The sequence below is a fragment of the Desmodus rotundus genome, chromosome X (genome assembly GCF_022682495.2).
Source record: "Desmodus rotundus isolate HL8 chromosome X, HLdesRot8A.1, whole genome shotgun sequence".
NCBI classification, from domain to species: Eukaryota; Metazoa; Chordata; class Mammalia; order Chiroptera; family Phyllostomidae; genus Desmodus; species Desmodus rotundus.
In genome coordinates, this window is record NC_071400.1 from 6,844,572 (window position 1) to 6,916,660 (window position 72,089).

A 72,089-nucleotide genomic window follows, 5' to 3' on the forward strand; every position below is an offset into this window, starting at 1 on the left:
CCTTGCACTCCATTCTCCAGAGAGGCCGGCAAGACACTTTAAAAGGCCATGTCATTCATGCCTCTGCTCAGAACCCTCCTTTGGCGTCTCATCACACCAAACCCCAAGTATTCACTGTGACCTACATCATCTAACTGCCTGGCTCCCATCACCCACTGCACTCTAGCCACACTGCCCCCTTGCTATTCCTTGAACATATTGAGCTTATTTTCTCCTCAGGGACTTTGCCCTTGCAATCCCCTATGCTTAGGATGTTCTTTCCTGAGATCTGCACATGGTTCCCTCCCTCCTTTCATTCCAATCTTTACTCAAAGGTCACTTCCTCTAAGAGGCCTCCTGTGGCCATACTAGCCAAAATAACCCCTGCTTCAGCACTACCCCACAGCGCTCTGTAGCCTACAACTCTCATTTATTTTTAAATTTTATTTATTTATTTTAAAAGATTTTATGTATTTATTTTTAGAGAGAGAGGAAGGGAGGGAGGAAGAGAGGGAGAAAAACATCAATGTGGTTGCCTCTCACATGCCCCCTATTGAGGACCTGACCCACAACCGAGGCATGTGCCCTGACTGGGGATTGAACCATCGACCCTTTGGTTCGCAGGCCCACACTCAATCCACTGAGCCACACCAGCCAAGGCTATTTTTTAAATTTATAAATTCTCCAATTACAGTTGACAGTCAATATTATTTTATATTAGTTTCAGGTATACAGCATAGTGGTTAGACATTTATATAATTCATAAAGGTAAAAAGCACCTATCAATGCTTGACATTATATTTTATATTTATTTGATTATTGGTTGCCTCCATCACTGTTTTCCCAGTTCCTAGAACAGTGTTCAACACATGGTATGGACCCAATGGTAGCTGAATGGATGAATGGAATCCTGTTGCTTTTAGGCTGTGTGACTTTCAGCAATTTAACTAACTCTCCTGAGTTTTAATTTCCTCATCTCTAAGATGGTAAGAATTAAATCTACCTTGTCAGCTGTTGTGAGGAGTAAGTGAGATAACAGATGTAATGATCACAGTGCCTGGCAATAGAAATTAGTGATTATTAAAATAGGATACTTTTTACCTGGTTTTTCTAGTTTTGTCCTCAATAGAAGCAGAGGGCAGCTACACACCCTCTCCAGGTTGAATAACCCCAATCCTCTTCATTTTTGTGATGTTAAACATGGTGGTACTAGAGGCAGGGGATGAAAGACAGTGATGGTAAAGGAATATGGCACTAAGCTGCTAGCTTCTTGAAATCCACCCAGAGCAGGAAGGAGCTACAGAGAGTTTAAATCAACTCTTAGATATTCTAAAAGACCTAAAGAAAATTATGGACAAAGAATTAAAGTAAACCAAGGAAATGATGTATGAATGAGAATATCAATAAAGAGATAGGAATTATAAAAGTAGAAATTCCAGAACTGAAAATTACAATAACTGAAGTGACTGTAAGCCATCGATGTCCCATTTCCTGTACTGAGGGGTCATTGGACAGGTGATCAGGGTCTCTGAGCTCGAGGTCCAAATTCCATGAGGTTATGGAGGAGGCATTTCATTGCCATTAACAGGCTTTGGAGTCAGACAGACGTAGAATGCAATCCCAGGTCTACTGCGTAACTTTGGGCAGTGGCTAACCCTCCCTGGACTCAGTGATAGTGATCCTAATAGTCTGTCAGAAGGAAGAAATGAGATAGTGCATGCAAAGTACTTAAACCAGTGCCTGGCATGTGGTCAGCACTCCCTAAATGGTAGCTATTATTACAAGTGTTATCATGATCTCATCCATCCCTGTCTCTAGGCAGCTCTGCTTTCCAACAATTCTCTATAGGTCTGGCTCAAATCCTTTAAATCCTCCCTGCTAGGGAATCCATCCCAGCTTGAGACTAACTCCAGCACATGGATGTTTTGCCCTTACAGGGCAAAAGGTCACCAGCTTTCTGTATGGCCAAGGACATCCAAGCTGGAGATAACACCCCCACTGTATGGTACCTATGGGTGAGTAGTAAAGAACAAAGTGAAATCAGCAAAATGGCAGAGTAGGCAGATCCAAATGCCCATTCCTCTACAGAAACATTGAAACAGCACGTAGAAACTTTTAGTATCAACTTTTTCAGAACTCTGAAAAAGAGTCAAAGATATATAGCAACCAAATAAACATTGAATCAAGAAAAAAGCCACTTTAAAATGATCCTGCCTTTTAAAGAATTGTCTGTCAAAACATGAGTTGAACACAAGGTAAAGGGACAGAGACTTCAGTGACCACACATGAGAAGAAATCTGATCTTTGAAAAATAGTTTGAAAAACTACCAAACAAACGAATAACTGCAACCTTCAACAGGCAAAACCAGAAAACCCAGGGGAAGGGGAGAATGTGATTCCCAGGCTTTCAACATTATAATATTCAAATGTCCACTTTTCAATAAAAACCACAAATACATACAAAGAAAAGGAAAATATGGCCCATTCAAAAAAATAAGGAAGCTCACTTTGGACTTACTAGATAAAGACTTTAAAGCAACTTTCTTAAATATGCTCAAAGAGCTAATGAAAACCATGAACCAATAACTAAAGGAAGCCCAGAATTATAAAAAAAAAAGAAACCAATAGAAGAAATTCAGCACCCAAAAAGTATAATCACTGAAATTAAAAATTCACTGTGGAGTGTGTCAATAACAGATTTAAGCATGCAGAAGAAAGAATTAGTGAATTTGAAGACAGGACAATTGAAATTATCCAGTCTGTGGAACAAAAAGAGAAAAAATGAAAAAAATGAACAGAGTTTAAAAGACCTGTGGGACACAATTGAACAGAGCACCGTGCACACTAGGGGAGGCCCAGAAGGCAAAGAGAGAGAAAAGGGGACAGGCAGAATATTTGAAGAAATTATGGCTGGAAACCATCCAAAACTTGATGAAAGATTCATGTCTACACATCCAAGAAGCTCAGTGAAGTCCAAACTGTTGAAAACCTAAGACAAACATCTTGAAAGCAGCAAGAGAGAATTGAATCATAATGTACAAGAGATCCTCAGTAAGATTATCAGCTAATTTCTCATCAGAAACCATGGAGACTAGAGGCAGTGGGATGATATATTTAAAGAGAATGCTATGAACAGTTGTATGTCAACAAATTAGATAATCTAGAGGAAATGGACAACTTTCTGGAAACACATAAATTACCAAAACTGACTTAAGAAGTAAAAAATATCCCAATAGACCTATAACAAAAGATAGAATCAGTAATTTGTTTTTTAAAAAACCCTCTCCACACACACACACACACACACACACACACACACACACACAAAAGCGCAAGATCATGTAGCTTCACTGGTAAATTCTACCAAATGTTTTAAGAATATTTAACGCCAATACTTCTAAAATTCTTCCCCCCCAAAAAGAGAAAGAAACTCATTGTATGAGGCCAGCATTACTCTGATACCAAAAACCAGATAAAGATATCATAAGTACAGTTCCATTTTTAGTTTTCTGAGGAAATTCCATACTGTTTTCCACAGTGGCCGCACCAGTCTGCATTCCCACCAACAGTGCACTAGGGTTCCCTTTTCTCCACATCCTCTCCAACATTTGTTTGTTGATTTGTTTATGTTGGCCACTCTAACCGGTGTGAGATGGTACCTCATTGTGGTTGTAATTTGCATCTCTCTGATGGCTAGTGATGCTGAGCATCTTTTCATATGTCTCTGGGCCCTCTGTATGTCTTCCTTGGAGAAGTGTCTGTTCAAGTCCTTTGCCCATTTTTTAATTGGGTTGTTTGTCTTCCTGGAGTGGAGTCCTGTGAGTTCTTTATCTATTTTGGAGATCAGGCCCTTGTCTGAGGTATCACTGGCTAGGAACCCTGAAACACCCATTCAAAAGAACCTATGCACCCCAATGTTCACAGCAGCACAGTTTACAATAGCCAAGTACTGGAAGCAACCTAAGTGCCCATCAGCAAACGAGTGGATCAAAAAATTATGGTACATTTACACAATGGAATTCTACACAGCAGAGAGAAAGAAGGAGCTTATACCCTTTGCAATGGCATGGATGGAACTGGAGAGCATTATGCTAAGTGAAATAAGCCAGGCGGTGAGGGACAAATACCATATGATCTCACCTTTAACTGGAACATAATCAACAAAAGAAAAAAGCAAACAAAATATAACCATAGACATTGAAATTAAGAACATTGTAACAATAGCCACAGGGGAGTGGGGAGGGGATAGTGGGGAGAGGGGTCTATAGGAGCTACTATAAAGGACACAAGGACAAAATCAAGGGGGAGGGTAGAGGTGGGGGAGGGAGGTGGGACTGGCTGGGGTGGGGTGGAGGGAAGGGGAGAAAATGCAGACTATTGTAACTGAATAAAAATAAATTAATTAATTTAAATAAATAAATAAAATTTTTAAAAAAGATATCATAAGTAAATTACAGATCAGTATCCCTTATGTATATGCCATGGCACATACTTAATGAACCATCTGAAAAGGAAATTAAGAAAACAATTCCATTTACAATAGCACCCAAAAGAAAAAAAATACCTAGAAATAAATTTAAGCAAGGAAGTGAAAGAATTTTACACTGACAATTACACACAAATCATTGCTGAGAGAAATTAAGGTAGACACAGATAAATGAGAAACCATCTTGTTCTCATGAAATGCAAGACTTAATATTGTTAAGATGTTGATACTACCCAAAACAATGTATAGATTCAATGCACTCTCTATCAAATTCTAATGACTTTTTTGCAAAAATAGAAAAGCCAATCCTCAAAATAATTACACGGAATTGCAAGGGACCCCATATAGCTAAACAATCTTAAAAAGGAAGAACAAAGTTGGAAGACTCACCCTTCTCAATTTCAAAACTTAACTGCAAAGCAATAGTACTCTCTGAGCTGGGGAGGCAGTAACTCAGACTGGGAAAATCCCCATAGGTTGATTCCCTTCCTCATAGGGTTCTGCCAGTTCCTCTTCATTTCCTCACCTTTTCAGGCTGACACCAGCAGCTGCTTGGCCTCCAACTGGGAACATTTACTGCTCTACACTTTTATGGGGGAAAGAATGAGATGGCCACAGAGAAATGTAGAAAAGCAGGTTGGAGTAGGGCTTGGCAAGGTGATAGAGAAGGGCAGGGGTCTCTGCTCTGTGAACATTTCCTCTCCTGCACTCCAAAGCAGTGGCCCCTAACCTCTTTACCAGGGAATGGCTTCATGGAAGACAATTTTTCCAAGGACCAGGAGATGGCTTTGGTATGATTCAAGCGCATTACATTCATATTCACCTCCTGCTGTGTGGCTGGCTTCCTAACAGACCAGGACAAGTAACGGTCCATGGCCCGGAAGTTGGGAACCCCTGCTCCAAAGGTGACAGTCATGGAGTAGGGGAGTGCTACAACCAGAAAGGCCTTTGGAGACCAAAGTCCACCCTCCTCCATTTTATACATAGGAAGACTGATCCCTGAGAATGGAAAGGGAGTCACCCAAAGTCACACAACAGTGGAACTCAGTGAAAAATAGGATTATGGGGCTGAAAGACATCTTAGGTATACTCAAGATTTCCCACCAACCTCCCCCAATTTATTTATTTATTTATTTATTTATTTATTTATTTATTTATTTAAATTTTCTGCCCCTGGCTGGTGCAGCTCAGTGGATTGAGCACTGGTCTGTGAACCAAAGAGTTTCATGTTTGATTCCCAATCAAGTCACATGTCTGGGTTGTGGGCCAGCTCCCCAGTAGGGGGCGCATGAGAGGCAACCACACATTGATGTTTCTCTCCTTTCTCTCTCCCTTCCCCTCTTTTTAAATATAAATAAATAAAATCTTAAAAAAATAAATTTTCTTTTCACAAATTAACTTCAAAGAGAAGAAATAGAACAAGGAAAAGAAGTATTTTCTATTGGTTTTAGACAAAGAGCAGTACTTATTATTTTTGCAATGAAATTTACAATCTGAAAGAGGCCATTCAGAGCCAAGCAGTTATGTTGAGTTGATGGCCAGCCATGCATTGAAATCCTGTTACGTATACAAGAACAGCCCAGGCCAGCTCTGCCCCCCTCCACCAATTTAATGAAGACATGCTCTCAACAGCCTTCCCAATGGCAGGTGATTGTCAGGCTGTGGCTTAAACACCTTCAAAGATTGAGCGCTCACTCCCTCCCAAGGCTGACCTGGGTTTCTGGCCTCCTGAGGACAGGTGGGCTGAATGAGAAAGTTCCCTCCTGTTCAACAAGCCCTAAATGACTGTAGTAAGGCCCATGTCATGGTATCCCTCCAGGGAGACCTGGGGAAGTCTTGCCTCCCACCAGCCCTCACCCTACTTCCTCCTCTCCCTCCTCTGAGTATCTCTTCATTTTGTCTGTGACTGCAATTTGGGCCTAGTAAAGAAGCAAAGGGTCTCCATTTACAGGAGCTGGCTCAACACATACTTTTTGAGCATCACTAACTTCTTTTTTTTTAATTTTAATTTTTTATTGCTATTCAATTACAGTTGTGTGCCTTTTCTCCCCATCCCTCCACCCCACCCTGGCTGAACCTCCCTCCCTCCACCACCTCCACCCTCCCCCTTGATTTTGTCCATGTGTCCTTTACAGTAGTTCCTGTAATCCCCTCTCCTCACTGTCTCCTCCCCACTCCCCCGCTGCTGGGATTATACCCTAAGAACCCTGAAACACCAATCCAAAAGAACCTGTACACCCCAATGTTCATAGCAGCACAATTTACAATAGCCAAGTACTGGAAGCAACCTAAGTGCCCATCAGCAAACGAGTGGATCCAAAAACTATGGTATATTTACACAATGGAATTCTATGCAGCAGAGAGAAAGAAGGAGCTTATACCCTTTGCAACAGCATGGGTGGAACTGGAGAGCATTATGTTAAGTGAAACAAGCCAGACGGTGAGGGACAAATACTATATGATCTCACCTTTAACTGGAACACAATAAATAGAAGAAAAAAGGAAACAAAATATAACCAGAGACATTGAAGTTAAGAACATCACTAACTTCTAAATGCAGCCGAATGGCTTTCTTTCCAAATCCCCCTTTGGGTCAAGACCAGAAATGGTAAGTTTTCAGGGTCCTTTGGGATATTTGAAGGGTCTGCAGCCAGGGTGGCCTAAATACAGTCTGAACTCATAGTGCCCCAACTGGACTGGTGGCAAAAGGTGATTCAGAACCCCTGAGCTTTTAGAAATCATCAGCACCTCCAGGGCCCCCCTTTGCTTGGGGAAGGGCCCCTCTCTACTCTTCCCCTGCCCCATCTCTGACAGCCTAATATCCCACTTTCCCTGCTCCCCCATCTCTCCCTTACCAGCACTTCAATAATAAGGCCCACTGTACCACTGTCTATAGTAGTCTAACCCCCTCCACCATCTTACAAGTGGGAAAATTGAGGCCCCCAGAGGGCTTGGGCTGCTGTAGATGTGTGGGCTCAGGCTTGGCCCCCACAAGCCTGCAGGGACACCATCCTCACTCATCCCAACTCTCCTGAGCCCCGCCTACTCGCACCTCCTGCGCATACCTTGTCTCACCTGACTGACATGACTGAAGTTGGGAAAGGCCTGGGGAAGTTTCAACACCTAGAGCCCAGGAAGGCCCTGCTGATGGTGGGCCAAGTGATTATCACCATCATTATCAGTTGACCTTTCCTGCCTAAGCATGTTTGTCTGTAGCTCCACGTGCCTGTCTCCACCCATCTGCCAACCCACCATGAGGATGACACCAGTGCCAAGGGGCACACCGGGATCACCCCAGCACAGCTCAGCCTGCCCAGGCCACCATTGTCCCTGCAGCACCCCACTGATGTCAGATCTGCCTCCATGCCTGGCGGGAGGTTGGGGGGGGGGCAGGTGGCTTTTGCGCTCAGCCCATTCCTCTCGCCCTGTCCTGCTCTCTCCTCCATCTTCCTTCTCTACTCATGGAACTTACTTATAAATCCTGAAAACCCAAACCCCATAAATTCTCAATTCATTCTGCAGATATTTCCTGTGTTGGGGTTTTCGGCAGCATCTGCTGGTTTGAAGTTCCCTCTTTATTTGTCCTGGGGGCACCATTACTCTCAACTTTAGCAGTTTTCCTGCTCTGTAGTCCTTGCCAGACTCCATCCGAGGAAGAGAAAATTGGTGAAAGAATAATTATTATTATTGTTATAAATATATATTTCATTTTGGTTTCATTTTTTCCCCCTCTAGACCTTGATGAGAATCCCAGGCAGAGGCTGGCAAGGGAATAGTGTCTTCGTGGACCTCAGGGCAGCGGGCTTGCCCTGCCAGAGCCTGGCACTTTGCCCTCCTGATAAAGGTATATGCCAAAAAGCCATTCTCTGCTATTCTGCCCAACTATACCCAGTTTTCCAACAACTTTCTTCCCACCAAAAACTCCTGGATCAAGATCCCAAGTCTCTGGGAAGCCTCCTTAAGCAAGACACACAACACCTACTATGTAGGAAACACTTTCCAAAGCATGGGCTTGCTTATATCTCACTGTAGCCTTAGAAGGCAGGCATCTTTAGCCCTTTTACAGAGGAAGGACCGAAGGTCAGAGAGTAGAAGTTAGAGGCTCAAGGTGATAAAGCCAGAGAATGGAAGAGCTGGGATTTAAATCCAGATCTGCCTGGCCTCAAGGCCAGTACTAATTCCACTGGACTACACTCCCCTCTTCTAAGCACCCGAAAGACATCATCTATGAACTCCAGCGTCTCAACCTCAGAACCAACTTGCCTTGGCTTGCTCTACACTTATTCCAGGAGTTCATCTGACTATACAGATTCTCAGAATTTGAGAATCTTGGAGATCAATTAGTTTAAGGACTTAATACTACAGAAAGGAAAACCGAAGCCTAGAGAGGGCGTGTAGCTGTCACACAGCACATGAGTGGCTTTCTTCATGAAAGCTAAGCCCCTTGAGGATAGGAACCATGCCTCCCCTTACATTTCTTACACATGCCCCTCCTCCCTGCACACCAATATACACTTGCACACAATGCTAGGCAAAATATTCAACACAGATAAATAAAAACTATTATTAAGTGACAGTGACTACTGAGTGTCAATCATCTTAACTGCCACAGCAACCCTATGCGGTTCAATTCCTAGATGAGATCACTGAGGCCCAGAGAGAGGAACTGACTTGTCCCAGGTCACATAATAAGGAAATGGCCAAACCAGGATTAGAATTCTGGGTCTGACTGACTCTGGAGTCCACGTTCTTGGCGTCATTTCCCATGGCTGCTTTAACAACAGCAGCTAATGTTTATTGAATGAGCACTATATGTGAAGGACTAAGGTAAGTGTTTTATATGAATAGCATCATGTAATCTTTATAATAACCCTATGAATCGTCCTCATTTTACAGAAGAGAAAACTGGGGCTTAGAAAACCTGAGAAACTTGCCCAAAGCCAAAAATCTTGAGACTGGCTGAGCCAGATTGATTTGATTCCAGGGTAATCTTAACATTCTATAGGAGATCCTCTTTATCTGCAGATAATTGATACTAAGGGGGAAAATTCTGCTTAAAGTGAATATTTTAACTGTTGTAGTAAATAGTACAAAGTTTATTTGAATTTATCATAAAAAACAGAATCAAAAATTATGACAAGTACTTTATCTTATATCTCACAGATTTAGGCTGGTATTGCAATTTTCTTCCAGACCTGAGGATTTCTTTATGGTATGATTTTTATGACAAAACTGAATGATAGCATGGCAGAACCTTTTTACTTTGCTTTTTTTTTTAAGATTTTATATTTATTTACTTTTAAAGGGAGGGAGACAGAGAGGGAGAGAAACATCGATGGGTGAGAGAAACATGGATCAGTTGCCTCTCACACCTCCCCAACTGGGGACCTGGCCTGCAACCCAGGTATGGGCCCCAACTGGGAAGTGAACCAGCAACTTTTGGGGACCTTTTCATAGCACTCAAACCACTGAGCCATATCAGCCAGGGCTACTTTGCTTTTCATAGCATGATCATAAAGAAGATAACTTGATAAAAAGCAATATGAGGATTTCAACTTTTCCTGAGAATATCTCTTAATAATTTGAGTGACAAATCAGTATTCTCTGAAGCCTGTATCTTGTTGCCATCCTTGTTGACCTGCTCTCTTTCAATGTTAACTGATCTCATTCTGTCAGGCACTCATGTGTCCGTGGCTTCCGAGGTTCTGGCAGTTTTCCAAAATCACTTTTGTTGATTTCACAAACACCTGAATCTTTTCTCATATTTGCAATTTCACTTTTAAAATTTTTTATTGTTTATTGGGGTGACGTTGGTTAATAATATTATACAGGTTTCAGACATACAATTCTATAATACATCACCTGTATATTGTATTGTATGTTCACCACCCCAAGTCAAGTCTCCTTCCATCACCATTTATCCCCCTTTACCCTCTTCTAACCCCCCTTTCCCTCTGGTAATCACCCTACTCTTGTCTATGTGTATGGTTTTTGTTTTTTTTTCTTTTGCTTAATTCCTTCACCTTCCTCATCCAGACCCCCTTCTTTTTTCTTGTATAAGATGTGTTCTACAGGCAGAAGCAATTTCACTTTGCAAACTGATTGGCATTGTATTTGCTCTTTATTCTCTGATATTTACACACGCAACAATTAGAAAAAACTGATCTAGATGCTAGCGTTAATCTGGGAGTTATGTCAGAGTAATTTTATGATTGGCCAGTTCACTAGTGAATATCTTAATGGTCTCTTCCTTTGCTACCCAACCTTCTGACTTCAGGGACTTGGAAAATTAATACTTGGATAGTAAGTGCCCCTTCTACTGCCTCAGTAAGCTCTTAGCAATGAACAAGTATTGAGTAATCAATAAGTTCAGTGAATACAGAGTAGTGGATTTATATCTCAGCTCTGTCATTTACTGGATGTGTTTGTTACTTTGGACAAGTTACTCTGTTACTCAGTCTGTAGAATGAGAGGATAGTAGTATTCTAGTGTCCTTCCTTTTACCCCAAATAAGTAACCTAATCCAATCATGTTCTTCCTTTTATTAAATTAAGTTTATTGGGGTGACATTTGTTAATAGGATCATATAGGTTTCAAGTGTACATTTCTATGATACAGAATCTGTATATCACATTGTGTGCCCACCACCCAAAATCAAATCATCTTCCCTCACCATATATTTGGCCAATTATGTTCTTTCCATTCCCCTTGTTAGTGATTGGTTCAGGAAAGAACATGTGGCCCAATCTTGGCCAATGAATGATATATGAGGGGAACTCTACCTGGGGACCTCTGGGAAAGATTTCCTTCCTTCTAAGGAGACATAGAGAGAGATTTTCTTTTCCATCAGGTGATGTTATCCCTGGAAGTGATGTTTTGAACTACCTTAAGCAGATTTTCTGAGGATGGCAGAACCAAGAGATGAAAAGATTCTAGTTCCTGAGAACACTGCTGAGCCATTGATTTTGCCATGCCTGAAGCCTGTTCTGCCTCTGGACATGCTTTTATTTGACAAGATAAATTTCCTAATTGTTTAAGCCAGTTTGAATCATGGTTTCTTTTACTTGCAGCTAAAAGCATTCCAATGGGCACAAATACCTATGTCACAGATCTTAGAATTAAATAAAATAATCCATGTATAAAGGGCTTATCTTAGTACTCAATACATATTGCCTTTAAGTACTTGGAAATTAAAAAGTGCTTGCTTGGCCCTGGCCAGTGTGGCTCAGTTGGTTGGAACATCATCCCATAACTAAAAGATTGTGGATTCAATTCTGGGTCAGGGAACGTGCGTAGGTTGCAGGTTTGATCCTGGTCCAGGCGCATACAAGAGGCAACCAATTGGTGCTTCTCTCTTGCATCGATGTTTCTCTCTCTCCCTTACCCTCTTCTTTCCTCTCTCTCTAAAAGCAATGAAAAAAAAAAAGTCCTCAGGTGAGGATTTTAAAAAGTGCTTACTTGTTTATTTGCTGCCCCATGGGGTTTTCTTCTGATTCTTTCTCAGGGAAGGGACAAGGTAGCAAATGTACATCTTCCTACACATGCTCTTTGTTGGACTGTTCCTGGGGCTGGAGTAGAGGGACAGAGCCTTGGTTCAGTCCTAGAACAATCAAAGGTTGATATCCATCTGCAGAATCAGATAGACTACATACAACATGGTTGTTTTGACACACCAACTATGTCCATGAAGAGGGACTAAAAAAATAAAGAAATGTGCAAGTCTTCTGTGATTTTTTTGATATATTTATTGATTATGCTATTACAGTTGTCCCATTTCCGCCCCTTCACTCCACTCCATCCTGCCCACCCCCTCCCTCCCACATTCCCCCCCTATAGTTCATGTCCATGGGTCATACTTATAAGTTCTTTGGCTTCTACATTTCCTACACTATTCTTACCCTCCCCCTGTCTATTTTCCACCTATCATCTATGCTACTTATTCTCTGTACCTTTACCCCCTCTCTCCCCCTCCCACTCCCCTATTGACACCCCTCCATGTGATCTCCATTTCTGTGGTTCTGTTTCTGTTCTAGTTGTTTGCTTAGTTTTCTTTTGTTTTGGTTTTAGGTGTGTTTGTTAATAACTGTGAGTTTGCTGTCATTTTTACTGTTCATATTTTTGATCTTCTTTTTCTTAGATAAGTCCCTTTAACATTTCATATAATAATGGCTTGGTGATGATGAACTCCTTTAACTTGACCTTATCTGAGAAGCACTTTATCTTCCCTTTCATTCTAAATGATAGCTTTTCTGGATAGAGCAATCTTGGATGTAGGTCCTTGCCTTTCATGACTTGGAATACTTCTTTCCAGCCCCTTCTTGCCTGTAAGGCCTCTTTGGAGAAATCAGCTGACAGTCTTATGGGAACTCCTTTGTAGGTAACTGTGTTCTTTCCTCTTGCTGATTCTAAGATTCTCTCCTTCTGTTTCATCTTGGCTAATGTAATTATGATGTGCCTTGGTGTGTTCCTCCTTGGGTCCAGCTTCTTTGGGACTCTCTGAGCTTCCTGGACTTCCTGGAAGTCTATTTCCTTTGCCAGATGAGGGAAGTTCTCCTTCATTATTTGTTCAAATAAGTTTTCAATTTTTTGTTCTTCCTCTTCTCCTTCTGGCACCCCTAGAATTCGGATGTTGGAACGTTTCAAGAAGTCCTGGAGGTTCCTAAGCCTCTCCTCATTTTTCCGAATTCTTGTTTCTTCATTCTTTTCTGGTTGGATGTTTCTTTCTTCCTTCTGGTCCACACCATTGATTTGAGTCCCAGTTTCCTTTGCATCACTATTGGTTCCCTGTACATTTTCCTTTGTTTCTCTTAGCATAGCCTTCATTTTTTCATCTAAATTGTGACCAAATTCAACCACTTCTGTGAGCTTCCTGATTACCAGTGTTTTGAACTGTGCATCCGATAGGTTGGCTATCTCTTCCTCGCTTAGTTGTATTTTTTCTGGAGCTTTGAAGTGTTCTGTCATTTGGGCCTTTTTTTTTTTTTTTTTTTTTTTTTTTGGTCTTGGCGGTCTGTTACTTAAAGGGGCAGAGCCTTAGGTGTTCACCTGGGTGGGGTAACGCTGGTCACTGTGCTGTGACGCTGTACGTGTGGGAGGGGCCGAGAGGGAGCAACGGGCGCCCGCTCCACTCTCCACCAGATTTCAGTCACTCCCTCCGCTACCCACAATCAAATTGGGCCCCTCTGGTGCTGGTTCCCGAGTGGGTGGGCTTGTGCATGCTCTAGGCCCCTGTGGGTTTCTCCAACGACCTCTCCTGTGAGGCTGGGAGTCTGTCCTGCTACGGCCCCAACCCCCACAGATGTTTTTAATCAGAGGTTTGAGGGTTTATTTCCCCGAGCTGGAGCCCTGGGTTGCGCGGTCTGCTTTGCTCCCCGCCGTTCATCCCGGTGTATCTGTGCACGAGTGTGGGGCCACGGGGTGCTACCCGAGGCTCTGCCTGCCCCGTTCTCCACCACTCTGAGTCCGGCCCTCTCGGTTTATCTGTGTGCGAATGTGGGGTCGCAGGGTCTGGTAGTGGTCAGACTGCCTGCCCCTTTTGGTCCCACACTCCACCAGTCTCGGTCCCGTCACAGCCACGCGAGTCCTCTCCACCCCAGTTCCCGTCTCCGCCCCTCCTCGTCTTCTGTGATCTTGAAACTTCCCAGTCAGGACCCAGTGCATCTCTAAGAAGTTCTAGAGTTTTAAAAACAGACCTCACAAGGAAACATATACAGAAACTGGAATTTTTCAGCCTAAAGAAGAGAGAACTGAGGCCAGAGAAGAGTTCTTCCTCTAGTATTCATCTCAGACAATGGCACCTCCACAAGTTATCTTTGACACTGGCTTTTCTCACCACCCTCCCCCATATACAGTACAGTCCAAGTCCTATTAAGAGAACTCAATGAGCTAATGATGCCTGAAAGTAAGTGCTCAGTGGGTTCTTGGTATATATTAAGTGCTCAATAGGTGGTAGCTGCTGTCATTCTTAGGCAACATACCAGCCCCAGGATGGGTACCAAGCTATTCCCATGCTTCCCTTGAGCATATTGGTACTGGCTGATATTTTCATAAGGAAGATTAACAAGGAGAAGAAAAAATATAATGTAATTTTTTTAAAACTACATGCAGCATAAAAACAATCCATCCGGATTAATTCTACTTTAATCCCAGTGTATCAGCTTGGTGGACCTCCCCCAAACCCTGTCTGTTGAGATGACAGCACTACGATGACCTGACACAACCCTGGAGTCACCTTTGTGTGGGAGGTTATACCTGCCACCCACAGGGTTGGAAGAGGAGAATAAGTGAACTGCTACAAGAATACAAAAATCTAGTCCCTCTCCTCGAGATGGTACAACTCTGTGGTGATTTGCGCTCTGAAGCCCCCACATCGACTCTAGATCAGGCGGAGGCTAGACTTTATCAGAGACCAAATGCTTTCTGGCTACCTCTTCCCCATCTTGTTTTTTCTGCCTGACTTTCGGGTTTTTCCATAAGGGCATGACCTCAGTTATTCACATGCCCCAATCCCTGCTTCAGGCTCCATACTCCCCCACAGCTGGAATTTGTATAAATATTCACTAGAGAAAGCCCCCTTTTCTTCCTCCAAAAGAGGAGTATCTCTTAGAGGAATCTACAGGTTCAGATCTAAAATCAAACCTGGCCTTCATCGCTCAGTTAACCAGGCATGCACACAACGTGCAGGAAGAAGGGCAGCCTTTCTTCACATCACTCCCCAGGCCCAGGGTTTCTCATGGTTAAATAAACTGCTCCAAGCAAAGGTGCCAAAGCCAGGGAACTCTCTGAGGACAGCTGATCACGTGGATGGAGAAAGCAGGTTTCTAAGGTGATGGAGGAAGAAAAATGTTAAGAGCTCATCAGAAGAATAATAGCTCCTTAGGCCAGCATCATGAGGGTGCTGCACACATCTCTGGTAAATTGATGTCCACCTAAGTAGTGAAGATCTGAGAGAATGTAGAGAAACAAGATTTGATTCATTAGAGATGGGTCATGGTCATTCCTCCAAACTTTCCTAACCCAGGATATCCTTGTGGTCTCTTTAGGACAAACCTGGACCATGACCAGTCTCTTGCCCTTCCCAGACACTTGACACATTTTAATGTTTAACCGTGGATTGCAGGTACTGTAACCGACATCTAGATTAGCCCTAAGAATGATTTCCTAATATTAGCAGCATTACCTAGAGTGGTCGATTAATGTCATATTCCAAATAATGACGTGAGCACCTTACCACCCCACCACTTTTCAAGTGTTAGGAACTTGAATCACAAAATCCATCGGAAAAGATAACCGTTAAAGGAAATGTACCTTTACATCCCAACTGTAATGTCTTCTCAATGCTCCCTCCCCCATTCATCATTGGCCATCTGTCTGACTAAACTTTGCCCCTTCAGAATGATTCTCTTGTAGGTCTCTGGTGGCCTCACTTTAGTGCTTTCTCTGACCCTCCCTTTTCAGCAGCCAGTCCTGCATGGAACTAAGACTGATTCCAGTAAGAGGAATCAAGGTGAGACCTAAGGAATGATATTCTGGCTTTTAAAGATGTGAGGCACTGGTAAAAGCAGTGAAAAGTTGTGAAATCTGCATGAGGATGGCCTTAGACCCTCACAGACTCACAGATTCATGGAGTCTCAGAGCTTCCATGAACCTAGGAGGCATCTAGTCTAACCTCTGATACACGACTTGAGGCTTCTCGGCAGCATTTCCACCAAGTGTTTAGTTCAACCAGGTTTGCACACCACAAGTTAAAAGGAACTCACTCTCCCTCAAGGCAGCCACTTTTATGACAGCATAGCTAGGACTCTCAGAAAGTTCTTCCTTGTGCTGAGTCCACATCTGCCTCCTTATCTGTCTGAGTCCCCTGGGGCCACACAGAGTATGCCTCCTCATTTTCTGGTCTGGAGTCTCTGAAATTATGCTTCCAGGCCTAATAGCCCCAGGTCCTCCAACTGCTCCTCAGGGACATGGGTTCCATAGCCCTCCCCAACCTGGAGAGGTTGCACAAGCAGGGCCTCAATGTATGTGGCCCAGAACAGGATGTATATTACAGAGGGCAGAGAAGAGCAAGACTGTGACCTACTTCCTTTGGCATTTCTGCTCGGTGCTTTCCCTCACTCCTTAGAAGGGCTGGGGAAGTCAGCTTATCACACTGGGGGCATGGAGCCTGCTCTGCGCCTGGCTGGCTATACTTGTGTGACCTTGGGTGAAATGAGGCCAGCTGTCTGAACTTGTTTCCTCATCTGTGAAATGAGGATTATAAGAGTCCCTACCTTATACAGTTACCATGGGAAGTAAATGAGATAATGGACAGAAAATGCCTGACACATGGCAAGAGCTCAGTAAATGTTAGCTCTCTTTCCCCTTCCTCATTTCTCAGCCCCAGGGCCTGGCTAACAGCTGGGGGCATCTCCGGGCCTGTGTGCAAAGGGGAAGCTAATGGGTGGAGTAACAGGACAGTAACCAGATGGCCCAGATTTCCGGGGACAAGCTTAATTTTAAATATTCTGTTCTGTGATCAGCTGATACATTAGACAATCTGGCCTGATTTTTTAGTTTGAAAAATATGGTCACTTAAGTTGATGATGACATTGCACAGATGTCCTATGCTGGGTCAGCAGGCCTGAGATGGCAGAGCTCAGGTCCCAGTCAGGAAACAACGGGCTCAAGTTTGTGGTGAAATCAGGAGATGTGCTCACAGCAAGCAGGTGGCAGAGGTAGAAAAAAAAATCAAGGCCTTCTCTCCAGCTCTAGAATCCACTGGGTCCCTTTTTCATGTACCTGGTCCCTGCTCTAAAGTGGGCTTAGGCCAGGCTGAAGGGGTGAGAAGCTTGCATGCCCCTCATAGTCAGCTAGTTTCCTGGCCTCAGGAGTAACCCTGGAGGGCAGGCCAGTGGGGAGAGGCCCCTGATGCCAGGACAACCTTGCCTTTGAGGACTGTGCTCCCCCTCCCTTTCTCTTCTCCCACTGCTTCCCTCTGCCTCTGAGTATTTGTCTTGTTTCTATATCTCCCCCACTTTATGGCAGATATCAAATAGATCCCCAGGCAGTTACCATGTATACTGTCCAAGGTGGCCTTTGGACAAAAGAACTGGAGTCTGGGAATGAGGGGAGGAGCCAGGCTGGGACTAGCCCCTGCTTATCAGAAATATGCTTGGGTGACGTAAGATGGAAGTTTTGGACTAAGTGGCCTCTAAAGGTCCTTCCAGCTGGAAAATTCTATGGTTTCTGTGTGTGTGTGTGTGTGTGTGTGTGTGTATTCCACGGAGTCTCTGTACATCTTTGTTTTTCTCTGAGTTCTCAGGCTATTTCTCTGTCTCTCTGTCCTTCTCTCCCCACTCTACAGTTCCCTCTCCCTCTTGGGCTCTGTCCAGCTCCCCTACCCTTGCTTCCTCCCTCTCGGATGTTCTGTCCTGCCTTTTACCATTGTGGGGGACTCTGCTCTTCAATAAGCACCCACTTATTCCAGCTCCGGGTGCCACCGGTCACCCAGCATGGCTGCTCTGCCTCAGCCTGCGCCCCGCCCCACCCTCCACTCACCAATCTAGCCAACTTCAGGCCTTAGGAGGGGGGTTGGGCAAGCAATTTAGTGAAGGCCTAGGCTGACTACCATGGTCCTCTGCTGCCACCTGTCGTTAGTCCAGAGTGTCATGCTCTGGGGGCTGTTTGGACCAACAGGGGGGCGGTTGGAGGGGGGGATGGCAGGAACATTGCTCCCGCCAACAGGAATCCATTACACGCAGTGTCCTGCCAGGCCTGATTTAAAGCTCACCCTGTAATCTGTCTTGCACCCCCTCTGGGCCTGTCTCCGGTTTCCTTGCTTATGAAATGGATGGAAGTTGTCTTCAGCTCTGGCAGAAAGAGGTAAGGAGAGGGGGCTCAGGGGACACCTGGCTTTGTATCCTGTCCCTGCCCTTGGCTTGGTGGGTGACCTGGGGAGTGAATCCTTCACCTTCTTTGGATCCTGTGGGGAGACACGGTTGAGAGAAAAGGGGCAAGAAGGCGTCCTATCTATTTTAGGCAATCACTACAAGGCTGAGGAGTTGAACGTGGACTTATCCACTGTGTCTACGAAACTTTGGCCAGGCTACAAGTCCATCTGAGCAGCCAAGCCTTTGCATTCACTCATCCACTCGCTTACTTCCTCACCCATTCATTCCACCAAGCAGCCCGCAGCTGTGGGAAATAGCACTCAGCTGGGGAATGCAGGAGCCCTGCCTTGTCGGCTCACCTCTGCCACTGGCTCCCTAATCTGGGGCAAGCCTGTGCCACTCTCTGAGCTTCCACTGTCTCCTCTGGGACACAAAGGGGTTTGGAATAGGTCAGCAAAAGTCCCCCATTCTGCCATTCTAAAGTGATGATTCTCTGAGTGCAGGTGCCCTGCCAGACATGCTGGGTGATGGAGCAATGACAGGTCTCCAATGAGAGACAGGGAATATCCTACCTCATACCCCTCAGACTCCTTCCACCCACCTCCTAGACCTCTGGCTGGCCTTTGCAAAACCAATCAACAAGGAAGCCTTTACTGAGTTCCCCCTTCCTTCTTCCCACCAGGGCACTGTTCTGGTGCCAACTGTCGGGTCACATGCTGGCAAAGAGGACTAGATGTTATGTAGCACTACCCACTTGGGTCCGGGAAAATCAGCAGTTCCTGGCACCGACAAGTGCTTTAGACTTCCTCCTGGCAATGCCAGACCCAGAGTCCCTGGAAGATGAATGAGCTAAAGCTGGTCAGACTCAGAACAGGAGTTCCAAATTCCTGCCTCCTCAACAGCCGCTGCCCTGCAAGTGGCATCAGAAAGCATGGCCTTTTTAGGGTGCAAAGAAGCTCAGACCAGAGGCTGGTTGCCTTCTAGCCCAAGCTCTGCTCTCAGAAACACTTAGCTGAGGCCAGTGTCCCTGGGCCAGCTGTGGCCTCCCAGTCTGGCTGCAATGCCAACTGCAAGATGCCATGCACAAAAGTACAGCCAGGTAGCAGCCTCCCAAGAGGACCTGCCTGGTGGTGTCTGGGAGCTGTTCCTCATCTCTCTACCCCTGCCAGACCGATCCCCCCTCCTCAGCCGCTCATGAGGGAGGTCCTGCCCGCATCTGCTGCTGGCCATCACATCTGCAATGGATTACAGCGCTGGCCCGGGCTCAGGCTCATCCCAGATGTGGATTCTCCTGGAATGTGCCTTCTCTCTAATTGTCCAGCCCCTGAAGGGTCCCGGCCCCCTCCTCTTTGTCCGCTCCTGCTGTACCCCAGTGAGCATGCTGGGGCCTTCCTCCTTTCCCACAGCTTGTGCCGGAACAGCCACAGTCAGGACTAGAGCCAGCCTGGTGGGGGGCCACACTCTCCTCCAGCCTGGTCCTAAGGCTGGGTAACGGGAGGTCGCAGCCCATCCCCCCTCTTTTTTTTTTTTCCTGGAGCCAGGCACTGGGGGCAGAGGGGGAACTCTGGAAAACTCACTAGAGGTGAAAGAATTTGACTCTGCAGTGCAGGCTCCCCTAATCCCTGGCCCTTCCTGGGAATGCCATTAACCTCCCCATCCCCACTGATGGAAAGAACAGCTCTTCCCTGGGCCAAGCCAGCTCCTCAGAGGCTCCCAAATGACAGCCTGGCTGGGCAGAGTGGCTCCCATGGGTTCCAACTGGCATCATCATGCCCCTAGAGTTGCTACAGCCTCCCAAGTGGTGGCGTGGGCTCCGGTCTCTCTCTTTATATGATCCCTCACGGGGCCCCTGGTGATATTTGTAAGGCACAAATCTAAGTGCAGACTTTGGCTTTGAAACCTAGCTCTCCCACAGACTGGCTGTGTGGTTCTAGGCAAGTGACTTCACCTTTCTGAGCCTCAAAAATCTTCCTGCCTAAAATCAAGATACCAAATCATTACTTTCAGCTGACATTTATTGGATGCTTACTGTGGGCCAGGCTCTGTTTTAAGCACTTTACATGTCTTATCTGAGGGGAAAAAAGAACTATGAGGAAGGTGTTTTTATTGCCTGTTTTTACAGATGATGAAAATTTGTGGACTCATGGACACAGACAACAGTGTGCTGATTGTGGCAGGGGGGTATAAAGGGGATAAATGGTAATGGAAAAAAATAAAACTAGAAGAAAATTTTGGGGGGGCTGAAAAGAAAATTTGCATAATATGCCCAAGGTCACACAGCTAGTAAGAGGTAGAGCCAAGATTTGAAACAGGCTGGCTGACATCTGAGTCTTCAGACAAGAATGATTCTGTTAATGGAAACTAATTAATCTGTATTATTATTTAAAGTAATAATCAAATGTGTCCCCACTTAAAAGTCAATAGGTTCCCAATACTCACAAGATGAAGTTCAAAGTCCCTACGTGGCGTTGAGAATCTAGCAGCAGTCCAATATTTCACCTTTGCCCTGCCCCCCTTTGCTCTAGCTCTTTTCGTCCACATTGACCATTTCCTCTCATTTCTTTCACTGCTCTGTGCCTGTGCACATTGCAGTTCTCTCCACCTGGAATCCCTTCCCTGTATACCTGCTGCTCTCCTATTCATTGTTCAAGATGAAGGCCAACTGTCAGCACCCCTGTAAGGCCTTTCCAGACAGCTGATTCCTTCTCTGTGCACCCATGGTATTTTGTTCGTGTATCTATTAGTGTGCTTTCTCTTCTGTATCCTAAGGGGTAAGTCTTATCCCCTCTCTAGTCTTCAGTATCTCTGGTAGGTATCTTTAAGGACCCTCCCTGACTTGACTTCCTATGACCCTGAGATCAGTGCTTGAGTAAGCTCTAGACTGGGTATGACCCCAGCCAACAGCTCAGGAGGGTATATAGAGGTGAAGAGAAGAGATGACTTGGGAAGGAGGAGCAAGATCCCGAGTCCTAATGTCAGTGCTCCCTTTTTCCCTGCCAATTCTGTTTAGTTTTCCCTCACAACCCTCCTGAAAATCCACTTCCTCCAAAACAGTCTTTCCTGCCCCTCTACCAGTTCCAGAAATGGCTCACCCATTCCACAACACACCAACCCAGGAACAACCACCTCTAATAAACCTACCTGCGGACAGATCGACTACTGTAGCTTGTTGTGTAGCTGATGGGTACCACAGCCAGGGATCTTCACCCACTCATCTGGGTGTCTGTGTATCTGTCCATATTTTCGTTATCCATTTGGAGGGCCTGTGTCCAGAAAAGTAACCCAAGCCAGAAGCCAGGTCTCAGGATTATAGTCCTTCCTTCTCCCAGACAGAAACCAAAGAAAGGATCAGGTACATCAGTGCTGGGAGAGCCCTTAGAGTCTGTCTGGTCCTCCAGTGGTACAGATGGGAGCAGTGGTTCACAGTCTCATCAGAGACAGAGCTGGGAGTAGAGCACTCTCCACAGCACTACCAAATCCTCATTTCCCAGCCCCTAACCCCTTAGCTCAGGGCCAATTGCTGAGCTGCTTTGTTGGGACTCAGGGATAGGACTGAAAATCCCAGTCCAGTCAAGGACCTATGGGTCCCTTCAAATGCTTTTCCTCTAGAAAGCTTTTCCAAATTGGGCCGACCCTGGTTCCATTTACCTCTCCACTGCCACTTCCTCAGCATTTATTCCTTCATAGCATGCTAAGCTAAAGAGTGTGGCCCTGCACTTCCTCTGCCATGTGGTGTGGCATGTGTCCTTCCTGTGGTCTGAGTCCTATCTCCCATCTTAAAATAACTGACTGACTGACAGCTAGATGGACAGATGGACTGACTGGCTGATTGCCTAGCTGGCCAGTTCTGGTTAACAGACAGAGATGGACTACCTGGCTCTCTGACTGACAGACAGGCTGTCTTGCTGGCTAATAGAGACTGATGGTTGATAGACAGACTGGCTGACAGACACATGAAATGACAGACTGACTAACTAAGGAAAGACCCCAGAGGATTCAAGAAAATCAGAACACCAAGCAGAGGGACAACACATACTGAGAATCCCTCAGCCAGCTCTTGTCAAGACACCTCCAGCAGCCTGTCACCAATGAGACACTGGGAAGTGGGGAAGTAGTGGTGGGAGAGAAAAGCTAATGGAAACCAGATGTGCTGCTGACCTGCCTCAGTGAGGGGACCCAGGCAAGGGACCCGACCTGGCTCCTGGCACCAGGACTTTCCTGGTGGGCACCTCACAGAAAGGCAGGAAGGAGACAAGAGGGCTGGGCACATAGGCATCTTCCCCTGAGCACACGGGACTTCATCTGGGCTTTCAGGAAGAGGAGCCTCATCTTTCTCCCTGTCATACCCTCCATCTAGTTGACATTTAAAAATAATAGACCCCGTCTGGCTTTTTACAAAGAAACAGGGCCCTCAGTAGACTCACAGGATTTTGAGCTGGTTCCTATTAAGTTGGGGTTTTTTTTTTTTTTTTTCAATTGGAAGGCACTCCATTTCCCACTCAAACCCTCATCATTCCGCTGACAAGTGGAAGTGCGTCTGGAGGCTGCTCTCTCATGTTTTTCAGGGTTGGTCATTTCATCCCCTCTGTGCCTGTCACTGCTATCATCCTGCACTTCTAGGAGGGGCAGGGATAGATCTTGAAAGAGGAATGGAGCTTCCTTCTCTCCCTCCTTTTGAGCCTTACCTAGAGATGCCCATTTGCCCGCAGGGATGGAAGGCTCAGACCCTGCGGGTGGAGAAAGTGGGAACCTCGCTTGCCTTCCCAGTCTTGCTAAGAGAAACAGGCTGTGACTGCAAGCGAGGCCCCTGGAATCTGGGAGAGCAAGGGAGGGAGGAAATCCCGCCCCCAGGCTGCTGGATCCATGGTCAGTCACACATAATTGAAGTCATAACAAACACATCTGAAGCTCACAGGCCTGCGCAAAACAATGTGATTAATAAGGGAAGACGTAAAGCAAATTAGCATGCCAGACAAGCAAATTGTTTTCAGGGCAATGGAGCCAACCAGAGGCCAGGCCGCCCTGCTGGCTGCCTTGGTCCCAACCCCATGCCTGTCCTACCAACTTCTGGACTTTTCCATTTACTTCCCCCTGGCAAGGGCTAACTTTTATAGTCTAGGCAGAAGGAGGGGCAACAAGGGAGGGGACAAGGCCATGGGCAGTTTTTCATTACAGACAATTGAAAAGGCATGAACAGGGAATTAAGAGACAAGAGTTCTAGTCCTGGCTTGGCTGTAGATCATTTCCCTGGCATTCAAGGGTTAACAGAATACACAGTTCAGCTCAACATGAGGAAGAACTTTCTGGAAGTCTGATCTTCCCAACAGGTAACTACCAAGCTCCTATATTAGAAGTGTGTAAACATTGCAGGCTTAGCCCATCCACCGGGATGTTGTTGAAACAACGTGTTGTAATGCTTACTTTCATCACTGTAGTTCTATGGCTCTGTGACCTTAAACAGATCCCTTCACCAGTCTCAGTTTTAAGTCCCTCATGTGGGAAGAGGGAATAATGAAAAGTCTTGTCCAGTCTCTCTTACAACAGTATCGTAAGGCCTAGAAAAGATACTGTATATGCAAAAGCCATGATAAGGACCAGAGAACAGTAAGGAACAATTCTGACAGTGACTGCTTCCTGACCACCAACATGATCTGGGCTATTGGGGCAGCCAGCAGCCTCCCAGCCTCCCTTCTGATTTCCTTATACCTTCCCAGCTCTCAAGAGCTGGCTGAGATCCCACCTATCACCTCCATGACCTTACCAGTCTCCTGCCCTCTCTGTCCTGACCTGCTACAGACGGTGGCATTTGTAGAATTGACTAGATATTCAGCCACCTGGTGTTTCTGTACTGAGATCTTGAACTGTTCCTAAGTCCTTTCATGGTTGCTTGTCTCCGTCCCCATCCAGACCATACTTAGTTCTTTATCACATACTCTGTTCCAACAAGTATTCGAAGGAGAAGACAGACTGCAAGCTTCATGAGGGCCAGGACTAGATCTTGCTCATCCTGAGCAGACTAAGCATCGTATCAGTCAGAGTTCTGGATTATGCACACCAGGAACAGTTCTAGGTAACTTGTTCATATGGGAAAGATACAGCTCATAGAATCTGCCAGAGAATTGCAATCTCATCAGTAAGGAAGTGAGGTCCAGCCATGACCCACCCCTAGTAGCAGACTGCTACACGATGTCAGTAACACTTCCACGTCTGGACCCTTATCCCCATGGCAGGAGATTCTTGGTTCTGCTGTAGCCATCACAAATAATCTCTTGCCATCAGTGGGAGCATCTAATTGGCTGCATTTAGGTCATATGACAGTGCCTGTAGCTGTCAGGGACCTGGAAGAATGACCTGTCTCCCTTTGGATTCCGGACTGCTTCCCACCTATCTTGAGAGTCTCCCCCAAACAGGCAGAGGGTCAAGACATGATCAGTCACCACCGCCTTCTCCCACCTGGTGCTACAGCAGTCATTCAATAGCTGTGGGCTGAATCTGATGTAGGTGTTCACAGAGGTTCACAGAGTCCTCCCAGGTTCCAGCGTACAGCACTGTTATGCAATACATACCTCATGGCTGTGGTCAGCCCCTCCAACTTGCTGCACAAAGCATTGCTCCTATCTCCAAGAAGCCCCCAAGTGGAACAATGAAACTAAGAATCTCTGCTCAGCCCCAGTCTAGAATGACCCACCTGCATCCAGGCCTCACACTACACCTTGTCCTCCTCTCTCTGACTCTCCAGGTGAGAGTCTTCATCATTTATCCTCCTCTTTCCGGCTTAATCTCATCCTCTGGCTCTAACACATTTTCTTCTTTTCCAACCTGTGACCTGCCAACAATCAATCTTGACTCTATCCCAGCAACATTGTTGCAGGCTGCCTTTGGTGACATCCCAATCCACTCACAGCAGGTCTAGGGAGCCTCCGACCCAATAGCACAGCCCCATCCCCTTTGTGAATCAACCTCTCCCCTGGGGTACCCTTCACACCTCACTTCCACCGCCAGTGCAGCCAGACCCAGGAGGAAGGGCATGTGATGAAGGAGGACATGTTGGGTAGATGGCCATCTCTGCCCAGATCAGATGTTACTTATACAATGGTTGTTGTCATGGCCCTGTCTGTATTTATACCTTTATCTCACAGCCCCAGTTGCCTTGGGGAAGAGGGCTTGAACTTGCTGGGAATCTATTCAACAATTTTGGAGAAGCCACACCAGAGTGAGTCATGTGCTGTCGAGAAGTCAGCAGATTCCAGCCTGGGCCTCCTTCAGATGGACTGGAGATTTCTGCCCATCTAAGGAAAGGCATGGGGCTTCCTAACCCTCACTACCCTTGGTATAACTGCCAGCCATTCCACATACTTCCATATAGCTGCTTCTGCATCAATGACCAAAACTTAAATTTGGGCCTAAAATGGCCCAAAATTTAAGCCCAAAAGAGATAGGCTGTAGTTGCCTCAGCCTATCTCTAAGCACTCACAATAATCTCAACTTCAGTCTCACAACACCAAGTGATTGTAGAATCATTCCAGTGGGTTGTGGCAAAGACATCCAGCTGTGCACCAAAGATTGGTGCTCCTTGCCAAGAATATAAAGTTTTTGCCAGGAACCAACTGCCCAGCCAGGAAGTACATTTCCAAGAGTCCTTGCATCAGAGTTAGGCCATGGGATGGGTTTTGTGGTAATAGGAAGTGAGAGGAAATGACAGGTGTAATGTAGAAGCTGAGATAGTTAATGTGCCTTCCTCACATTCTCTTCCACTTCTCTTGCAACCTTGGGACCTGTGTGGGAGATGGTGGCATGACACAAAAGATGAAGCTGGATCTCTGAATGACAAAAGGGAGCAGAGCACCCCCACACCTGCAGACCACATTGGACTGATGTGAGCTGGCATGAAACTTTTATTACAAGCCTTTGGGATTTCAGGGTTGGTGGTGCAGCAGTCCAATACCTCAAGCCAATAGTGCAGCCTGGTGTTGTCTCCAGTAGCCTGGCTCTGAGAGGCTCTGCTCAGCAGTTTTGATCCATGTTTGATTCTTTGCAGGGCTTTTAGGCTCCCCTGTCTCCTGCTTTATGTGTTTAATGTCATCCAGAAAAAAAAAAACCCAAAAGTTGGATCCTCTCTGCCAGGTGGCGAAGAACTTGACACATGCTTCCCCAGCACTTTCACTCCTCTGAAGAACAGACGCCAGAATCAACCACCAACTATGGCGGAAGGATTTTGTGCTTTCAACCCATGTACCCCTCATGAATAAGACCCTGCAAGCTTTCTAATGTGCCTCCTTGACATAGTCTCTGAGACATTTCTTTTTTAAAAGTAGCACATCTGAGCCACTACTCGAACTCCTTTCTCAGGAGGTGGTTTGCTGCCCCTGACCCTTACAGCATACTCACCTCCAAACAAGCTGCCCAACTCCAGAGCTTTGGGTACCTGGTAGCATCCATCACAGGCTGAGTCCCTTGTTCTATCACCTGTCTCAGGCCCGTGGGTCCCACAGGCTCCAAAGTCTGCTTGGCTCTTCCAATCAATTCTATCATATCCCTTGAGGAGTACAGAGGGCTTCATCTCTCTGCAAGCAAACCAATTGCCTCTACAAATCTTGTGTCTGTGTCTGATTTCCTGAGGGAAATCTTAGGCCTGAACCAGCCTAGAAAATTCCCAGCACAAATACACTCCCAGCTCCTTAGTGAGGCAGCTATTCTCAAATGGGACCCTCCTCCAGGGACTTTGATGATGAGGTGACATCTGTCTCCACCACATTTGCCTCCTACTCAGAGGGACTCCCCAGCACCATTACTACCTGTGCTACATCCACTTTGTCTCCTCAGCCCCAGGCCCATTCCACTAACAATTCAGGGAACACAGGGGCCACTCCTGGACTCAGTTCTTCAGTATGCTTTGTTTCGGATGCAGCTAGAGTCTGAGTCACACTTCAACAATCCTGGTCCATTTCCTGACACCCCGCCCCCCCCCCCCACACACACACATACACTATGTAACCTCGTTAGTATGCCCTTTAACATCAGAAGAGTAGGCTAGTGTTGCCCTTTACTGGGGGAAAAAGTCTTACTATAACCAGCTCAATTACATGCACACAGTCCCGGACGATGTGAAGAATAAGTCTTTACTCCCAGCTCTGGTTGCCTATTGCGATGTGGAGAGTCCTCCTTCCCCCTCCCCCTCTAGGATTAGCTCCTCGGTCTGAATCAATGGCCTCAGCAGCCCTTTGTTTTCCCTCTTTCAGGACCACCCACAGAGTTGCCCTCTCTTGGTGTTTCAAGGAGCCTCTCTTCTGGGACTCCTTCTGCCCCCTCCCAAACCCAGGCTCCTTGGCCTCTTAAGCTCTCTGTCCCTCAAGATCCCATCATACTGTTGTATCTAGTTTCCCCTGAGTGGAGCTAGAAGGGGCTTCAGACCCTTGCAGGTGGAAAGGGAGATGAAGAAAAGCATTCCTCACTGGTCCAGCTTTCAGGGTCAAACAATTGCAAGGCAATCAGGCCTTTCACACTGACAAGAGTAACCACCTCTTAGCATGCCCCCCTGTGTACAATGCTGTGAAAAGAATCTCATATTCATCTTCTCCTCTCTGGGTTGAATCACTAAATGTCCCCTTCTGTTATCCCAGCTTGGTATGTTCAGGGCCCAGAAAGGGTACAGGGAAAAAAATCCTTTCTAGCCACAACTGGCAATTCCATTCATGGGATATTACTATGGGTCTCTTCACAAGTCTGCAGACTTCAACTCTGCCCCATCTCCCTCATTTATTGCATTCAATCATTCATTCACTTATTTATCAAAACTCACTGTGCCTGGCCCTATGCAAGATGTTGGGGGTATAGAAACAAATAGTTTATAGTCTCCACTCTCCAGTTCACTCCTGGAGCTCTGGGAGAAACACACAATGGAAAGAGACAAGTACAATATGCTGCCATCAGTGCTATGACAGAAAGAAACAAAGGATATTGTGGGAGCCTGGCATAGTTGGAGAGGACTTCCCAGAGGAGAGGGCACCTCTGAGAAATGAGCTGAGGCTTATAAGGTGTAGGATGCAATCCAGGCAGAAGTAACAGCTAAAGACTGGTGTGAGGCGGGGTGAGAGCAGCATGCTGCAGGCAGGCAACCCTGTGATTTAGTGTTGTTGGAACAGAGATTGCAAGGGCACAAGTGTGGCAAGACATGAGGCTGGGAAGACTGGCAGGAAGCACGCTCAGGAACACTTGGGACCAAACTAAGGAAGCCGGATTTTCACCTGGGTCCTAAAGCCCAAGGATGCTGGTCAAGAATGAAGCAATGACCAATCACTCACAACAGAGGCTGGCTGTGAACTGCCTCGTGGACCAATGGCTGGGGAGGGGAGGAGTTTCACCAAAGCTTTTGCTCTTTGTTTGACCTCAGGATTCACCTACCTATGTGGTGGGAGAAAAGATCTGCTAATAACTGAGATTAAATTTCCCAAGAGGCCAAGAGGTGAGAATGAAAATCAAATTTGTGTTGATTTAATGAAAATAAGGAAATTGGCTATATCTTGCACACCTGTGTTTGTCAGCGTAACAGAGTAAGGCAGCTACTAGAAAGAGTTGTCCTGGGCCTGTGGGTGTGTGGATGGAGGGAAGAAAAAGCAGAGTTTCTCTGTGTTTGCATGTCTGGTAAAGCTAGCTTTGATGTGGGCTAAAACGTCTGGGGACTACCCCTTCCCCCAGCTTGGTAGTACATCTGTCAATTAAATAATCAGAGTGCCCTCTGGTGGGCTGCGGGGGCCCCAGGGCTGAGGAAACCTAGAATCGATAGATTGGTGTGCCTGTTCTGGGCTAGAGGATTGGCATAACATCCTTCTGAGTTCTGGCCCACCACAGCTAGCTTCCCAACAGAGCCGGGTGGGATAGGCTGGCAGCAGAAGCAGATGATTATAATCACAGCAGATATGGGCTGTGGGATGAACTTCCCTAAGTCCATAAGCTATGAGCAGGTGGTAGTCCTCCTTGTGGGTAGAGGAATCCCTGAGGTTGCCTCCAGTGTCCTGTTATATGCCTTCTGGCTGGCTTCACACTTGGACTTGGGGAGCAGTACCAAGGGACATTTGCACCTTTTTTGAATCTCCTTTCCAACCGGGGCCACTGCATTGGTACCTGGTCAGAGAGGCAAATGCTAGAGAAGTGGCTGAGAGTGAGTTCTACCCCTTCCTTACCTATGCTAACATGGTCAAGGTACTTAACCTGTCTGTGTCTCAGCTTCCTTGTCTGCAGAATGGTGCCACTCCTTTCTGGTGACGTTGTGGAGGATTAGATAATAGGCATAATAACTTAGCACAGTGACTGGCATATAGTAAGCACCCAATCAATAATAGCTGTTGTTACGAGGGACCCTAGGCCAAGAGGGGTCCTGTGATGGGGAATGGAAGGGTCATTTTAGCAGAAAGATTGTGTGGCAAATATGGCATAATGGCTTGAGGGGAAGGGATCAAGTTTCTCTACAGCATTTGTCCCTGTGGGAATTTGGGGCCTGGGCCTGTGTGTAGTGGTCCTTCCGGTTGCCCAGGCACTGCTTTTTCTCTTTCCCTTAGTCTTAAAGGGGCAGGCCTGAATCTGGTCCTGGGAGGCTCGTCAACTGAAGACAAGACCCAGCCCATTGATGTTTCCCAGGTCCCACAATGGGAAATTACTGGAGAGTTCTGTGTCCCCAGACTGATGGGTGTCAGTCAGCAGTCTGGCTTCCTCTGGTAGTTAGAATCTGACAGTAGAATCCCTGGGAATACAGGCCTGCTTTGGGGCAGCCTGCAACGGCTCTAGGCTGTGGTGGTTGCTGCTCAAGGCCATGAACTTACAAGCCCTTCCCAGGTAGCCTTCCCAGTCATGAACTCTCCCCCCTCACACTAAGTAATCAGAACAGTAGCCCTAATGACAGCAGTGCATTTATCAAGCACCCCTTGAGAGTTATCGAGACCTGGATTCAAATCCATACACTGCCAATTTTGTAACATCTTTATTGAGATACAATTCACACACCAGACAATTTACCCAGTTAAGTATACAATTAAATGGTTTTTAGTGTGTGCACACAGTTGTACAACAATCACCACCATCAATTTTACATTTTTATCACCTCAAAAAGAAACTCCATACCCATTAGCAATCACTCCCCATTCTCACCTCAACCCCTGTTAAAGAAAACCAGAGCCAGGCAGCAGTTAAAGTGGTAAAAACAGATTTTATTCAGGAACTATTTCAATAGGGGGAAAGAGACCTCATTATAGAACTTGGCTCAGTTCCAAATACAGCAAGAACAGTGGGGATTTATAGCCAAGGAGCAGGTTGGGAAGGGGGTGGAGGTTGGTGGATGTAAAATTACTAAGAGAAAACATCAGGGATAGGGGGATCTTGCTAAACTGACCTAGCAGGATTCTTGCTGAAGGCAGGCTAGGGTAATCAGGTATCACCTGGAGCAGAGAAGGAGATAAAGAACTTGATATCAAGGCAACCAGATACTTAGGGTGATCAGATACTGAGAGTAGGGGATTCTCACTAAACTGACTTAGCAGGATTTTTGCAAAAACTGGGCTATGCAGGCTTGACAACAAGACCCATGAACAAGGCGTAGTCTAGAAAAAAGCTTAGAGGAACCTGACTAAATTTTGGTAAAGGAGAGAGTCCTTATAACCCCTCTTGCCCCTGGCAACCCCAATCTGTGTTTTGTTTCTAAAGATTTGCCTATTCTGGAAATTTCCTGCATATGTGGCCTTTTAAGTCTGGCTTCTTTCACTTAACATAATGTTTTCAAGGTTCATCCATGTTGTAACATCTATCAGTATTTCATTTCTTTTTATTGCAAAATAATATTCCATTGTATGAATGAATATTCCATGTTTTATGTATCCTTTCATCAGTTATTGGACATTTTGATTGTTTCCACTTTGGGTTACTGTGAATACTGCTGTATGAACATTTGTGTACAAGTTTTCATGGACATACACTTTCATTTCTCTTGTGTATATACCTAGGACTGGAATTGCTGGGTTATGGGGTAACTCTTTGTTGACCTGTTTGAGAAACCACCAAACTGTTTCCCATAGTTGTGGCACCTTTTACATTCCAACCAGCAGTGGATGAGGATTCCAATTTTTCCACATCCTCAGCAACACTTACTACCTGTTTTTTTTTATTATAGCCATCTTAGTATGAAGTGGTATCTCACTGTAGTTTTGATTTGCATTTCTATGGTAGCCAACACATTGAGCACTTTTTCATGTGCTTATTGACCATTTGTGAACTTTCTTTGGAAAAATTTTAATTCAAATTCTTTGTCAAGTTTTAAATTTGGTAATTTTTTTAAATTATTGAGTTTTAAGAGTATATATTCTGTATGCAAGTCCCTTATCAGATTTTCAAATATTTTCTTCCGTTCTATGTATTATCTTTTCATGTTCTTGTTGTTATACTTTGCAGCAAAACAGTGTTTAATTTTCATGAAGTTCAACTTACCTACTTTTTATTTTGTCACTTGTGCTCTCGGTGTCCTATCTAAGAAGACTTTGCCTGACCAAGGCTATGGAGATTAACTCTTAGGTTTATAATTTGTGCTCTTATATTTAGGTCAATAATCCATCTGAAGTTAATTTGTGTGTATGTTGTGAGGTAGGGGTCCAACTTCATTCTTCTGTATGTGGATTTCCAGTTGACCCAGAATTATTTGTTGAAATCACTATTCTTTCTCCCAGTGAATAATCTTGGCACTCTGTTGAAGATCAATTGACCATAAATGCAAGGGTTTGTTTCTGGACTCTCAATTCTATCCCATTGATCTTGATGACTGTCCTACCACACTACTATAATTATTGTAGCTTTTTTTTTAAAAAAAAAGATTTTATTTATTTATTTCTAGAGAGAGGGGAAGGGAAGGAGAAAGAGAAGGAGAGAAACACTGATGTGTGAGAGAATTGATACATTGATTGCCTCTCACACACCCCCAACCAGGGACCTGGCCCGCAACCCAGCCATGTGCCCTGACTGGGAATTGAACCGGTGACTTTTTGGTTCATGGGTCAGCGCCCAACCACTGAGCCACACCAGCTAGGGCTATTGTAGCTTTTTAGTAAGTTTTGAAATAAAGAAGTATGAGTCCTCCAACCTTTTTCTTTTTATTCAAGATCGTTTTCACTATTCTGAGTCCCCTGCATATGATTTTAAGGATCAGCTTGTCTAATTCTGGAACCAAAAAAAAAAAAAAAAGCCAGTAAGGACCCAGATAGGGATTGTGTGGAATCTGTAGACTAATTGGGGAATACTCTAATCTTGATATCAAGATCTCTAATTCTTGAAAGTGGAATGCCATTCTATTTGTTTACATCTTCAATTTTTTTCAGCAGTGTTTTGTAGTTTTCAGTGAACAAGTCTTACACTTCTTTTGTTAGATTTATACTAAGCATTTATACTATTATAAATAAGTAATTGTTTTTCTTAATTTCATTTCAGATGGTTTATTACAAGTGTATAGAAATACAACTATTACCCTGGCTGGTGTGGCTCAGTTGGTTGGAGCACTGTCGTAACCAAAAGGTTGCAGGTTCAATTCCTGGTCAGGGCACATGCCTAGATTGTAGGTTTGGTCCCTATTCTGGGCACATACAAGACACAACTGATTGATGTTTCTCTCTTTGTCTCTCTGTCTTTCTCTGTCTCTCTCTGTCTCTGTCTCTCTCTCTCTCATTCTCTCTATCTCTCTCGCGTGCGCCCTCCACCCCACTCTCTCTTTCCTTCTCTCTAAAATCAATAAGCATGTCCTTGGGTAAGGATAAAAAAAATTTAGGAATACCAGTATTTTTGCATCCTGAAGCTTTGCTGAACTTATTTACTAATAGTATTGTGTGTGTATTTCATAGGATTTTCTTTTTTTTTTTTTGAACTAAAAAAGAAATTTGTTTATGGAGGGCAAGAGAATGCAACCAATATAAAAATCAAAAGCTTATCTGGCTTTAATTGGCTTTTCTTTCTGTTGTCAAATGGGAGTGGGATTTTATTTGTACATTTTCTAAGGGTCCAAGTCTGCTCATGAAATCCTTAAGGAGGGGGAAGCTGTGGGGCAGAGATTCCTTAAGTGACCCATTGGGAGAACTCTTTATCAAGGAGGAAGTAGCTGCTCATCTGCCTACTTTTTTCCCTTCTTCTTCATGTGTATTACAAAATAGTCATTGCATGTGATGGTGAGCCCAGCAATTAGTGAGAAGAAGCTCTGGAAGCCTACTCAGCCATCTTGGCATTGGTCCAGGTCATTCATTATTTTGTCTACAGCCAGAGGGTCTTTTTGATTTTCCAAAAATACAGAGAACTTCTTTTCCATAAGCACTCTCAGGTCCTCCTTTGTTAAGTAGCCTTTATCCCCAGTGAATTTGTGAAATGTGAACATCATGGTTTCCACGGCATGTTCCATTTGAGACGGCATTTTGTTGATGTCTTGGCCCAAGACATGCAGGCTCTTTAGACTGGCTGAGATGTGCAGCCAGTCTATTTCATAGTATTTTCTATATACAAGATCATGTCAGCTGTAAGTAAAGACAGTTGTACTGATTTTTTACAATTTGGATACTTTTTATTTTTTATTTTTTGGTATAATTTCCCTGGCTTACACTTCCTAGAATTGGTGAGAATAGACATCCTTGTTTTGTTCCTGATCTTAGGAAAAGAGTTTTTGGTCTTTTACTATTAAGTATGATATTAGCTGTAGATTTTTCATATATGCCTTTTATTAGGTTGAGAAATTTCCCTCTATTCATGGTTTGTTTCATGTTTTCATCATGAAAGAGTGTTAAATTTTTGTGAAATACTATTTCTGCATTTATTTCTATTGAAATAATCATGTGGCTTTTTCCTTTATTCTATTAACATAGTGTATAACATTGATTGGTTTTCATATGTTGAACCAACCTTGAACTCCTGAGATAAGTCCCACTGGATCATGGTAGATGATCCTTTTTAAATGCTGCCAGAATACATTTTATTGATATTTTTGCATTGATATTCATTAAGAGATATTGGTCTATAGTTTTCTTTTGTTGTGATGCCTTGTTATCAAGGCAACACTGTCCTCACAGAATGAGTTGGGAAGTGTTCTCCAGTCTTCTACTTTTTGCAAGAGTTTACAAAGGATTAGTGTTATTTGTTGTAACATTTAGTAGAATTCACCAGTGAAGTTATCTGGATCTAGGCTTTTCTTTGTGGCTAGTTTTATTGTTGGTGTTATTAATTATCAACCTCTTCCTAAGTCTGTTTCAGCAAATTGTATCTTTCTAGAAATTTGTCCATTTTGTCTAGGCTATCTTATTTGTTGGCATGAAGTTGTCCATATATTTCCTCATAATCCTTTTTATATCTATAAGGTCAGTAATGATGTTTCCTCTTTCATTCAGAAGTAATTTGAATCCTCTTTGTTTATTTCTTGTTCAATCTAGCCAAAGGTTTGTCAATTTTGTTGATCTTTTAAAAGAACCAGCTTATGGTTTTATTGCTTTTCTCTATAGTTTGTCTACTCTCTGTTTCATTTATTTCCATTCTAACCTTTATTATTCCCTTCCTTCTCCTTACTTCAGATTTTGTTTGCTCTTTTTTTACCAGCCAGACACTGCCAATTTTCATGCTGTTTCATTCTGGCTAAGTCACGTCTCTCTCAGAACTTCAGTTCCCAGTTTGTAAAATGCTAGGGCCTGCCTCAGAGGACTGTTGGCAGCATGAAATGAGATAATGCAGATAAGGTACTTAATACTGAGCCTGGCACAGAGTCAGAGCTTAACAAATTGTACCTTCTTTGACTTTTGGTGCCAAGTCCTGTACTTGGTACTTTATGTATTACTGGTCACATGCTCCATGATGTCTTGCAAGAGTAGAATCAGCTACAAGATTTTTAAAAGTCTTCTACTCATGACCAATCCAAATACATGTGAAATCTAGAAAATGGTATAAACCATGTCTCCATGGTTACCACCTAGCAGTCCTTTAGTCTATAGAGTCTACCTCAGATGGGTACCTGAAAGATTCTCATCCCTGGGTCCCCCTTCTTCTTTCCTCTGTCACTCCTTGCCCCCACTGCCACCCTCAGCATCCTGGCCCTATTCTGCAACTACTTGTGAGCAAGGATGGCAAGATCCTTTGGCTCCTTGTGGCTAAGGCCAGCAGGAAAGGCTGTTGAGGAGGAAAGAGGAACCTCCCATTCTTTGGACAAAGTACCTTCCAGACCAATAAGCCTCTCTATTGTTCCTACCCTTTTCCACTCCTGGAAAAAAAAGTCAATGCATTATTGTGATAAATGGCCCATCATCACCTGAGACAAAGATGGGGAGGAACAGCCCTAGCTGGTGTAGCTCAGTGGATTGAGCGCTGGCCTGTGAACCAAAGGGTCACTGGTTCAATTCCCAGTCAGAGCACATGCCTGGGTTTGGGCTGGGTCCCCAGTGCAGGGGCACACAGGAGGCAAACACAGATTGATGTTTCTCTCCCTCTCTTCACCCCTTCCCATCTCTCTAAAAATAAATAAAATCTTTTTTTTTAAAGGATGGGGAGGTACAGTTGGGTGACTTGTGATACAAAAGACCCCCTCCTTTCTCACCAGATGGAAGGATGGCGAAGGACAAGCATCCTAAGGAAACCCTTTGCACCCTTTCAAAGAAGAGTACTGCCACCTCCTTCAGTGAGTTAGGAGGGCCTGTGGGATAGCAGGGGTCTCAGCATACCAGGAAGCAGTTAGTCACATGAACTAGCTCTTCTCTGAGCATCCTCAGCTAACTTCAGGTTAGTCATTATGTTGGATTTCCCAGCATGCTTGGGAGTGGGGCAGGGGACACTGTCCCTGGACCCTCCAGTTAGACGTTAAAGAATGCTTGCTGCATTCCTGTCACTGAAATATCTTCCAGTTCCAAAGGTTCAAACTCTGAGGTGTAAACACAGTGCTTTGCTGGAGGAGGTCTGCTAATTCTTGGTGCTTTGGAAAGAGTGCTGCTTTGAAGATTGAGGTAGTCATGAGATCCCCCTCAAAATATGTCATGCACACCCCATTATCTGTCCCCATGTTCTCCTTTCTTCACATGCTTTGAGAAAACAGCTAATCTGATATCATCATCATTATGTCTTTGAGTTGGGAGTATCCTCTATCCTAATTACTTCCCTGATGAGTAGAGGTTGTTATGATGCATTATGTCAGTGATTCTCAAAGTGTGGTCCACAGGCCAGCAGCATCAGCAGTCACCTGGGAACTTGCTGCAAATGCACATTCTTGGCCTCACCCCAGACCTACTCAATCAGAAATTCTGGAGTGGGCCTCAGCCATCTGTGTTTTAACAATTCCTCCAGGCGATGCTGATGCTGCTCGAGTTTTGAAAATCATTGCATTATGGGCCCAGCTTCTGTTTCCCCTTCCAGCTGCACTTTGTAAAGTGGCAAGCATTCTAAGCAGTTCACTAGCAGATCCAGTATTTCTGTCCAACAGTACAGTAGCGTTCACATGTTGTAGCAAAACCTGATCTCTGAACAGTCATTTGGGTGCCTTACACAGGTGTCACAGTGTTTTTCCTTTGTGTCAGGGGTACTGTGTTGCCACTGTCACCTGCCAATCAGCAGATGGGGATGTACTCCTCAGCTTATCTGCAAACTGGGCCCTTATCTACCCATCTGGGCCCTTGCCACCAATCCTAAATAGATGCCAATGATCAGATAGAGCTCCCTTCCACATATCAGGAAGGTAGGTGGGAGACCAGGGGCATCCCCCTCATTATGTGCATGGGCTCAAAAGCCCACTTATCCATTCATTCTACCTGCTTTTGTTATGGTGGGACCCCCACTATGTTTATTAAAGTTCTTTAAATTTCCATTCAGGGGTTTGTTGGATAATGACAGGACTATTTCTCACTTTTTGATTCCTGCCAATTGAAACAGTTTCCATAACAACCAACTCTCACACTGTCACTTAGGCAGGATGCATCCAAGCAAAAATGCCTCTCAGCACACCTGTGCCGTCACGGATGCTCTCTGATTCCAGGTAAGCCTCACTGGGCATAATACCAACGTGTTGCCCAGGTGATGATGATCTTATCCTAGGGAAAAATTAATTAACTAAGGATTTGGTGACTGATTTATTTCCTCATAGGTTATTTGCATGGGCAATGATTTTACTGAATACTTGACATGTTATCATATTTTGCCTGAACTTCCATGGTTATTTTGGGCCAAAGAAAGTTAATTAACTCTGTATCCATTCCCTCCCCAAATTGTTCAGTATTACACATGGCCCATGTACCACAGTATCATACTTGAGGTCATTCCACCCACTTGTACAACGTGTTCAAGGGCATTGATTGTAGCACTTGCTAGCGACACTCTGTGCCTCTCCTGAAACCTAAAACCCATGCTTTCAAGAGCAGCTCCAACAGACAGGCTTATTCTTATACCTTCTCTACAGCCTGAGGTTCCAAATTAGACCACTGAAATATCTCACTTCTCCATCAGGGAAAGTGGAACTGATTTAAATAGACAGCATTCATAACTGCTCTGGACACAGCTTACAGCAGTAGCTTAGGCTTGGAGTCATGCCCTTCCTGTTCAAAGAGAGAACCCCTTTTCTCTCACTGATTGCTTGTGGGCTTTATAGGGTAAGAGTCCATACATCTCTGTTACTTACCCAATTGATATTGAATAGTGCTAAGGCAGTCACCCAGCAGCATTCAATTTAGCCCTGTCACAGACACATGTTAAAGAGTCAATACCTCATCTTGGAAGGGTAAGGATTTATCCATGATACTTCACTCACTTCCAGATAAAAACTCAAGCTTTTCTGGTGGCTTGAGTTGTAAGCTTAGTTCATCCATTTTCAAAACTCCTTGTTTTCTAATAAATGTCTTCATGACTGTGACCTTATTTCTAAGTCCAGCTTTGACTGCTTCCCACAGATTTTGATGCTTTCATTACCACTGACTTCCAAATTATTTGCAATTTTCATTTTTATTTCCTCCTTAACCCATGAATTATTTAGAATGATTTAAAAACATCCTAATGTATAAATATTTACATTTTTATTATTAATCTTTTAATTTTATTGCATTGTGATCAATAAGTATGGTCTGTAGAAGATAACTTTTTCAAAAATTTATCAAGACAGTCAAATTCTATAAACATTCCACATGCTTCTGAAAAAGAAAGTGTATTTTTTAACTGCTGGATGCAAAGTTCTATTTCTATACACATTTCTTCATACACACTGTTTACATCCTCAAGCATATTAATGTAGCCAGCACCTCTCTATTCTTAATTATTTTTTATCTAGTGATCTTTTCATTTCTGAGAGTAGTATACTAAAGTCTCCTGCTTTAATTATGGGATTGTCAGCTTCTCTTTGTAATTTTTGTTTTATATATTTTGAAACTATGTCTCTAGGTGCAATTTATTATTTTCTGTCTCTATTATATCTTCCTGGTGAATGGCTCTTTTAATCAATATGAAATTTCCCTCTTTGTCCCCTTCAATGCTCTTTCATCTGCTAATAACAATGCTTACTTCCTTTCTGTTAGTTATTTGCCTGGCACAGCATTTTCTACCCCTTTATATTGTCAAACCCCCTGTGTCATTTTATTTGAGCTGTTTTTTTTTTTTTTCTGTATCCATGGTAGAGCCTCTGTGATTTAACAGGTGAATTTAATCTCTTCACATGTATTTTTACTACTGATTATGTTTGGACTTAAATCTGCCTTATTTTGTGTTTTGTATTTCCTTGATTCCTCTTTTTTTCTGGACTGATGAAATACTTTTCTTTTCTCACTATTTTCTCTATCCATTTGAACTTAAAACTTGAAAAGAAGGAAGGAGACTCAGAGAGGTGAAGTGTTTAGTTCAAAGTCCCACACTTAAGTGTGACAGTTTAGTGGTTTGGTGACTTTAAATGACTTTGCCAGGATTAAAGCCCAGTTCTAATTGACTTCAGTCAACTGTCTCAGATCCTTTCTGGAATGAGGCAGGGTATAAATAAATAAAGTCAAAATTTGCGCTCTTTCTAATTCAGATAATAACCGCTAACCTTTATTGAGAGCTGACTATGTGCCAGGCACTATTCAAAGGGCTCCCCATTTTGTACATCTCATTGTCATCAGTTTGAACACAAAGGAAGCACAGTGTATCTGTGAGTTATGCTGGGCAAAACTGCCCCCTGCCCACTATTGGAGGCATCCACGTTTTCTACATGGACATAGCAGCCAAGGTGAACACTCACCTTCCCAAATGCAGAAGGTAGTCCACCAATCTCTGTCTGGGGAATCATTCATTTTTCCATCTAACCAATAATCATTGAACACCTACTATGTACTATGCATTAATTTCTGCTCTCTTGGAGCTTATAATCTAGTGAGGAAGGCAGATAATAAATAAGAAAAAAAGTAAATTAAGTTATCAGATAGAGATAAGTTCTCTAAGAAAATGGAGTAGAGTACTTTGAGCGACCAGAATGTGGCAGGTACTTTAGATAAGATAGTCAGATAAAGGTATCTATAGGCAGAGGTCTGTCCATATCCACGCGTAGCTATAGATAGTTTATCCATGTGTCTCACTGTCTATAGTAAGAAGTATTCAGAGAAAGCCTCTCTGAAGAGAGAATAATGAAAAGGAGCAAGCCATGTGGCCATGGGAGTAAGCATTCCACTCAGAGGAAACAGGACTTGAGGTAGACTTTGGTGTGTTTAAGGTGAAGCAAAAAGGCCAGTATGGCTGAAGGAAAGTGGATGAGCAGAGAACCTAGTGGAAGATAAAGTCAGAAAAGTGGTTAGTGACAAGGTTAAGCAGGGCCTCATTGACCATGGTTATGAGTTGATTTTGCTCTAATTATGATAGGAAGCCATAGGAGGGCTTTGTTTTTGCTGCTGCTTTTTGTTATTTTATTTTATTTCACTTTCAATCATAAGCATTTTCAAACATAAAACAAATGAGGGAGAATCAAATAATGAACATCCATGTACCTATCACCCAGCTTCATGAATTAATATATGACCACCCTGGTTGGTGTGGCTCAGCTGGTTGAAAGGTCATCCTGTAACTGAAAGGTTGTGGGTTTGATTCCTGGTCAGGGCACACACCTAGATTGCGGGTTCGACCCCTGGTCCAGGTGTGTGTGATCCCCAGTCCGGTCACAGAAGGCAAACAATTGATGCTTCTCTCTCACATCAATGTTTCTCTCTCTCCCTTACTCTCTCTCACTAAAAGCAATAAAAAGAATGTCCTCGGGTGAAGACTTAAAAAAAGAGGATTAACACATGACCAATCTCATTCCTTCTGTACCTTCCACTCCTCCTCCCATATACACTGAATTGTTAAACATAATCCAGACATCATATCTTTCATCCATAAATTCTTTATATATAGCTCCAAAACATGAGGACTCTTAATTTTTTAACATAACCACAAACATTGGAAGAATTTATACATGTGAGTGGTGTGGTATGATTTGCATTTAAAAGATCACTGTGGCTACTTATGGAGAAGAGATTATAGGCGCTTAAGAATGGCAGTAAAGAAATTGGTTAGGCTACAGCAGTGGCCCAGGACACAGATGGTGATGGTTGGGACCAGGAGCAGCACTGGAGATGGAGACAAGTCAGGATACTGTAGCTAGAAGCCCATAAGGCTAAAAAACCTTGTAATTACACGATTCTAAGGGAGCTCCTACTCCAAGACCACAGTCACCTTTGTCAGCATTATCCAAATGCTTTGAAGAGGAAGTCTCAGTGTACTGAACTCTGGGGTGGTTGAGGGTGGCTCCTATGCAGGTCACCAAAACCATCTGCACTGAGGGATAAATAAGCACATTGCCCAAATATATCTCAACTTCATAGTTTTGAAGTACATGCAGGATACTGGTCAGGACATAGTGGAACACTCCTGGTACTGCTAGTATAGCCAAGCCATGATACTTGACCTGGTCATCCAGGGTCCTACTTACTTGCGAGGCTGCTGAAAACCTGCTGAAATCACTGCTCCTGAAACCCTAAGCCAGGATGAAGCCCCCTCCCCTGCCCCCAGATCACTACTTGCCAGACCAGCCCATAGCACTGTACCCACAGAAAGTCCTAGCTTTGGTCAGAGGGAAAGGACAAGTACAAGTTGGAAAAGTGGAATTGACTGTAAGATTTTTCTCTGGGCATTAGACAAGGCCATAGGATGGCATGGGAGACAGGAGGAGGATGTGAAACAAATCACAAGTTGGATGCTAAGAAATCCAATAACAGGTTGGGAAGCAGAGCAGATGGCTGGATCAATGAAAATGTTTCAGGGTGTAGGCTTATAATCATTCAGGGGTGTCAGAAGCCAGTTCCAGCTATGTGGTTTTAGGTTTGGGTGCAGGTGAGGGTGGTTGATACTAGGAATCCCATAAGGCAGGATGAAACAATGGCAGATATTCCTCCACTCATCTTCCCCTTTCAGGGTTACAGACGAAGGTGCATGTCTCCTGAGACCTTCAGCTTCCTAAATACGAAGGCTCCTCTGAACTTAGCCAGGAGAAAAGGTGTGAACAGTTTGGGGGTCAGTGTTGTGCGGTCATGATTTTTAGGTCTTGATTGCCCTAGATGACTGTTAGCTTACTATTTTGAAGGGTGAGTAAAGCCTCCCCCTTTTCCCCCAGATATTTCTGTCAATAACAGTTCAGAACATGCATACCTCTGGCCTTGGACACAGAGGATCCCTAGTTCATACAGACCTGGGCCTTGGAAAAAAGGAAATGATCCTGTCCCTCCCACTCCCGGGAGGAGGAAGCTTCCTGAGCTTATGTTCCAAGAATATCTCCCCAGAAGCCACATAGTTGGCTAGCACTTCAACTACTGGCAGGGTGGGCTGGACAGCTGCCTAAAAGGCCCACATTAAGTGCTGACAACAGTAGATCAAGGTGAAAGCCACTGCCCTATGATGTGGAAGATGGGGAATGAGTGACCACAAAAGTCAGCAACTTATCCTGGGCCTACTTGTGGCCTCTGGACAAGTTCACATGTAACAGGCCTCTTAGCAGAGTTCATGATGGTGATGACAGGAACGATGATGATGATGTGTTGCTCACCATTTATTGAGTACTTACAGTGTGCCAGACACTACACTAGGTGCTTTATATTCATTCTCTCACTTAATCATTATTATCCTCATTTTACAAGTAAGGAAACCAAAACTCAGAAGGGTTAAGTAATTTGAAGGGTTAAGTAATTAAGTGGCTAAGCCCAAATTCAAATGCATGTAATCTGACCCCAGAGCCTGAGCTCTTAACTTCTTTGCTATTTTGCCCATAGAAGGTGTCCATTCATAATATAACAAGTTTGGGGCAGGGAATTGGTAAAGTCTGCTGGACTAGATCTCTGTAGATAAAACTGCATGACATTCTATAATATAATATGGCCCAAATTGGCAAGCAAGCCCTAAATATGAAAATGGGGCAGTCATGAAGGTAGAATGGAGTTAAGAGCAGGCCCACGGATCCAAATCCCCCATAGCACAGATTTGATGAGGCTTCTCCCAACATGCATGCTTGGATGTGAGTAGTAGATGGTAAGCTCACCCAAACACAGGAACTCTTTTTAGCTGTGTGAAGGGCCCAAATAACAGTCCTGGCCATGCTAGAAAATAGTTGTGGCATCTGGTTTACATTCTAGCCATATCCAGTGGGTACCCGTTTGATGAGATATCCCACTTCCCAATACCTCAGACTGACAGTTCATTGTGTAGGAGCCCTGTCATAACCTTCTACAAGTGTTCACCAAGTGAGTGGCATCATTCTAAAGAGAGCTTAGGCAAGACTGTAGGATTGCAAGGCATAGAGGCCAACTGGCCCCACCTTGGCTCTTAGTAGCAGGTCACCTTTGTTAGGGATTGGTACATCCCCTCTTCAATTCTTCCAGGAACCCAGCATAACCACCATACAGGGGAAGCTTTCTTGATGATGCTCATGGAAAAACCCATTTTGTCCTCTTGTCAGGCTAGAAATCCTTCAGTTTTGCCCCAAACTGTAAAACAGTATATAGCTACATCACAAATCTAGGAGGGACTATCATCCTTATGACTATTCTCATGGAGGTTAGTGTGGCTATAGATAAGAATAGCCATTCTATGTGATTGGTAGTCTTCACTTCTCATTTCCACCCTGAAGTTTCCTGTAGATTCTCAAAATAACTTGGTCAGAAGTACACAATTTGCCTTCTACTATTAACCCCAGAATATTGTCACATGCTCTTTCACTGACCTTGGCAGGTACATGGGCCAATTTATTTGCCTCTGAAGTACCTGAGATACTGACCAAAGACACAGCCTTCCAGAACAGTAGAACATCTCAGCACAGGACAAGAGATAGAAGAATTATGTCTGCACTGAGATTCTGACACATTGATGTTCCAGGGCCGATATTTCAGTAAGACAGCATGGTAATCATAAATGTTATTTACCAGTTATTTCTGGCTTTCCTCTTTCAGGCACACAGAAGAATTGTACTTCTCTAACCCTTTGAGGTAAGGCATGGGCATGTGACTTGCTTTGGCCAATGAAATATTGTAGAATTGACATAGGTCCATTTCTGGGTAGAATTTTTTAAAAACATTTTATTTATTTATAAATAAATAAAGTGCTGGCCTGCAAATCAAAGGGTCACTGGCTCAATTCCCAGTCTAGGGCACATGCTTGGGTTGCAGGCCAGTTCCCCAATGTGGGGCACATGAGAGGCAACCACACATTGATGCTTCTTTCCCTCTCTTTCTCCCTCCCTTCTCCTCTCTCAAAATTAAATAAATAAAATCTTAAAAAAAAAACCAAAAAACCTTGAACATCCAACTGACATTTCCCTTCAGACTTAAAACTTTCAAAGATTTTTTTTTTCTCTCCCAAGAGGTTGAAAACATATTTGAAAAGAAGGGGGTTGAGATGATATCATTTCAGGGAATATGTAATTAAATTGACAATCAACTGTGACCGTGATCCAAAATTTATCAAGCACCCACATTATGCTGTATGTTACATAAATACACACCCATACATTATGCATATCTTTTCTTTCTATTGACAAGAGCTCTGCATGTGTGTTTCTGTAGGCAAATACAATAAAGTAGATGCAATCAATACTATTTCTCAAACTAAACACACAGAAAAAAATGGTATTTAAATAGTCCCTAGCAAAGACTACTGTATTTTGAGAAAATGACCATTAATCTCATAATTCACCCAAATCTGTCTTCTAGATTTGTAGCCTCCAAACATGGTTGAATGCACAAGAGAATATTGACATATGATTTAGTGGGAAGCAGGAAAAATAGTAGTATTTGTAATCATTTTTACCAAAAGAGGGAAATTAAGCTTTGCCAATATTCAACATATGGACCTGAACTTTTTTATTCCATGTATCAGGTGGCCACACATTATAGCATAGATTATGTATGCTGAAAAAAAGTTTAGTTTCACGTAGATAAGCAGTTAGACCATCACCATTCACTTCCTTTTTTAAAATCTGCTGTTCCAACTTTTAAAAATTCAGATATAATTTACATACATTATGTTAGGTTCAGGCATACAACACAATGGGTTGATACTTGTATATATTGTGAAATGGTCACTACAATAAATCCAATAGCTATCATCATACATAGAAACAGGTTTTTTCTCATAATGAGAATTTTTAAGGTTTACTCTTAGCAACTTTCAAATATGCAATACAGCAATATTAATTATAGTCAATATGCAGTATATTATATCTCCATGATTTATTTATTTTATAACTGGAAATTTGTGACTTTTGACTCTCCTCACCCATTTTGCCCACTCCCCAACCCCACCTCTGGCAACCACCAATCTGTTCTTTTTATTTATGAGCTTGATATACAGGGTCCAGCAGAAGTAACGTCATTGAGAGTGGTTGGTAGGGTACATGAATGTATCACACAAGATGAATAGCAATTTGAGCATCTCACCTAAAATGTCATATGGTGTGCTTGAATGATACATAAACATGCTACAGAACTACATGCTTATGATTTTGTAATAAAAGGTTTTTATGTAATAAGAAGGGGGTGTTATTTGTGCCAGACCCTGTATATATATAAATTCCTCATATAAATGAGGTAATATGGTATTTGTCTTTCTCTGATTTATTTCACTTAGCATAATACCCTCAAGATCCATCCATGTTATGACAAATGGCAAGATTTCATTCTCTTATACAGCTAAACAATATTCCATTATATACATTATATGTAACATGTACTATTATATATTAATATGTAAAAATGTTCTTTATTCATTCATCCATCAGTGGACATTTAGGTTGTTTTCACTTATTGACTATTTTAAATAATGCTACAAAAAACATGAGGGTACATATATCTTCTTTTGTACATTTTATTCACATTTATTTTTTGCTTTTAGTATGCTCACAGAAAATTAGAAACCCTTAAGCTGGAGTTTAATAGCAATGTTTGTAAGCAAACTTACATTCCATCTCTAAGTTAACATATAACTTTTTAAGATAGTGTTTTCCCCCCTTTGGATAAAAACCTAGAAGTGGAATTGTGGGATCACATGGCATTCTATTTTTCAATATTCTGAGAAACTGCCATACTGTTGTGTATAATGTCAGCACCAATTTATATTCCTAGCAACAGGGAACAAGGGTTCCCTTTTTTCCAGATCCTCACCAACAATTGTTATCTCTTATCTTGATTTCCATTTTATTAATGATAAATGATGACATCTGTAAAACAAGACATCTATGTCTTCTTTGGAAAAAATGACTATTCAGATCTTCTGCCCTTTTTTTATTTGGATGGTTTAGGGATTTTTTTGCTGTTAAGTTGTATGAGGTTTTTAAAATATATTTTTAAATATAAGCCCCTTATCAGATATATGATATGCAAATATTTCCTTTCATTCAGTAAGTTCCTTTTCCATTTTGTTAATCATTTCCTTTTCTGTGCAGAAGATTTTTAGTTTGATATGCTACCACTTGTTTATTTCTGTTTTTGTCGCCTTTGCTTTCAGTAACAGATTTGTAAAAATCATCATCAGGAGGTATGTTGAGGAGCTTGCCAGCTATGTTTACTCCTGGGAGTTTTATTTATGGTTTCAGGTCTTACATTCAAGTATTTAATCTATTTTGAGTTAATTTTTGTGTATGTTGTGTATGTTGTAATTTTTGTGTATGTTGTTCAGTTTTATTCTTTTGCATGTTGCTGCCCAGTTTTTCCAACACCACATATTGAAAAAACTATCCTTTCTCTACTGGATATTTTTGGCTCTTCTATCATACATTTACTGAACATATATGCATGAATTTATTTGTAGGCTTTCTGTTTTGTTCCATTGATCTATGTGTCTGTTTTTATGCCAATACCATACTGCTTTAATTACTATGGCTTTGTGATATAGTTTGAAATCAGGGATTGTGCTACCTCCAACTTTGTTCTTCTTTCTCAAGATAGCTTTTGCTATTCAGGGTCTTTGTGATTCCATATAAATGTTAGGACTGTTTATTCTATTTTGTAAAAAAAAAAAAAAAAAAAAAAACCTTTGAAATTTTAATGGGGTTAGTGGGGATTACATTGAATCTGTATATTGCTTTATGTAGTGTGGACATTTTAACAATATTAATTCCTCCAACTCATCAGCATGGAATAGCTTTTCCTTTAGTTATATCTTCTTCAATTTCTTTCATTAACGTCTTATGGCTTTCAGTGTACTTACAGAAAGCAGTTTATTCCTTCTTTGGTTAAATTTATTCCTGGGTTTTTTATTTAAAGTCTATTTTATCAACTCTAAATTAATACGTCTAACACTAAATAAGATATATTAACTGAAATTTAGGTAACAAGTAAAGAATAAGACCTAATAATTTATTATGTTAATAACCCTTTGAGATAATGCTGATTGTAGTAAACATACTAACAAAGCCTAGTTAAGGGGCATTTTATTCTTTTTGATGAATTATAAATGGGATTTCTGATAGTTTATAGTTAGTGTATAGAAATACAGATTTCTGTATATTGATTTTGCATCCTTCAACTTTATTGAATTTATTTATTAGTTTTAACAGTTTTTTGGTAGAGTCTTTAGGACAGTCTAGATGTAGTATCACATCATCTGCAAATAATGACAGTTTTACTTGTTCTTTTCCAATCTGAATGTCCTTTTTTCTTGCCTTGCTGTTCTGGCTAGGACTTCTAATACTATGTACGATAAAAGTGGCAAGAGTGGGCATCCTTGTCTTGTTACTGATGTTAAAGAAAAAGCTTTCAACTTTTCACAATTGAGTATAATGTTGCCTGTGGGCTTACCATATATGGCCTTTATTATGTTGAGGTACAGTCTCTCTATACCCACTGTGTTGATACATTTTATCATAAATGGATATTGAATTTTTTCAGATGCTTTTCTGCATTGATTGAGATGATCACATGATTTTTATCCTTCATTTTGTTTATGTGATGTATCACATTGATTGATTTGTGAACGTTGAACCATGCTTGCATGCCTATAATAAATCTCACTTTATTATGGTATATGATCCTTTTAATGTATTGTTGAATTTGGTTTGCTAATATTTTCTTGAGGGTTTTTGCAACTATGTTCATCAGTGACATTAGCATGTAATTTTCTTTTCTTGTGGTGCCATGGTATGGGTCTCTTTGGATTCACCTTATTTAGAACTCTATTGATTTCCTGGATCTGGATGTCTGTTTCTTTCCCCAGGTAAGGGAAGTTTTCAGTCATTAGTTCTTCAAATAAATTTTACCCCCCACATACACTTCTTCTGAGAGTCCTATAATATGAATGTTAGTCCACTTAATCTTGTACCATAAGTCCCTTTAGCTATCCTCACTTTTCAAAAATTCTTTTTATTTGTTTTTACTGCTCTGATTGGGTGAGTTCTGGTGTCCTGTCTTTGAGCTCACTGATTCTTTCTTCTGCTTCATCTAGTCCGAAGTTGAACCCCTGTAGGGCATTTGTTTTAGTTCACCTACTGTAGTCTTCAGTCCCGTGACTTCTGTTTGGAACTTTCTTATATTTTCTTTCTTTTTGTTTAAATTCTCACTGCGTTCATTCATTCTCCTCCCAAGTTCAGTGAGCATCCTTATGACCATTACTTTGAACTCTTAATCAGGTAAATTACTTATTTCTATTACATTAAGTCTTTTTCTGAGGTTTTATTTTGTTCTTTTATTTGGAACGTATTTCTATGTTTCTTCATTTTGCTCGACTCTCTGTGTTGATTTCTATGCATTAGACAAAACAACCACTTCTCCCAATGTTGGTCTTGTATAGGAGATGAAGCTTATTATTCAAACCTCCCCTAATTCTTGGTTGTCTCTCAAACATTCATGATTGTCCAAGCAGCTTATTTATTTTTTATCAGCTTCCAGTAGTTGAGGGTGTGCCAAGACCAGAAGTGTCCCAAAGGTGAGAATTTCAGACAGATTCTAGATTTAGGCAAATTGGAAGTCAGACCCTCAGGCAACAGGTTTTAAAGAATGCAAATATATGCAGTTCGATAGAACTGCAAGCATAAAGCCTGCTGACCCCCAGAGCCAGACAGCTTGGAGCTGTCCCCTGGGCAGCAGCCACGAAAGCTTGGGCTCCAGATGAGAGTACAAGATCCTTTCTGAAAGATACTGGAGTGGCAGAGGGAGAGCACAAAGACAGCACCCACAAGCCTATGTTCCTTGAGATCATGTCCATAGCCACTAGAGATATGCCAAACTGGAAGTTTGCCCCTAAGGCCAAAGTCCCAGGACTAGTAAGTAAGCCTCTTTCACAGAAAAGCTGAAGTTGTGTTTAAGTCTGCTATCTGTGCAGTGTGTTGAGGGTTGTGGCCTGCCAACAAATGTCTCTCCAACTGTCATAGTCCTATGGGACCCAGGAATGCAAGACTCCTGGCCACCAGAGCCAGGTGATCAAGGGGTATCCCCTGGGTGGCATGTCTAAAAACCAGGGCACCAAATGTAAAAACTGGGGCATGAGACCCATATAAGAGTTCCCCTTCTAGAGAGGCTGGCACTCTGGAGTGTAGCAGTAGGAGAGCAGAAAGATAGTGCCTGCCCTCCATGTCTCAAGAAAGGATTACAATTAGCCTTGGGTGTGCGTTTAATTAGTAGCCTGCCCCTCCGGCTGTAGCTGTGATGATAAATTAATAGGCCTAATAGGCCTCTGTCCAGAAAGACTGATCTCCTGGACCTGTTGCTTCTTGGTGTGCCCTTGAGGTGATAGCTGTTTAAGAACTCTTTCTTCATTGGTTACAGTCCTGTGGGAGCTGCAAGCATAAACCCCACTGGTCACCAAAGCCAGGTGATATAGAGGTTTCCCCTGGGAGCAACCTCAAAAGTCAGGGTGCCAGAGAAGGGCATAAGCTCCTTCCTGTAAGATACTGGTGAGCTGGAATAAGGCCGAGGGAGAGCACAGTTGCATTCAGTGGCCTCCATCCCTAAGAGACCCTCCATAAACCTTCAGGCCAAAGCTCGTGCCCAAGCAAATACAGCTCTTTCTCAGAAAGATTGGGAGTGTATTTCAGTCTCCTATCTGGACAATGCCCTGGGTATAGTCATATGCCTCAGGAATTGAAGGATACTGAGACCACCCCAACTCCTCACTGAGACCTCAGATCTTGGGGTAAAGGAAAAGAACAGGAAAATATGATTTTCATAGAATTACCTAGCCTCAACATGGTGACCATAAGTAACCTCTGCCTATTTTGATTAACCTCAACTTTTGGAGCCAACACAGAGGGTTAATCATAAAGCCAGACCTAGGAAATGTTTGTGAATATAGGAAGGTGCTGAGTGGAAAATAACTTTCCAGTTAACTTTGAGGGCCTTGTGCCTTCAAATCAGCTTGAATAACCTATAGAGCATGTGGTGGTCCTTAGCACTCTAACCCTCAAATTCTCCATTTCAACATTGCCCAATTTTCTTCTATTCTGACTTTGTCTCCCATTTCCAATCTTGTTCTTACCCTATGGGCTTGACTTCCCTGGTGTTTTGTTTTGCTTGTTTGTTTGTCTTGGGCTTTTCTTGCATTTACTCATTGGCTTTTGCCACTCCTGGACACCAAAAAAATAATAGTAGCCATAACCATATCTTTCATTATTGAGCACCTATATGCGCTAGGCATCATGTTAAGCATTGCCCAATTTAATTCTCACAATAACTCTGAGAGTAAGTACAGGTATCCTCCACTTTCCAAAAGTTTGCATTACGGCCTTCTGCTTTTATGGGGAAAAAAAAGTTTTCACTAACTGAAAGGAATCCCAAGAGGATTTTCGCTTTTATGAAAAAAGGTATTACCATACTAATGTATGTCTTCCATAAAAGAAATGTGAGTTAATGCAAACTTTTGACAAGCAGGAAATACCTTTTGCTTTGCACCATTTCAGCTTACTAAAAGTTTCACAGTAATACTCTTCTTTCGAATGGTGGGGGAAAGCTGTATTGTTTGAGTTTCCATCTGATGAGGCTCAGAGAGATCAAGTCAGCTAGTAAATGACAGTTTCAGGATTCCAATCAACTGTATCCCATGTTTACCTAACACATAAGCCATGTTTTACTACCTTCATAAGCACCAAGCACTGGCCTTTCGAACTTAAACTATCACAGCTACCCAACCAATGCCTGGCTTGCCAAAGGGACCCATCTCAGCCCTCACTAAAGTATCACACACCACAGACACTTTGGACAGTTTGAATAATTAACATTGCCCTTTGCAACAACTTCTAGATTGACATCTTCAGCCCTCCTGAACCAAGGGGCAATAGAGAAGCTGGACCACATTCCCATTTACTCTTCATACCTCACCCCCAAAAAGCCCCTGACCTGGGAAAACCCAGATTATCTCTGGCAGCTGCACCTCTGAGGCAACCCAATTATATACCTGAAAGGCCAAAGATCCTCTTCCTGTACTTGGGCTTCTCAGCCAGCTCCCCAAATCATCCAGGAAGTATTTAGGGAAATTTGGGCTCAGTGATATTGCACAGGCTCACATCCCATCTCTGTTTTTCCAGACCATTTCTTTGATCTACATCCCAAGGTGGCCTTCACAGTAGTGACAAGAGAAGCATCCTATCACAAGAGACCCTGCCCTGGTGTAGAGTACTTTCACTCAGAGTGGTGCTTGTTTTTCTAGCAAGCTGACTGCAGCCAAGATAAATGCCATAGGATGGGACCAAGAACTGCTCACCAACACAGCTGCTTTCAGTTGCCTACAAGCCTTACCTCAAGAGGGCTCTGGATAATCCCTGATCACAGGATCATCAACTCACATCAGTACAGTTAGTCCTCTTCCTCGGATATGTCAGTTACAGATCACCACCTGGTTGTGAGTCCCTCCTTCCTGAGATACTGTGGCCCCAAAGACACAGCAGGAGCTATGTGACAAGATAAAGAATCATTACTAGGCAGATGCGTACATTGTCAGGATATGGTCCACAGCCTCCCAGAATATCTTCCAAAGATTAGAATAGGAGGAAAAAGGTGCTGCTCCATAAGAAGACCACAGCCCATCCTAGTAAGAGAAGCCTTTAGGGCATAACCATTATACAATCCTAGCAGGTCACTGAGGTTCATTCTAAGCACTAGTTCTGCCTCTCAAGATTTCTGGTGGCCATGGATCAGGCTTGTACCTTACAGAACACTGATATCCATGGGAGTCTACACAACCAGGAGGCCATTAGGGCTATGTAATTTCCATTGAGACCACTGCAACACTTTCTAAAAGGAGACACTTGCCTTGTGATCTGCATTGAGTCTAACCTCCCTCCCAGGGCCGCAGGGCCTTATGATCCAGATCTTCATCTACCCCAGCAACTGCTGCTTTGTGAAGCAGGAATTTTAATTTTGTCTCTCAGGTTTGTAGGTTTGATAGTTTTCAATGCCCTCTCTGGGCACATTAGATTATTCATCACCCACCAGCCACAAACCAGAGTATTTACTGAGTCCAAAAGCAGCACCATAGAAGGGTACCTCCTGGTGTAGACATTACAACCACCATGGAGGCTCCACCTACCTCCTTACCACAGAGCCAGTCTTTAAGAATGCCTTCTCCCTCTCCACCCAGAGCATGTCCTGGTCTTCTAATTACAGGCTGCATTACTCTCTACTTCCTCAAACCACAGAGTACCATCATAGCCACAGACCACCCAGGAAAACCTAATAAAAATTCTGCGTAATACATCAGGAAACTATACCAGGCTTATGGTGACAGTGATATTGCATCAAACACCAGCCGAGGCTCAGCTTGTGGGAGGCAGCAGATCCATTCAAAAACTAAAAAGGAGGTCCTCTATAACATTGCATCAGAACTGACTTCTTGAAAGCATCCATCCATTGTGCAAGTCCCTCTTCAGGGCATGTCTTCTGCCACTAGGCTGTACCTACTACATTTTTGTAGATAGTCCCTTTAATGATGTATGAACAGTCAGGCAGTGGTAGTCCAAGATGGGGGCCAAAGAAAACCTTCCCTAACCCCCTGAAAGGATTATGCTTCTGTGGAGGCCCCAAGAGTGGCCTTTACCATTCTTAAGAAACCCCAACAAAGAAGGGCAGTTTAATTGGAATGCAGTAGCTATAAATTTGTAAGTGTGCCCTGAAACCCCCAATATCCTCAGACCATTCAAAGTTGAAATCTATCCATCTACAGTCTCCCTATCTGCTGAATAACAGCTCAGAATATTCAGAGGAGGCAGTTCAGGCAGTGTAACAAGATGTGAATGTAGCTCATCATCTTTGGTCTAGGAGGACATTGGAGATATATTCTGCCTTGTGATCGAAATGTTTAATCCATTCCTTTAATGTTATAATTAGTATCATAGGATTAATATCTGTCATCTTGCTATTTGTTTTCTATGTCTTATATCTTTTTTGCTCCTCTCTTCTTCCATTAGTGCCTTCTTTTGTATTAAATACATGTTTTCTAGTCTACCATTTAAATTTCTTTATTGTTATTATTTTATTCTATTTTTAGTCACTTTCTTAATGATTGCACTAGCAATTACAATATGCATCTTAACTTAAAACAATCTACTTGTTTTTAAAAGATTTTTTATTTACTTATTTTTAGAGAGAGAAGAAGGGAAGGATAAAAAGAGGGAGAGAAACATCAATGTGTGGTTGCCTCTCATGCGCCTCCCTACCAGGGACCCGGCCCACAACCCAAGCATGTGCCCTGACTGAAAATTGAACCAGTGACCCTTTGCTTCACAGGCCCGTGCTCATCCACTGAGCCAGGGCATAAAACAATCTACTTTAAATTAATACTAACTTAATTCCAATAAATATAAAAACTGTATACTGCAATAGAGCTCCCACATACCCCCTATTTTGTGCTATTATTGTCATTCTTCTTCATTCACAATAATCCCACTAACACAGTTTTGTACTTATTGTTTTATACATTCACCTTTTAATTAGTTAGTAAAAAAATAAAATTATATATTTTATACTGTCTTTATATTTATTTATGTAATTACCTTTACACTTGCTCTTTATTTCTTTGATTGGATCCAAGTTACCACATGATGTTTTTTCTTTTCATCTTGAAGGACTCCCTATTTTTTTGCAGTGCATACCTACTGGTGATGAATCTTCTCAGTCTTTGTTTATCTGGAAATAGATCAATCTGTCATTTCTGAAGAATAATTCTGCAGAATATATAATTCTTGATTGACAGTCTTTTTCTTTCAACACTTTAAATATGCCATCACACTGTCTTCTGGCATCCTATGTTTTTGATGAAAAGTCAGGGATCCCTAGTATGTGATTAGTCATTTTTCTCTTGCTGCTCTCAAGGTTTTTTCTTTGGCTTTCATCATGTAATTATGATGTGCTTAGGTGTGGCTCTCTCTGTGTTTTTTATCTTTGGAGATCATTGACTTTCTTGAATATGTGGATTAGCATTTATTATCAAATTTGAGAAGTTTTGAGATACTATTCTTCAAATATTTTCTGCTATTTTCTCTTTTTCCCTTCCTTCAGAGATTCCCATTCTGCATATGTTGGTATTCTTGGTGGTGTCGCTCAGGTCCTTCAGGCTCTGTTCATGTTTAGTTGCTCTTTTATCTTTCTGTGTCCTAGAGTAGATAATCTCAACTGACCTATGTTAAAGCTCACCAGATCTTTTTTCTGCCAGTTCAAATGTACTATTGAGTCCCTCTGGTGAATTTGTCATTCATATTAGTGTATTTTTCAGCTCCAGAACTTATATTTGGCTCTTTTTAAACCATGTATATATCTTTATTGACACTGTATTTGCTGGGACATCATTCTCCCACTTTAATTCTTTAGGCATGGTTTCCTTTAGTTCTTTGAATATATTTATAATACCTGATTTAAAGTGTGTCTAATAAGTCCAATGTTGGGGCTCATTCAGAGAGTTTTTAATGACTGCTGTTTTTCCTGTATATGTGCCATACTTTCCTGCATGTCTGCACACTTTTTTGCATGTCTAATAAGTTTTTGAAAACTGGGCTTTAATATAATGTATTGTAACAACTTTAATATCAGATTCCCCTCCCCATACAGTTTGTTCTTATTGCTCATTTTAAAAAATTGTTGTTGTTATTGTTGTGGGTGTTGTTGCTACTTATTTGCTTCATGACATTCCCGGGTTAATTCTATAGATTTTGTATTCCCTGTGTTATGGGGACTCTGAGTTCTCTGATAAATTTTTAAAAGTTTTTGTATTTATTTTAAACCTAGTTTCCTAGAGATCACACATGGGTTTATAGTCAGCCAATGATCAGTCAGAAGATTTCCTTAAATGCCTTGAGCAAATAAGTTTTCCACTCTTTTCCAAAAAAGCCCATGTCTGAAAGCATGCCTTCAAACTTCAGGCAGTTTACAAGTAGCCTTACTTTTCACTTTCTACATGCCAAGACCAGACAATTGTAAAACTGAGGCCTTCTATTTTTCTAATAGTTTTCTGAATATATGCACAGTTTTCTAAATCCCCAAGAATTTTTTCAAAGTTCCCTATAGTCATCTAGTTTAAAAGATCTTTTAAACTAGATCTTTTAAACCAGGCAGCTGCAAAATTACTATTGTTGTTTGCTAACGCCATGGGCATAGGGCTTTGGTCACAGAGCTATGCTCAGAGCCAAATCAAATAGCCACAATACCTTCTGAATGGAGATTTTTCCAGAGAACTGCTAATTTGGTCAAAATATTAACTATGCTCCGGACATGGGGCTTTTGAGGGAACTGCAAAAGAGGTCAGCCCTGTCCATTGGCTGTCAGGCTACTAGCTTTTTATAGCTATTTATTCTGGATAAATAATATTTATCAGAGCTGGATATTTATTCTGTCCCATGTTAATCTATTCAGCAATTCCCACACCAATTCTATACAATTTTAATCAACCTACCTCTTCAATGCACTACAATTTTTCTTTCAAGTAGTGCTTTTAGTCACATATTAAAACATCTGAAATGCAATGTTGTCATTATTTATTTCTAAGTAGTTTACATATTTCTGTTTGTTTTCATCTTTAACTCAAGAGTTACTTAGTTTTCTAACTTCCAGATATATATTTTTCTTTGTTTTTTGTATTTTTGTTTGTTTATTTCAGAACACTGAAGATATTTCTCAACAGTCTTCTCACATCCAGTATCATCAACGAGAAGTCAAGTGCCACTCTTAGTCTCATTTCTTTGTGGCCAATCTGTTTTGTTCTCTCTGGAACATATTAAGGTAATCTTAGTTCTTTAAATTTGAAAAATATCACCATAATATTTGTTTTAGACAATAACCTACAAGGAACTGGAGAAACATTCAAAAGAATAACTGAAGAGAGTTTAATGAAAGGTCAATTTGCAAGGGTGTGGGCTGGTTTAAGGGTAACAACAAGGGGTGGTGAAACTCCTAGAGACTAGAAACAGCAAGATAATGCTATCTACCTTAGGCCTGAAGGGGCTCAGGGAGAGCTACAAGATTTGAAACTGGTGACAGCTGTAACTATGTCAGAGACACTTCCTGCCAGGAGCTGTAGCATAATGAAGTCATTGTTAAACCGTAGCCCACCTGGGAAAGTGCTAAGAGAATAATCATCCTGATCATCTTGATCCCTCTGCCCTTCAATCTCCTACCACTGCCTCTAACTGGCCAAACTCAAAAAAGAAGCCAAATAGAAAGAGATCCTTGATAATGCAAACCCTACTGCTCAGCCCCCAGGTGCAGTTCTAAAGTCCTTTAGAACAAGATGGAAAAGGATAATCTAATGGCACAAAATGTGGGTCATCTTTCATTCATCCCAGTCAGCACTCTGTGGAACCCTTCAATCCGTATACTTTGTCTTTCTTCAGCTAAGACAAGTTTTCTTTTGGTATTTCATTAAATGTTTTAATCACTCCAAGTTCTTTATTCTCTTTTGAAATTTGTATTAGATGGTAATTTAAAGTAATGGATCTGTCATTTCCATCTCCTAATTCTTTTGTATTTTCCATATCTCTGTCTTTTTGTGCTGCACTATATAGGGAAAAATGTTGGCCTTATCTTACAGCCTTCCAATTAACTCTTCACTTATGCCTTTTGTGTCACAAAGTCCATTGACTTAGTTTTACATGTTTTTGCAATGATTTCTTCACTTCCCAAAATCTCTAAATTTTCTTTTTCATAAAATCCTATGTGTGATTTATACATGCAATAACCTCCCTTAATACTCAGAGAATATTAATTATTTTGTGTTATTCTGTTTGCTCTACTATTTGTTTCAATGCTGCTAATTCTGTTTGTTGAGGTTGGTGTCTCTCTTCCGTGGTATTGATTTCCCTCAAATGCTTGATGTTTCCTCACTGCGTGCTAAAGTGTCTGTGGAATATGCATCTGTTTACTGCCTCCAGTGATTATGGGAGATGTGAGGGACATACTTCCAAACAAGATGTATCAAAAACTAAAACAAAACAGAAATGACTGTGGTCACTGTTAGTATTGTTGCAGGAGTTCTAGCTAATACAAAAGACAAGAAAAATGATTGAGGTATAAAAAAAGAAATTAAAATACCCATTATTATTTGCAGAGGATATTATTGACCACATAATACACCTAAATGAAATAGTTCAGACAAGTTTAGGATCAGGATGAAGATTAAAGACATCACTGCATTGCTAAGGCCTGGGGTTCTGTTTCCAGAAAGAAGGAAATCAAAATATTCTACCTTGTGTCTACTACTCTCCTACTGAAAGCAGCTATAAAACCTGTACAGAAAATATAGAACAGATATTTAAAAACTGAAAAGTGAATAGTATATGCATTGGGAGAAGAAAACTGGAATTCAAAGTGTTACTGAGGTGGTGCTGGGTTTACCATTTTTTTCTTTGCTATCCCCCTACTTGGACTAAAGGTAGCCCCCAAATCAGAAATTGGTTTCAATGCAGACAGAGATCTCCAGAAAAAGTCCTTTAGTTCCAGCTTCAGGAGTAGTAAAGGGGTCTCCTGGAAGCCATAGTCATAAGAATGGAAGCCTATAGTCAGTTAAGCTGACAGAGGACTTTCCTCTCTCATCAAAGGAACTGTGGTCCCAAGAGGTTGGAGTGAACCCACATTGCTTTTATTTCCCCTCTCTGTCAAGTTACCTTTGGGCTCCTGATACAGAAACAGTCACACGAAGTTTATGGCAGAACAAGATAAATAAAGCCATAGTTTTCTAAGTAGAGGACCAAGAAGGGGAGTCCCAGTAACTGGAAAGTACTGGAGAGGTTTCATAAAGTTAGAAGTTCAGGAAAGTAATTCTATAATATTTTCTATGAACTCCTGGGCTCACGCTCAACTGGGCATGTCTGAACATTATTTTAAATGACATGCCAAAGATATCAAACAAATGTTAATAAAAATAGGCATGGCTATGTTAATATTACAAAAAGTAGACTTCAGAGCATAGGGATATAACATGATGATTAAAGAGTCAACTCACCAAGAATACACAATCCTAACAGTGCAATTAGCTAAAAACAGAACCTCAAAATATATGAAAGAAAAACTGATATTTTAAAAAGCCAAAGGAGAAATAGACAAATCCACAGTCATATTTGTAGGCCAACATTCCTCCATCACTGATTGATAAAACTAGTAGACAAAAATTAACAAGGATATAGCAGGACTAAACACCACCAACAACAAACTAAACCTAATTGATATTAATAAAACATTCCGCTCAACAACAGCATAACACATTCTTTTCAAGTGTATATGGAATATTCACAAAGATATATCATATACTGGGTCATAAAAAACCTTGTATCAGATTTCACTTCAGAAACAATGGAAGCAAGAAGAGAGTACAGTGAAACATTTAAAATGTTGAAAGAAAAAAATCACTAACCTGGAATACTATACTCAATGATATTATCCTTCAAAAAATGAAGGAGAAATGCTTTCTCAGGCAAACAAAGACCAAGGGAATTTGTCACCTGTAGATTTGCCTTGAAACAAACATTAAAAGAGACTTGCAGTCTAGATGGAAGCATAGATAGACACACTTTGCCTCCTCGCACAACCACAGAAAGAATTACAGCTAAAGCTCTAAAGAAATAACAACCAGAACTGTCAGAAAATCAAACTGTATGAAAGTCTGACAAGCAAGGATTTAAAGAATCTACATTCATCCAAGACAGGTAGGAGGGGCAGAGACAGGCAGAGAGGTGAGGAGATGCAATGTGGCACAGAGAGGCGGCGGAGGCAGTGGAAAGGTAGTCCCACATTCATGTGTGGTGGAAAAAAATCGGGAGGGATACCTTGGGAGCAAGCGATTCCAGCCCCAGGCCAGACTGCACAGCCCAGAGTTCCAGCACTGGGAAGATGAATCCCCGTAACTTCTGGCTGTAAAAACCAGTGGAGATTGGGACAGGGGAAGAAATTGCTGGATTTTAAGGAGACTCCACTTAAAGGGTCGCACTGTCTTAGAACGTGTGCAAACCCACCCACTCTGGGATTCAGCACCAGGGCAACAGCTGGAAGGGTGCTAGTCACACACAGGGAGTAGGTGAAGTGACTGGAAACAGGGTGAGTGCCAAGCAAACCTCCAGAAGCCAGGCAGTGGCATTGTCCCCTCTCTGAGCCCTCCCTCAACACAAAGCCACAGAGTGGTGAAGTGGGTTGCCCCACCCTGGTGATTACCTAAGGCTCCACCTCACACAATTTACAGGTGCCTTTTGTACAATAGGCCATGCCACTAAGACAGGGAGTCAAAGCAGCTCTACCTAATACACAGAAACAAACACAGGGAGGCTGCCAAATTGAGGAGACAAAGAAATAGACCCCAAATGAAAGAACAGATCAAAACTCCAGAAAAAGAAGTAAACAAAATGGAGATAATCAACCTATCAGCTGCAGAGTTCAACACATTGGTGATCAGGATGCTCAAAGAACTCATTGACTATGGCAACAACATAAAGGAAGAAATGAAGGTTACACTAAGTGAAATAAAGAAAAATCTACAGGGAACCAACAGTGAAGGGAAGGAAGCTGGGATTCAAATCAATAATTTGGAACATAAGGAAGAAATAAGCATTCAATCAAAACAATAGGAAGAACAAAAATTCCAAAAAATGAGGATAGTGTAAGAAGCCTCTGGGACATCTCCAAACATACCAACATCCAAGTCATAGGGATGCCAGAGGAGAAGAGGAAGAGCAAGAAATCAAAAACTTATTTGAAAAAAATGATGAAAGAAAACTTCCCTCATTTGGCAAAGGAAATAGACATACAAATCCATGAAGCACAGCGTCCCAAACAAATTGGACCCAAAGAGGGCCATACCAAGACACATCATAATTAAAATGCCAACAGTTAAAGATAAAGAGAGAATCTTAGAAGCAGCAAGAGAAAAGCAGTAAGTTACCTACAAAGGAGTACCCATAAGACTACTATCTGATTTCTCAAAAGAAACTATGCAGGCAAGAAGGGACTGGCAAGAAGTATTCAAAGTCATGAAAAGCAAGGACCTACAACCTAGACTACTCTATCCAGCAAAGCTATCATTTAGAATGGAAGTGCTTCCCAGACAAGGTAAAGCTGAAGGAGTTCATCATCACCAAGCCATTATTACATGAAACGTTAAAGGGATGTTTTAAGAAAAAGAAGATAGTAACTATGAACATTAAACTGACAACATATTTACAACTATCAACAACTGAATCTAAAAAAAACAAACTAAGCAAACAACTAGAACAGGAACCAAATCGTAGATATGGAGATCATTTGGAGGGTTATCAGCTGGAAAGGGGAGAATGGGGGAAAATGTGCAGTGATTAAGAAACATATTTGGTAGGTACAAACTACAGGCAGAATGTTAAGAATAGTATAGGAAGTAGAGAAGCCAAACCACTTATATGCATGACCCATGGACAAGAACTAGGGGGGAGGATTGCTAGAGGGAAGGGGGTACCAGATAGAGGGGGGCAAAAGGGGAAAATTGGGACAACTGTAATAGCATAATCAATAAAATATATATTTTTAAATATTTTATTGTTGTTCAATTACAGTTGTTCCCATTTTCCCCCATTGCTCTCTCCTCCCCACCCCCCACTCAATCCTCCCCCCTCCCTGTTGTCCTTCTTCATGGGTCCTTCATACATCTTACTTAACGACCCTTCCCCTTCTTTCCCCCATTATCTCCCTCCCTCCTCCCCTCTGGTCACTGTCAGATTGTAAGTTCTTTTGGGAGAAAGTAAATGACATAGGTCAGAAACCAGTATCTACTTGAAGAAAGCAAGAGTGTTAGACAGTAATAAATAATGGTAAAATAAAATATTTTATTTTTCTTCTTAATTGGATAACTGCTTCTTCAAAATGATAATACCAACAGGTGGGTGAAGGCAGCATCATGATGGTGTGACTCATTCACCTTGTCTCTCTCCTTTAAGTTACAACCAGTATGATATCCAAAGCCCAACAAAGGATCCTCTGCTCTGTCCACCAGGATGGCTGAGAGATCCATACATTTATATATCTGAGGGTGAATGGATTGAACTTCATGGAAGGAGCAGAACCAGAGAAATAGCAGCAGTGAAGTCCAAGACTGGATGCTCCAGGAACCGTGGCAGCACCTGCAACCCAGCCCCTCCCTCCCCCAGCAATAGTAACAGTGTTTGTGACCCTGCTTCAGACAGCAGGGACTGCTTCAGAGATCCCAGTGCCCCCAGCCTTGGTGGCAACACCTGTGACTGGAAGCTCCAGGAATGATGCCAGTGCCTATGACCCATGTAGCCCCAGCCACAAAGACACCTGCAACTCCAGCTCTGTCCTATATGCCCTGTACCAACATACACAACCTCCCCTATCAATATCCCTCATCACAGTAGTACATTCATTCCAATCACTGAATCTATATTGACACATAACTATCATCCAAAGTGCATAGTTTACATCAGTGTTCACTCTTTTTTTTTTTTTTGTCACCCCAATACATTTAATTAAAAATAATAACAAATAATCAAGAAAACCCAAAAAGATTCATGAGAAAGATAAAGAAAATGTTATAATTGAACAAAGTGAAAATTATAAAAGAGTTAACAGTGGAAAGAAATTATTTGCCAGCTCCTTTGCTTCCTCCTGAAATGGAAATCCCTACAATGGATTTTTGTGTTTTGTAAATTGGCATTTTCATATATAAGGTTTCATTAAACCAACGCTTTCAATGGAGACAATTTTACTTTGGAACTTCAGACACAACTTTGGTTTTTTCTCTCTTCTTATTTCTGTTAAAATATCCGTATATCCTTTTCATCATGTAATTGATTATTTGCAATGCCAACCTCTTAAGACGCAGGAGAACTGGAAACCCGTGTTACTTTGAGACTGGCACAGTAATGAATGCTGATAATGCCAAAACCTTGGGTGGGGCTTTTGGTTGCCGAAGCACGTTCAGAAGACAGTATGACCAGTTTGTGTGCAGCGCCTTATGGAAAAGAGCAGACAAATTTCCAGCTCATTTTTTCTAATAAACCTAGAGGAAAGGTTTATGAAAACTCTAAAGGGAAAGGATTTTTCTTGGCTTGCTATAATTTTCCTAAACTTGGCAGTAACTATTACCTGCCATACAAAAACAAAATGAAGCAAAATTTCAGGTGTATACCTATTAGCAATATTTTTTCCTATTTTTAAGGAAGAACTAAAGTCTGTTGGATCGGCTAGATCATTCCCAGCAGACATGTTATTATAATCAAGTGGATTTTAGAAATTTACATAACCAGCCTCTCAGCAACGACTTGAGCCAATTTCCACCTAATGACTTACGGTACTCCATGATGTCTCACCCTCTCTGTGCAACCATAGCATTAGTTACTAAGTCAATACACACACACCCCAGGTGATCACTAGACTCACAAAATAGCAGTGACCCCCTCTTTAGGAACCTAAACTATTAGATATAAGACTAGAATGACATTATTTCATCACACCGAACTCTCTTCTAGATCCCCAAGATACAGACACTTCTTTTTTTTTTTTTTTTTTTTTTAATTTCTTTTTTTTTTAATATATTTATTGATTATGCTATTACAGTTGTCCCATTCCCCCCCCCACTCCACTCCATCCTGCCCACTCCCCTCCCTCCCACATTCCCCCCCTATAGTTCATGTCCATAGGTCATACTTATAAGTTCTTTGGCTTCTACATTTCCTACACTATTTTTACCCTCCCCCTGTCTATTTTCCACCTATCATCTATGCTACTTATTCTCTGTACCTTTCCCCCTCTCTCCCCCTCCCACTCCCTTAATGACAACCCTCATGTTCTAGTTGTTTGCCTAGTTTGCTCTCGTTTTTGTTTTATGTGCGGCCGTTAATAACTGTGAGTTTGCTGTCATTTTTACTGTTCCAATTTTTGATCTTCTTTTTCTTAGGTAACTCCCTTTAACATTTCATATAGTAAGGGCTTGGTGATGATGAGCTTCTTTAACTTGACCTTATCTGAGAAGCACTTTATCTTCCCTTCCATTCTAAGTGATAGCTTTGCTGGATACAGTAATCTTGGATGTAGGTCCTTGCGTTTAATCTTGGGTAATGTAATTATGATGTGCCTTGGTGTGTTCCTCCTTGGGTCCAGCTTCTTTGGGACTCTCTGAGCTTCCTGGACTTCCCAGAAGTCTATTTCCTTTGCCAGATTAGGGAAGTTCTCCTTCATTATTTGTTCAAATAAGTTTTCAATTTTTTGTTCTTCCTCTTCTCCTTCTGGCACCCCTATAATTCGGATGTGGGAACGTTTCAAGGCGTCCGGGAGGTTCCTAAGCCTCTCCTCATTTTTCCAAGTTCTTGTTTCTTCATTCTTTTCTGTTTGGATGTTTGTTTCTTCCTTCTGGTCCACACCATTGATTTGAGTCCCAGTTTCCTTCTCATCACTATTGGTTCCCTGTACATTTTCCTTTGTTTCTCTTAGCATAGGCTTCATTTTTTCATCTGTTTTTCGAATAGATTCAACCAAGTCTGTGAGCATATTGATAACCAGTGCTTTGAACTGTGCATCCGATAGGTTGGCTATCTCTTCCTCGCTTAGTTGTATTTTTTCTGGAGCTTTGAAGTGTTCTGTCATTTGGGCCATTTTTTTTGTCTTGGCGAGTCTGTTACTTTAAGGGGCGGAGCCTTAGGTGTTCACCAGGGCGGGGTAACGCTGGTCGCTGAGCTGTGACGCTGTATGTGGGGGAGGGGCCGAGTGGGAGCAATGGCGCCCGCCTCACTCTCCTCCGGATTTCAATCTTTCACTCCGATACCCACAATCAAACTGGGCCCCTCTGGTGCTGGTTCCCGAGTAAGTGGGCCTGTGCACACTCTAGGCCCCTGTGGGTCTCTCCAACAACCTCTTCTGTGAGGCTGGGAGTCTCTCCTGCTGCCGCCCCAACCCCCAGGGGCGCTTTCAATCAGAGGTTTGAGGCTTTATTTCCCGGAGCTGGAGCCCTGGGTTGCACGGTCTGTCTGCTTCATTGCCCGCCGTTCGTCAGGTTTATCTGTGGGCGAATTTGGTGCTGCGGGGTGCTACCCGCTGCTCTGCCTGCCCCACTCTCCGCCACTCTGAGTCCGGCCCTCTGGGTTTATCTGCGCAGATGTGGAGCCGCAGGGTCTGCTAGTGCTCGGACTGCCTGCGCCATTTGTCCCACACTCCGCCAGTCTCAGTCCCGCCACAGCCACGCGAGTCCTCTCCACCCCGGTGCCTGTCTCCGCCCCTCCTACCAGTCTGGATGAATGGTTATTTTCTATTTTCTTGGTGTTGGTCCCCCTTGCTGTTCGATTCTCTGTCGGTTCTGGTTGTGCGAGGAGGCGCAGTGTGTCTACCTACGCCGCCATCTTGGTTCCCAGTGTTCACTCTTGGTGGTGTATATTCTATGGGTTTGCACAAACCTATAACAACATATGTCCACCATTGTAGTAGCATACAGAATACTTTCACCACCCAAAAAATCCTTTGTGCTCTGCATCACTTCCTCTAACTCCTGGCAACTAATCTTTTTACTATCTCTATAATTTTTCCTTTCCAGAATGTCAAATAAAAGTCTATAGTATGTAGACTTTCAAATTGGCTTCTTTCCTCTGCACAGTAAAGGAAACCATCAACAAAAAGAAAAGGCAACCTACTAAATGGGAATTTGTAAATCACACATGTGATAGGGGTTAATATCCAAAATGTATCAAAACTCATACAACTACACAACAAAAAACAAACAACTTGATTTAAAAAATGAGCAGAGTATCTGAAGACAGTTTACCAAAGAAGATATATAGATGGCTAAGAGGCACATGAAAAGATATTCAACATCACTTAACTATTAGGGAGATGCAAATCAAAACCACAGTGAGATACCACCTCACATCTGTTAGAATGGCTCTCATCAAAAAGGCAAGAAATAACAAGTGTTGGAGAGGATGTGGAGGAAAGAGAACCCTCATGCACTGTTGGTGGGAATGCAGACTGGTGCAGCCACTATGAAAAACAGTATGCAGTTTCCTCAAAAAAAAATTAAGAATAAAACTACCATATGACCAAGCTAATCCACTTTTGAGTATTTATCCAAATAATATAAAAGACATTAATTTGAAAAGATATATGTACTCCATGTTCATAGCAGCTTTGTTTTTAATAGCCAAGATATGGAAACAACCTAAGTGTCCACTGATGGATGCATGGATAAAGAAAATATGGTACAAATATACAATGGACTACTACTCAGCCATAAAAAGATGAAATCTTGCTATTTGCATCATGGACGGACCTTAAAGGTATTGTGCTAAATGAAATGTCAAATGGAGAAAGACAAATTGCACACGATTTTGCTCATATGTGGAACATAAAAAATAAAAACCATAACAAACTCACAGATGTAGACAACAGATTGATGGTTACCAGAGGGAAGGGGGTGGGTGAAATAGATAAAGATAGTCTATCATATGGTGACAGATGAATACTAGACCTTTGATGGTGAGCATGCTGTAGTGTACACAGATGTTGAATTATAATGTTGTACACCTGAAACATGCGATGCTATAAACTAATCTTATCTCAATAAAAAAAGAAGAGTTGGCCTCTTTTACTTATTAATATACATTTGTATTTCTTCCATGTCTTTTCATGGCTTGATAAACTATTTCCTTTTCGTGCTAAGTAATATTCCATTGTCTGGATGTGCCACCACTCATTTATATATTTGCCTACTGAAGAATATCTTGGCTACTTCCAAGTTATGGAAATTATAAATAAAGCTGCTATAAACATCTATGTGCAAGTTTTTACGTGGAACATAAGTTTTCACTTACTTTGGGTAAACACATACTTGGTGGATCATATGGTACATGTATGTTTAGTTTTGTAACAAACTTTCAAATTGTCTTCCCAAGTAGCCATGCCATTTCTCACTCCCAACAGCAAGAAAAAAGAGTTCCTGTTGCTTCACATCTTTACCATCATTCTGTGTTGTCAGTGTTTTGGATTCTGACAATTCTCATAGATGTTTAGTAATATTTCATTCTTGGTTTCATTTGAAATACCCTAATAACACATGGGGGGGGCCCCAAAACACTGGAATTATCTTTTGGAGGTCGGCCCCTTTGCAGTATAGGCTTCCCCCAGTAGGTGAGTGTTCTAGGAACCCATCTGTATCAGTGCACCAGCTGACATTGTTGTGAGAGGCTGCATTTGGCTTCAGTGAATGTTTCTTGAAGATTCAAAGTGTTTGCCCATTTTATGGTGGGTGATTTACAAGCACACCTTCCCACACTGTGCTGAGTTTTCAGCAGTTTTTGACCAAAAACAACATGACCCCCCCATGCCGCACCCTCCCTATTCACCCGATCTCACCCCGAGTGACTTTTTTTTGTTTCTCCAGCTGGAAAAAGTCCTTCAAGGGAACTGTTTTGCCAATGTGGAAGAAGTGAAACAAAAAATGGCGTCCAGTTTATCAATTGTTTCTTTTATGAATTATGTCTTTGGTGTTGTATCTAAAAAGTCATGGCCATACCCAAGGTCATTTAGGTTTTCTTCTATGTCATCTCCGAAGAGTTTTATGGTTTTGCATTTCATATTTAGGTCTATAATCAATTTTAATGGGGGGGAGGTTGTGGGGTTTTTTTGGTTTTTTGGTGCAGGGATGTCCAGTTGTTCTATCACAATTTGTTGAAAATTCTGTCTCGGCTTCATTGTATTCCCCTTTACTCCTTTGACAAATATCTATTGACTATATTTATGTGGGTGTATTTCTGGGCTGTCTATTATGTTTTATTAATCTGTCTATTTTTTCACAAATAACACATTGTCTTGATTACTGTAGCTTTATAGTAATTCTTGAAGTTGGATAGTGTCTCTCTTCCAATTTTGTTCTTCTTTAATATCAGGTTGATTATTCTGGCTCTTTTGCCTCTCCATATAATTTTCATAATCATTTTGTCAATATCCACAAAATAACTTGCTGGGGTTTTGATTGAGATTACAGGAAACCTACAGATCAAGATGGGAGAACGGACATATTAACATTATTCAGTCTTTCAATCCACAAACATGCAATACATATATGTTTCTTAGAGTTTTGTAGTGTTCCTTACTAGTTCATGGACATATTTTTTTTTTTAGATTTTATTTGTTTACTTTTTACAGAGAGGATAAGGGATGGAGAAAGAGAGGGAGAGAAACATCAATGCGTGGTTGCCTCTCATGCGCCCCCTACTAGGGAGCTGGCCCACAACCCAGGTATGTGCCCTTACTGGGAATCGAAGTGATGACCTTTTGGTTCACAGGCCAGCACTCAATCCACTGAGCCACACCAGCCAGGGCAGACATATTTTTTGATTTATAAATAAGTATTTCATTTTTTGTGTTAATATAAATATTAATGTGTTTTTAATTTCAAATTCTACTTGTTCATTGTTGGTATATAGGTGAGTGATAGACTTTTGTGTATTAACCTTGTACACTGCAACCTTGCTGTGATTGCTTACTAGTTCCAGGAGGCTTCATTTTGTTGATTCTTTCAGATTTTCTATATAGATTAATCATTTCCTCTGCCAACAAAGAGTTTTATGTCTTTCTTCCCAATCTGTATACCTTTTACTTCCTTTTCTTGTCTTATTGCATTAGGTATGACTTACAGTACAATATTAAAAGCAGTGGTGAAAGGGATGCCCTTACCTTATTCCTGATCTTAGTGGGGAAGCTTCATATTTTTCACAATTATGTACGATGTTAGATGTAGTTTTTTTGTAGATGTTCTTTATCAAGTTGCAGAAGTTTCCTTCTATTCCTAGTGTGCTGAGTGTTTATCACGAATAAGTGTTGAATTTTGTCAAGTGCTCTTTCTGCATCTATTAATATGAGCATGTGCTTTTTCTTATTTAGTCTGTTGATGTTAGGGAGTACATTAATTAATTTTTGAATGTTGAACAACCTCACATGCATGGGATAAACTGCACTTAGCCATGTTACTTTTCCCTTGCTGCTTTCAAAATCCTCTCTTTGTTTTTAATTTTTGACAATTTGAATATAATGTGTCTCATGGTAATTTTCCTTTGGTTAGTTTTGTTTAGGGTCCTTTGAGCTTCATGTCATGGAGGTGCATATTCAATATGGATGCCCATATACCTCCCAAGATTTGGGAAATTTCCAGTCAATATTTCTTCACATGAGCTTTCTGCCCCTTCCTCCCTCTCTGTTCTGTTTTTGGGACTCCTATAATGCATATATTTTTTTGAAGGTATCCTATAGGTCCCATATGCTTTTTTCATTCTTTTTCCTTTTTGTTCCTCTAACTGGCTAATTTTGAATTACCTCTCCTTGAGTTTTGTGATTTTGTTTTCTGCAAGATTGAGTCTACTGTTGAAGCTCTTTTTTTAAATTTTATTTCTGTCATTGTATTTTTCAGCTCCAGGGTTTCTTTTTGGTTCTTTTTTATTATTTCTCATTTTGATCATGTTCACGTTTTCCTGACTTTCTGTGTAGTTGTCTGTGTTCTTTTGCATCTCCTTGAACTTCTTTAATATGATTATTTTGAACTCTTTGTATAGCAATTCATAGACCTCCATTTCTTTGGGTCCATTATTGGAGCTTTATTAGATTCCTTTGCTGGTGTCATGTTTGCCTGATTCTTCATGATCCATGTAGCCTTGTATTGGTACCTGTACATTTGAAGGAGCAAACATCTCCTTCAGTCTTTACAGGAATGGAAAACCCTCTCCTGTCAAGTACCTGGGCTGATGTTATTGTCTCCAGGATTGCAGTCAAGTGAGGTTGGAACTGGGTCATGTGGATGATGCTGGGTCCTAATTAGAGTCCTCAGTTGTCAAGACTACTACCAGAGCATCAAGCAGATGTGGATTCTGACTGGTCCCTGGGTGGACAAAACTCCCACTAAGACCTTGGTCAGTAGGGCTGGCACTGGCAGAAGGGTCTGCCTCTGGGTCCATAGATGGAGGGTCTGTTGTCAGGTATGCAAATGAGTGCAACTCCCACTGAGTCCCTGGGAGAGCTTCTGAAAAGTCACTGGGCATTTCCCTGGGTGAGCAGAATTGGCCCTGGACTACACCTGAGATGGGCTGGAACTGAGTCACAAGGTACACAGCGGAGACAAAGGTCTGTAAGCCTGTCTCCAGGGCCATAGATAGGCATGCCTCATGCAAGGTTCCTGGGAGCAGGAGTGCCTCTGGACTGCAGCTAAATGGGACTGGATCCCGAAGAAAAAATGGCCTCTGAGTAATATGTATTTGTATTTCTTCCATGTGTTTTTGGAACTTTATATTGTAATATCCTCAAACTCAGAGAATTTTTTTCCTCAACTGAGTCTAGTCTATTAGTGAGCCCATCAAAGGCACTCTTCTTTTCTGTTACAGTGTTTTTGATCTCTAGAATTTCTTTTTATTTTTTCTTAGAATTTCCATCCCTCTGTTTACATTATCCATTTATTCTTGCATGCTGTCTGCGTTTCCCATTAAAGCCCTTAGCATATTAATCACAGTTTTGAAAAAAATTCTCTGTCTGATAATTCCACCATTCCTGACATATCTGAATTTACTTCTGATTCTTGTTTGGTCTCTTCAGACTGTGTTTTTGCCTTTCAGTATACCTTATAATTTTTTTTGGTTGAAAGGTGGGCATGATGTACTGGGTAAAAGGAACTGTTGTAAATAGGCCTTTAGTAATGTAGTGGTAAGGTGTACAGGGAGAGGAAGTATTCTGTAGTCCTAATTAGGTCTCAACCTTTTGGTGAACCAATCCTTCTGGAATGTGAACTTCACTAGTGTTTCTAGGGCCCCCCCACCACCACCCTTAGGTGGGAAAGGAGGTCTACAAGGAGCAAGAGTTGCATATTTCCCTTCTCCATGTACGTTAGGCTCTGCTAATATTCTAGCAGGTTACCCTCTGGTTAATAGTGTGTCCTGAAGGCAGGCCATCTTTAGAAGAACAGAATGGTCTAGCATATTTTAAAATGGTTCCTTTTCCCCTCCCCCTGTTGGATGCAGAGGGGATTTTCTCCAGTCTTCACTGTAGGAAAGTGTTACAACTTCTGGAACTAAAATTCTCCAAAGCGTGACTATAACTGGGCCCCTTGGTGTTTTTAACTCCCAGACTTGTCACTCTATGCCTCCAGAAATCATCAATTACAGTTCTGTTGTTCCCACAGAGGTTCCTGCTCATAAGTTTCTGTTCTGGTAAAGCTGTGATTCTCTGACTCTTCCTGTCTGTCTGTCCAATTTGGAGGAATGGCAGATTGCCCTGTGATCTCACTTCTTTGACCCAAGTGACAAGAGTCATTGAATTTTCAGTTTGTTAGGATGATATGGTGACTTCTAAACTCCTTACAAACTAGACTAGAAACAGGCTCACAATTTTAGAAGAAAACAACTCTCAGCTGCCCCAATAGTCCAATGATGCCTGGCTCCCTCAAGCAAACCATGATGAGAGTCATGTTTTAGGCTTGAGACATGGGTTAGGAAAGTGCAGTGACAGCCTGTAAGCCCCGAGCTTGTCTTGCTGTCCTTAATCACTTAGGGCTTTGCTCTTCAAATACTGCGGGCACTTTTTCACTGTCAGCTAAACCAGTGGTTCCCAAAAGACAGTGGCATGAGGACTATTTTGAAAAGATTAATCCCAGCCCCCATCCCTAGAATTTCCGATATAGGAGGTCTGAGTTAGGTAGGCCTGAGAACTTCTTTGTTTGTTTTTGTATTTCCTTTGCATGGCTGTTTGTTTTTTGCTTCTCAGCCATTCTGAAGTGCAGCAAGATTAAGAAACTACTAGTCTAGATTTCTTAATCAGAATTCTAATTTTCAAATTCGAAGCTGTCAATATGCATTTCTTTGTTCTGACCTGCAGGTGGTGCTGCTGTAGTAGTCGAATGTAACTCAGACCAAGAACTGAGGGGAGAAAAGTTGTTTAAAGAGGAAATTAACATAAATTTAGGGCCCTAGATCCAACAGGAATAAAAGGTTCCATTGTTTAACTGACAGAGCAGTAAAGGTTCATTCATACCAACTATATTACTAATATCATATCTCATATTACTACCCCCACCAAGTGGTTCTGAAGTGACATTTTTTACCCTTTGGACTCAAGTGAGGTTATATGTAGTTACCCATCAGATCCAGGTTTATAAATACCCAGGGTCCTCTCACAATACCATCGCTTTAATCAGGGGACACCTGCCACCACCTGAAAGCTTTCTGCATCTTTTACAAAAAGAGCCAGTGCCAGAGTGGAGGAATTTGAAGATTTAATAAACCTCTGCCACAGATTTTATACGTGGAAGCCCCAAGTCTGGACTCCTGAATCAGAGTGTGAGTACGTTCACTTTTGAAGATGTGCATTCTGACTGTAAGACCACAAAATCAGTTGAAGTTTTGCTATAGGACTAGAATTACCATCTCTTCTGAAAATACCTCTCAAGTAGATGACAACTTAGCAAGTGGATTTTATGGCCACAAGCCTGGCCCAAAGATTATATTGGCAGAACTTATAGGTGAAGTTTAAGGTCTCCATTGCTTCAGAAAATAATAGGTTGGTAGGCCTCAAGATAGATATGTCTAAGGTGAAGCAGGCGCAGGGCCAGGAAGTGGTGGTATATATTATTTAACTCAAAGCTTTAAGGGTATAGGTGCCATCAGAAGAAAATGCCCTTCACCCTGGCTGGTGTGGCTTGAGGTGTTGAGCACAGCCTGCAAACCGAAAGGTCACTGGTTGGATTCCCAATCAGGGCACATGCCTGGGTTGCAGGTCAGAGGCTTGCAAGAGGCAGCCAATTGCTGGTATTTCTCACATCGATGTTTCTCTCCCTTTCTTTCTCCCTCCCCT

General features: G+C 42.1%; 1 pseudogene; it reads right to left on the reverse strand.

Moving 5' to 3' along the window:
• Positions 1-33,466: 33,466 nt before the first annotated feature.
• Positions 33,467-33,760, reverse strand: LOC112299991 (protein S100-A10 pseudogene; annotated as a pseudogene).
• Positions 33,761-72,089: the final 38,329 nt, after the last annotated feature.